The 52,485-nt window shown below is 34.4% G+C and overlaps 4 protein-coding genes across 9 annotated transcripts; 3 read left to right on the plus strand and 1 right to left on the minus strand.

Annotated features, from left to right (window-relative positions):
- Positions 1 to 1,420: 1,420 nt before the first annotated feature.
- Positions 1,421 to 5,460, plus strand: LOC134280416 (complement C1q subcomponent subunit A-like). 3 transcript variants are annotated; one of them, XM_062762820.1, is made up of 3 exons: positions 1,421 to 1,663; positions 1,833 to 2,155; positions 5,035 to 5,143. In XM_062762820.1, the coding sequence occupies exons 1-3, from the start codon at positions 1,441 to 1,443 to the stop codon at positions 5,098 to 5,100; spliced, it is 612 nt and encodes a 203-aa protein (XP_062618804.1). In that variant the 5' UTR covers positions 1,421 to 1,440; the 3' UTR covers positions 5,101 to 5,143. The 3 variants fall into 3 exon arrangements, with proteins under 3 accessions (XP_062618804.1, XP_062618803.1, XP_062618802.1); XM_062762819.1 differs by lacking the exon at positions 1,833 to 2,155 and having other exon boundaries at positions 5,035 to 5,460; XM_062762818.1 differs by lacking the exon at positions 5,035 to 5,143 and having other exon boundaries at positions 1,833 to 2,505.
- A 19,352-nt stretch (positions 5,461 to 24,812) lies between these two features.
- Positions 24,813 to 35,836, minus strand: LOC134280419 (protein artemis-like). Of its 2 annotated transcripts, XM_062762826.1 has the most exons (14): positions 35,571 to 35,836; positions 33,868 to 33,919; positions 33,483 to 33,561; positions 33,241 to 33,300; positions 33,012 to 33,067; positions 32,737 to 32,838; positions 30,395 to 30,608; positions 29,934 to 30,041; positions 28,456 to 28,716; positions 27,901 to 28,027; positions 27,440 to 27,653; positions 27,079 to 27,240; positions 26,641 to 26,798; positions 24,813 to 26,262 (listed from the first exon to the last, which is right to left on the minus strand). In XM_062762826.1, the coding sequence occupies exons 1-14, from the start codon at positions 35,677 to 35,679 to the stop codon at positions 25,601 to 25,603; spliced, it is 2,364 nt and encodes a 787-aa protein (XP_062618810.1). In that variant the 5' UTR covers positions 35,680 to 35,836; the 3' UTR covers positions 24,813 to 25,600. The 2 variants fall into 2 exon arrangements, with proteins under 2 accessions (XP_062618810.1, XP_062618809.1); XM_062762825.1 differs by having other exon boundaries at positions 24,813 to 26,798.
- Positions 35,837 to 36,078: 242 nt separating this feature from the next.
- Positions 36,079 to 47,300, plus strand: LOC134280420 (transmembrane protein adipocyte-associated 1 homolog). Of its 3 annotated transcripts, XR_009994903.1 has the most exons (12): positions 36,079 to 36,156; positions 37,402 to 37,623; positions 38,021 to 38,153; positions 38,692 to 38,781; positions 39,196 to 39,268; positions 39,573 to 39,652; positions 39,895 to 40,029; positions 40,263 to 40,323; positions 40,992 to 41,094; positions 44,785 to 44,865; positions 45,154 to 46,086; positions 46,159 to 47,300. XR_009994903.1 is itself a non-coding variant. In XM_062762827.1 (11 exons), exons 2-11 carry the CDS (start codon positions 37,424 to 37,426, stop codon positions 45,413 to 45,415), a joined length of 1,218 nt encoding a protein of 405 aa, XP_062618811.1. In that variant the 5' UTR covers positions 36,079 to 36,156; positions 37,402 to 37,423; the 3' UTR covers positions 45,416 to 47,300. The 3 variants fall into 3 exon arrangements, 2 of the variants coding, with proteins under 2 accessions (XP_062618811.1, XP_062618812.1); XM_062762827.1 differs by having other exon boundaries at positions 45,154 to 47,300; XM_062762828.1 differs by having other exon boundaries at positions 36,079 to 36,152; positions 45,154 to 47,300.
- A 2,411-nt stretch (positions 47,301 to 49,711) lies between these two features.
- Positions 49,712 to 51,706, plus strand: LOC134280437 (E3 SUMO-protein ligase ZBED1-like). The gene has a single exon (XM_062762853.1). It carries the CDS (start codon positions 49,712 to 49,714, stop codon positions 51,704 to 51,706), a length of 1,995 nt encoding a protein of 664 aa, XP_062618837.1.
- The last annotated feature ends 779 nt before the right edge of the window (positions 51,707 to 52,485 follow it).

Below are 52,485 nucleotides of genomic sequence, written 5' to 3' on the forward strand. Positions count from 1 at the left end.
AAAAAAAACATCAGAGTTGGGAACAGGCAAAATGGAAAAGTTGACATCACCTGCCGAGGGGTAGCAGGCGCAATTGAACAGTGGGAAACCTTGCCAACATCGACTGCGACAGGGGACCTCAGTTTTCACGGTCTCATCCGAGGGACCGGTCTCCATGTCCCACAGTGGATTCGAACCCGTTACGTAAGGATCAACTCCTTACTTAGCGACTTTAGAACAGATTCTAACCACTGCGCCAAGCGGGCGACTAATGGTAGATAAATTTGTTGATAAGAAATTTGTATCAACCATCAAATTGCAAAATGATTACTACAAACGAAACTGTTCCATCAACTTGTTTGAAAGTGTTCATACGTACCTTTGCATTTCGAATCAACTAGGATATTTAAATTCCATTTGCAAGTGAAATTGCTTTTTCCTACATACAATGTATGTGTGGAAAATTGTTGATAGAACAGTTTAAGTCAACAATTTTATCACAAAGTATTACTATTAGGCTATCATTAACGTCTTTTCTAGCAAAGTATTCAATTATGATACAGAAGCTGTAGACTTGTATTTTTTTTAAATTCATATTAATTCCGATATATCGAATCTACATATGAATGAAGTAGATCTGATCTCCAAATGTCAATCAGAAACTCCAACATTTTGCAATATCAAATTCAAAGCTGTGTGTAAAATGTGTAAAATCAAAATGTATTTTAAATATGATTTTGCAAACCGATATGGATTGAAAGTAGGCGTATTAGGTAAATCCGGAAATTTGGAAATACAGGTATATGATGGTACATTAATATGATTACAAAATTGTAATTATTATGGATTCTGTGAGGTGGAAGATGTACCCCATGGCAGCGAGGCTTAATTATCTATTTATTTATTTATTATCTTTTCTTGCAAAAACAAATATTTGCATATTTTTATATTTATAAGGTAATGCATCATTCCGATTCATATTGATGTTTAATCTATATATCTCTATGTCTTTATATTTATATATATATATTTACATATAATACATATACATATCTATGATATAATTTATCCGATCCAATGGGCCCCTGGCACCATAGGTTAGGATTAGCCGGGAATATCTTAGGATATATTATCCCAAGTTCGGTTGTAGTTGAAAATTTAAAAAAAAATGATTTCAAAATGTCTGGCCTTTAATACATGTGAGTGGTTGTATTTATAAACTAAAGTGTAAAAACGAGAATTTTTGTTTTAACAATGAATGTACAAGTATATCAAATGTTGATTTCGAAATTACTAGTACATACATTAAGTGTGCCATCACAACCATAGAAAGAAGTAAAAAGAAACACTTACGAGATAATTATCAAATATGTAAAGTTGTTGCTCTTAAAAATTGTCGAGGGCCTCTTTCTAACACTTATTGTATACTAACTGGTTTATTGCACTCATGATACTGTTCGTATGAACTTCACTGCCACCATTATACGTCCATTGTTTTCTTATAATAGGAACATGCAGTGGTCACTATCTGTGATTTATATTGTCTGGATACAAATATTTTTAATGTTTCTACCGACAACTAAATGTCAAATGTTGTATGATTCAAATAAAGAAAACTGGGACTTACAAAAGCAAATGATGAAAATGAAGGAAGAAATGATTCGATTACGTCAGGAAAATCAAAGTGGGTATATTTTGAGCATGCAATTAATGCTAAAAATAAAATATGCTTCTGAATCTTGCCTAATGGTCATGAATGGCTAAATTTCTTGATGTTCTGATATGACAGTGTTAAAATTTATTTGAAGATTAAAGTAAAAAAAATGAAGAACTTTTTATTTATCATGTTCCAGTGAATGGGAAAGTTGTAGCTTTTTCTGCAACTGCAGACAGCAGTATTCGTCAAACAATCACAAAAGAAAGGGAGATAATCATTTTAAAGAAGGTACTAAACAACGAAGGGGGCGGATATAATTCTGAAACAGGAATATTCACGGCACCAGTGGCTGGAAACTATGCCTTTTACTTCTCTGTACAAGTCCGACCTAATAAAAGACTGAGTATCTATTTGTACGTCAATGATGATAAAGCGGTTGAAGCCCTGGCGGGACTAAACGTCGAACACTTCGACACCGGAAGCAACATGGTGACTCTCTCATTGCAGAAAAATGACCGGGTGTGCATTAAGTCACATCCCAAAAATGACCAAATAGTTGATATTCAGTTTAGTGGAAACAGCTTCTCTGGGTTTTTACTTTCTTGAAAATATTTTTTACATCTAATTTGAATGGCTTGGACCGTTAGGAACAAAAAGATGCCCTAAATATGTGTATTAATTTTTTTTCTTTATTGCTGTATTCAGAGACATATAAGAAAAGAAAATATTCTATATATATGTCTCTGCTGCATTTTATTGTGTACAGTACATAAAAATATTTCGCATAAATGAATGTTATATATTTACAAACGTGTATCTTGTTTGCACTGCTGATAAAATCATATTTGGTATAATATTCGTAAGTAGTAAGTAGAATTACAAAACTGAATTACCTATGGTATATGTTTATTTTTAAAATGTTACTTACATACAGCTGAGATGATACTGCTGCTGTACCCACGACGTCCTCAGCCGAGGCCATCCCTCATTATACACTTATTTAATGACTACGAGGTAAACAGTCAAATTGTTGTCCCGAGGTAGTGGGGGAGACCTGGGAAACTGTTGCCCGAGGCCGAAGGCCTCGGGCAACAGTTTCTCAGGTCTCCCCCACTACAGAGGGACAACAGTTCGACTGTTTCACCGAGTAGTCATTGAATAAGTGTTTTATTACCTAACCTACTATATAATTAATTAAATTGGAATAATAACACACAAACAATCGATAAAAGTTTTCATAACTGTTTATTCACATACTTTTAATTAGCTAAACACATAATATAAAGATTAAATTTATATTTTTAATTTAAAGTAGTACTTAATAAATTGATTGTTTGTGTGTTTTATTTAATTTGATTAATTATAGAGCAAGTAATGTCGCGATCATCAAAACGCTTTAATATCACGATGACGCTTTAATCAGGCAACAGTTCATTCTGTGGCCCGGTCAACAGTTCACTGTTTCATGATCACGCCAAAACATAAAGTAAACCGTGAAACAGTTCAAAATGCCTAATTATAATTTATTTAGTAGGTTAGGTAATAATGTGTGTTGTGACCCCCTAGCTCGATAAACTCTCAGGATGGGGAGAGGGATTCCACCGTGATGATAACAATCACTGCACGTTGGTAGTGGGTATCCAGCTTCTAGTCTCTGTTTCTCTCTTTTAACCCAAACCCAGCTTGATGATCTTTCTGATCATTTTTGGACTGCTGCTTCTCCCCGTCACCCCTAGACCAGAAAACACCCTCCAAGCTGACTGTGCCGGGAAACCTTTATATCCAACCTCTACTAGATAGCTCCAGGTCTACCATCATTAATTTCTCCTTACATTCTACAAGCAATGAGTAATATTTTGCCTTCTTCCTTTCATGGGCTTTTCTTCCTATGAAACTGTCAGCTCTATGACAATTATCTTATTTCTATTTGATGACCCCAGAACCATATCAGGCCTGAGATTAGTTGGAATTATCTCTGGGAATGTCAGTTTCTGACCTAGACATACAGCCAGCTTCCAATCGTCTGCCTTTTTAAGTATTCCTTAGGTCTTCTCTCTTCTTCGCCGTTTCACCTATCTTCTTTCTAAGCATATAATTTGTATATGTTCCACTGTTGTCTGTTTGCTTTTATTCTTCCACTCTTCCACTATTGTGCCTGTCATTTCTTTTATAACCTCATCATAACGTCATGTTTGTATCTTCCCTCCGATAATGCCACCTTGAAGGAGGATAGAATAAGCACTTTGGTGTTTCTAAGAGATCCCATGTCTGCGGAAATTGGCTGTTGTTTTTAGTATTTCCCAGGATAGTGTCCATTGGTCTATTTCCACCTTGTCTAAGCACCCTGGACTCCCATCTCCACCGCCTTAGCTTGTCGGTTTTCTTCCTCTTTGGCTCGGATCTCTTTCTGCACCATGATACGTCTTTCCTTTTACCGGTCACGGTAACCTGGTGGTAGAGCGTTCGCTTCGTGATCGGGAGGCCCGGGTTCGATTCTCGTTCGCGGCGCCGCGTCATACCTAAGACGTAAACAAAGGTAGTGACTGTTCCTTCGCCAAGTGCTCGGCACAAGAAGTGAAAGTCACGGGTCTTTCGGATATGACCTTAAAAACGTAGGTCCCGTGTCACGGTAGGCGCTGGCACGATAAAGATCACTCACTGCTCAATGGCCCTGAGTACCGAGTATAGGTCAAAATTTGAAGCCCTTCACCGGCATACGGTGATGTCTCCATATGAGTGAAAAATCTTGAGAGGGACGTTAAACAATATACAATCAATCAATCTACCAAAACCTGCTTTTGGATGCCATTAGACCTTGCCCTTCCTCCTCTACCGTTCCTACAATGTAAAATAGAATCGTTATATACACTGTATGGTTATTTCTATTCTTATGTCGGTACTATAAATCCCCGTGAGCTTTATATAAAAGCTACCATAGAATCTGACACATCCGTTCAATATTTGGATATTTTACTTACACCTGCATGCTCTGGTACAACGCACTTTGAAAAACTACGCACTTTGAAAAAAAAATCAAAATGCATTAAATTTTGGACTAAATTAACGCACATTTTTATACATATACACATACTATATATTTACATTAACTTCCAGTACCCGTGGGCGAGGGGATAAAAACACACAACGAGTTGGATAAAAATCATATCTAACTACAAATCATGTGAGATTCTTTTCATCCCATGTTTTTTACACCACAAACAATGTTTAGCACCTTTTTTTTATAAAGGACTCCACTTCATTTTACTTCATCACTCTAACGCAAAATCTATTGTGGCGTCACAACTGTGTGATACGAAAACAATATCACATAAGCTATATCAACAGGATAAAGGGTTAAACATGGGAAAAATATAGTAAATACATTTTTAAAATTTCAGGTTGTCGTGGAAAGATTGTGGCCTTTCATGCTATTCTATCTAAAACACTTAACAGCATCCCAATAAATACAGTCATCAAGTTTGGAAACGTACTGACCAATGAAGGAGGGGGATACAACCCAACAACAGGTAAATTTACTGCACCTGAGGATGGCGTCTATTCGTTTTCCTGGACATACTGTACAGACATAGGATCCACTACGTATATAGCTGGTATTGTAGATGGAACCACTCGAGCATACATATCCAATGCTAATCAGGCAAGTGAATGGCAAAATACATCAGGGCACCTTGTCATAAAACTGAAAAAAGGAAATCAATTCTGGGTTCAAACCATCACCAAAACTTCCAAACTCATTCATGAAAATTACACTTTCCTGTCTGGGTACAAGTTGTCTGGTTGTTAATCTATTTGAAATAAATTTTCCAACATATTTTTCTTGAATATATTTTGTTGATAGTACTGTGCAAGAGTTTTCTTTCCTGAAATATGAAGATAACGAACAGTATTCAAGCTGAGAAGTCCATAAAACAATACAAAGAAAGGAGCGGATCAAACACAGACCTCCAAAACACTAGAGGCGAGATCAGGTGCAAGGGACGAATTCGCATCCTCTGCCAACCGGTCACATCCGTCGTTTGCTCCTTGTCATGAACAGGAAAAAGCCGTCGTCAATTTAGTATGTAAGTAATGGACTAACAATTAGGACTAGCAATTAGAATGAAAAACGTCAGTCAGCATTTGACTCAGTGATAAACTGTATTTGCTGACAATGTCATAGTATCTACCACAGAACTTACGGAATGAAGTCTGCTGATATTCTTGTTTCATTAACTTATTTGTCAATGATTTACCTAGTTTTAGAAATTGTACATACTTAGAGCATTGTGACAACGCACTTTGAAATAAAAAAATCACAGTCCGTTAAAGTTGGGACAAAATCAACGCACTTTGAAAATTTTTTTCAGAGTGCGTTAAGAGTGTACATAAACATTTTTACCACGAGGACATTTAACGCAGTTTGAAAAAAATATGTATAAAACAAAAACTTCTGTACTTAGTTTTACGTAATTAAGAGAATCAATTTGTAATAATTATATCTTTCGAAAAACTTTTAATTTACATGTACTCATTTAACCTCACAAAGAACAAAGAGAAGACGAGTAGAAGGTCGATCTCTCAGCCCAACTCTTTTTTTCCCCTTATACATGAATTGTACATAGCTGTCGGTAGCAAATTGAAAGAGGACCCCCCCCCCCCCCAAGTAAACCCCAATTTTCAATGCCTATATTATGCATATCTATATAAAATCATTTGTGTGCCTAAGTCCACCCTAAGTACACTCAAATACATAGGCGTCGGAACCGGGGGGGGGGGGGGGGGGCAAGGAGGGCTTAGCCACCCCCCCCCCACACTTTTTTTTCCAAATAAAGGTTAACAATGGGGAAAGAACCTACCCCCCCCCCCCCCCCCGCACGACATAGGATTTTCGTGTTTGGGAAATAGACATTTCCCTTTTTTTTTGCTTGTCAGGTTTTTTTGAAGGTACAAGCTTCCGACGCCAATGCAAATATATGTACGAGGGTTGTTCGGAAATTATTGAGACAATTACATTTACTCCATAAGGGACGGAGATAATTTCACGAAAATTCATCAACATTTTATAAAGAACGAATTAAACAATTATGCAAAATTTCTAATTCCTATGATAATAAGATAAGTTTCGGTGAGATGATAAACATGCATATGTCTATTGACCCGGAGCAGCATCCCTACGTCATTTAACGTCACGTCGGCCGGAGATGGTTTCGCATGTAAAACGATCGCGCAGCGTTTAATACTTTTCCTTCTTTGATATTACATATAACTTTACCAAAGTCAAACAGTCTCTTTTCTCAACCTATTCTTTAAAAATGTATGGCGTTGCTACCCCAGTGTAAAATTTTCATTTGTGGGCAAGGATGACTTAGAATCACGCAGTGCCAATTTATGTAACGCGGGTCAACGATATAAATACCGTAACGATATCAATATCGTATGTAATAACTGATGGTTGTCCGGTGCTTTTGATTTCACTCTGGTTGAATTAATTGTAAAAAAAAAAAAAATACATGTCAATGAAATAAAAAAAACAACAACATTTTTTTCCCTCGTTGTTATTGTTTTAGCAGGTCGTCCCTCTGCAAAAGAGTTCTACATTGCGATATACATAATTTTAGGTATGCTGGTTGCTCCGCCCTTGACGTCAAAATCCATTTTTTCGTTCTTTGCAAATTTCTCTACCGCACTTAATTTTTTAATTATCTCCGTATTTGTTATCAAAATTCTAACAAAGTTGCACAACATGAATTTGAAATAAAGCGTAAAAATTATACACATAAACTGAATTATTTTCGTTCTTATTATGGGTCAACGAAGAGTTAGAAAGTTGGTGTTACAAATTTTCAATAGCTGATTTCGTGACTGCTCCGGGTACCCCTACTATTGACGCATTTATGTAGCATTGAACAGAAAATATTTAATATTTGTAAAATATTTTTTGCTTTTATTAATTCTAATTGTATGTCAAACGTATATGCAAAATTTCACCGAAAAACGTTCATTAGAAACAAAAATACACACAATGTCTCAATAATTTTCGAACAACCCTCGTACGTATTTGCATTACATAACTGGTACATGTATCACGTTGAAAACTTTCAATCAATTTTAGTTTACATGCAAAGTGGAAAATAGTAAGCACTGTCAGTAAAACATTTAAGGGAGAAAGAATTTGTAAAGTGTGGAAAAATCAAAATCGCTCACTTTCACATCCTGAAGTGACCTCATCATCGAAGAGATATCAAACAGGTTCAATTATTTATCATACCTAAGATTTTTGAATAAGAATATTGGCTAAGGCATACACATTTTTCAAAGTGCGTAAATATGGTCGATATTAGAGCACTTTGAAAAGAAATTTTATGTTTTCAATGTGCGTTAATTTGGTCCCAAAATGCATTTTGATTTTTTTTTCCAAAGTGCGTAGTTTTTCAAAGTGCGTTGTAACAGAGCATGCAGGTGTAAGTAAAATATCCAAATATTGAACAGATGTGTCAGATTCTATGGTATCTTTTATATCAAGCTCACAGGGATTTATAGTACCGACATAAGAATAGAAATAACCATTGTTAATTGACAATACGTCGTCGATATATCTAAATGTAGAGTTAAAGCCAACAGCTAATGATTTCTTCCTTTCACATATAAGATTTTGAACAAATTCTTCACGTATGAATACAAAAATAGGTCTACTGAATGGCGCAATTGGTACCCATTGAAATTCCAATAGATCGTTGAAAGACCTGGTCTCAAAATACCACACAGATGTTGTCAATCAGAAACTCAAGCATCTCTTTAATCAATGATAACTTCAGAATTATAAGAATGTAGCAATGATATGCATGATTGCCTATTTATGCTAGTACCCCTTATAAAAACTTTCTCTGTTAAAATTTAGAGGAACTTTTCTTTTACGTTAAAGTGCTTAACAATGTGCTATCGTAAAATACACGGAAGTCTTGATTAGGGTCACACATTATTTAACTTTATTCAAATTGAAATTATGAAATTCTAAAATACGAATTCAGCAGATTGTCCTAGATACATGATATTTAAGCATGTTTTTTCACTAAATAATTTTTTCAAAAATTAATTACAGGGTTTATACTTGCGAGATTAAAATTTATTTATAGCCTCCATATGCGGGCAATGCACAATATATGCACTTATATCACGTGACTATCCAATCGGGTGACCATGCTAAACTGAGGGAATCGAACTAAATTATTTTAATCAACATTAAAGTCGTGTGAAAATATTAAGCGTTTAAAGTTAATGCAGTTTAAAATGAACTTCCGTTGCTTTCTTCTTTATACATCTTAACTGTGCTGATTAGATTCATTCCTTTAACGATTGGTTCGGACCACTCTTGGCTGTAAATTTTTCAATAATAAAATGATTTCTGCTTTTTTCGTAGCCATAGTGCTCAGGTGAGCGATGTGGCCCATGAGTCTCTTGTTTCTCTTCTATCGCATAACCAGTCAATAAACCTTAAACCCCTTCAACTAGAGATAAATCTGTTTCCAATACTTATATTTACCTTTTTTCATCATTAACATCTCTTTTCCCTATGTTCAGGGGTGTTGCAACCACTATTGAAATAACGACCACTATTGAAATAATTATATCAATAGTGGTTAAGAGTGCATTTCAATAGCAAGCATAGTTAGTAACCACTATTGAAATACGACCACTATTGAAATAATTATATCATAGTGGTTGAGAGAGCATTTCAATAGAAAGCATAGTTAGTTACCACTATTGAAATACGACCACTATTGAAATAATTATATCAATAGTTGTTGAGAGTGCATTTCAATAGCAAACATAATTAATAGCCACTATTGAAATACGACCACTATTTAAATAATTATATCAATAGTGGTTGAGAGTGCATTTCAATAGCAAACATAGTTAGTAACCACTATTGAAATACGACCACTATTGAAATAATTACTTCAATGGTGGGTGAGAGTGCATTTCCATATGATGACCACTATTGAAATACGAGCACTATTGAAATAATTATTTAATAATGGGGAAGAGTGCTTTTCAATATGATTACGATAGGTTTCAACCACTCTTGAAATATAAGCAGTATTGAGAGAAAAATTCCATCGCGTAATTGTTTTATTTTTTATCCAAAATTTCACAAAAATTGGATTTGGGGTGAAAAATATATACGTAGATTAATAATTAAAGTGTATAAAGTAATAAGGATGGTTCTAGTGAGGCAAAATGTTGAACATCAAGAAGGTTTACAATTATTTCTTTACATTCGGGAAATTTATTATTTGCATCATTGTCAATAAAATCAGACAAAAAAATATATATATATATACCAATCCAGGCATCCATATTTTGTTTGTATCATCTGTCCTTAGATGAGGATTTAGATAGTTATTGAAAATATAATATCATAAGTGATTTAAATAATTATTTTGATAGTTGCTGATAATACTTCAATACTAAAACCATAATTTAATCCATATTGTTATCTTTATTTCAAAAGTGAACATTTTTCAATAGAAGTTGCAACCTATGTTTGTTATTGAAATAAATCTCACCCACTATTGAAATAATTATTTCAATAGTGGTCGTATTTCAATAGTGGTTATTACCTATGTTTGTTATTGAAATACACCCTCAACCACTATTGATATAATTATTTCAATAGTGGCTGTATTTCAATAGTGGTTAATAACTATGTTTGCTATTGAAATGCACTCTCAACCACTATTGATATAATTATTTCAAAAGTGGTCGTATTTCAATAGTGGTTATTACCTATGTTTGTTAATTGAAATACACCTTCAACCACTATTGATATAATTATTTCAATAGTAGTTGTATTTCAATAGTGGTTAATAACTATGTTTGCTATTGAAATGCACTCACAACCACTATTGATATAATTATTTCAATAGTGGTAGTTATTATGTTCCCCAAACGAAGTTGGGGAACATATTGTTTTTACTCTGTTTCTTATTAAGGTCTTCCGTCTTCAGCGGAAGACCTTATTGTTTTTCTTAGGTTTCTTTTCCACTATTTTTCTTATTATTATTTTTTTTCTTACCGATTTTGTGCACGCGAGTTCTCGGAAACGGCTCAATGGATGTTCATGAAACTTTCAGGTCTGATAGAACATCAAAAAATCTAGAAATAAAATTTTTTATTTTGATGACGTCACTTCCGGTTCGGAGATTTTCGCGATTTTGTCATTTTTAGAGGGTCACTTTGTCCGGCAATGTTCTCAAAAACCGTTGAAGATAGAAGTATGAAATTTTCAGTGATGATAGAGCAACCTTTGGAGAAGTGAATTCAGTATATCATTTTTACCGGAAGTACGAAGCGCCGACGCTCGATATGGCGCGAAAATAGTCCTATCAATAATTTCAAAATTTTTGACAACTTTTCAAAGATAACTTTTTACATAGAAATATTTTGTTAAGACATGTAGAACAAAAGAAGTGTAGAATTACACGATCTTTCAAATGATATCTCGAAATAAGGGCTGGCCCCTAAAATGAAGGGCCTAGAGGGGCCGAAAGTATTTCCTTTATATCTCAAAAAGTATTGAGAATTTGTAATACGTCAAAGAAGCAAAGTTGTACAAAATGTCAAACTTTATCTAATGGGGTCGTCAAAATACGTCAGGCGACGTCACTTCCGGTCAAACCGGAAGTAGTCAAAAATTGCATATTTTTGCTGTTCTTGGCAGGTTTTTGGATATCACATGCCACTGGAAGTTTAAATTTTAATTTTCCGTCCGTCGACGGTACTTCTGGTCCAACCGGAAGTTGCCAAAAATGGCTTAATTTTGCAATAATTAACATAAATTTGGACGATTAAACCATTTTTGGACTTCATTTGTCTTTTTTCTTAAAAGAAAGTTACTTCCGGTCAAACAGGACGGAAGACCTACTCGTTGCTTTGCAACGAGCTCGGCTCTAGTTATTATTATTATTATTATTATGTTCCCCAAACGAAGTTGGGGAACATATTGTTTTTACTCTGTTTCTTATTATTATTATTATTATTTTTCTTCTTCTTCCTGGAACTTTTTTGTCCGGGAATGATCTTGTAAACTGTTCGTCCGATGTAGGTAAAACCTTTTTAGGGTTAGTAGACATGTTATGTAGATTTGCGGAATCAAGGTCATTTTGCGCGCACGTGCTTGCAAGAGCGTGCACGTGCAACACGTGAAATGACCAGTATAATAGATATAGCCACAACTGTTCTATTTTTAAATGAAATGCTTTGAAACTCATAATGTGAGGATATATTAGTAGTATAGACATGATGACATGGTGAAAATAGCAAGATCTCACGCGCATGCACGTGTACTTCGCTCTGATTGGCTGCAACTAAAGTCTCAATATCTTTCTTGTTTTTTGACGAAATCCTTTGAAATTTTGAACATAGCCATGCATCAGGATATCCTACAACATGAAATAAAGCAATTATCATGAAAACACGTGCATGCACGTGCGCTGCAATCTGATTGGCTGAAACTTTAAACAGCTATAACTCCCTTGGTTTTCAACCAAACAGGATGGGATTTGGAACATAGATAGATATAATGGACTTCTACAAGAAGGTATGGTCACTATGCACATGCATACACGTGCGTGTACATGTGCTGCAATCTGATTGGCTGAAACTTTAAACAGCTATAACTCCCTTGGTTTTCAACCAAACAGGATGGGATTTGGAACATAGATAGATGTAATGGACTTCTACAAGAAGGTATGATCACCATGCACATGCATACACGGGCGTGTACATGTGCTGCAATCTGATTGGCTGAAACTTTAAACAGCTATAACTCCCTTAGTTTTCACCCAAACGGGGTGGAATTTAGAACATAGATAGATGTAATGGACTTCTACAAGAAGGTATTGTCACCATGCTCATGTATGCACGTGCGTGCACGTGAAATGAGAAAAATCAAACATACACTTGAATCAGCGAATTTTTTTTTTTTATAATTTAGATTAAATACTTTAATATTAAGTATATTAAAAATATAGATTGTGTAGACAAGATGATATGGTCATGACGCATATGCATTCACATGTGCACGCGTGCAATGCTAAAGTTTAAATAATTTTTGTACACTTCTTTGTTAATGTTGTTAAAATCTCAGATGCATAAAGGTTGTCTTATTTAATGAAGCTTACAGGGAATATGGCACCAAAAGGGAGTTGGGGAGCGTTTGGGGAACATCTGTAACGGTCCCCGTTACAATTAGCACTAGTTATTATTATTATTATTATTATTATTTTTCTTCTTCTTCTTCCTGGAACTTTTTTGTCCGGGAATGATCTTGTAAACTGTTCGTCCGATGTAGGTAAAACCTTTTTAGGGTTAGTAGACATGTTATGTAGATTTGCGGAATCAAGGTCATTTTGCGCGCACGTGCTTGCAAGAGCGTGCACGTGCAACACGTGAAATGACCAATATAATAGATATAGCCACAACTGTTCTATTTTTAAATGAAATGCTTTGAAACTCATAATGTGAGGATATATTAGTAGTATAGACATGATGACATGGTGAAAATAGCAAGATCTCACGCGCATGCACGTGCACTTCGCTCTGATTGGCTGCAACTAAAGTCTCAATATCTTTCTTGTTTTTTGACGAAATCCTTTGAAATTTTGAGCATAGCCATGCATTAGGATATCCTACAACATGAAATAAAGCAATTATCATGAAAACACGTGCATGCACGTGCGCTGCAATCTGATTGGCTGAAACTTTAAACAGCTATAACTCCCTTGGTTTTCAACCAAACAGGATGGGATTTGGAACATAGATAGATATAATGGACTTCTACAAGTAGGTATGGTCACCATGCACATGCATACACGTGCGTGTACATGTGCTGCAATCTGATTGGCTGAAACTTTAAACAGCTATAACTCCCTTAGTTTTCACCCAAACGGGGTGGAATTTAGAACATAGATAGATATAATAGACTTCTACAAGAAGGTATGGTCACCATGCTCATGTATGCACGTGCGTGCACGTGAAATGAGTAAAATCAAACATACACTTGAATGAGCGTATTTTTTAAAATAATTTTGGATTAAATACTTTAATATTCAGTATATTAAAAATATAGATTGTGTAGACAAGATGATATGATCATGACGCAAATGCATTCACATGTGCACGCGTGCAATGCTAAAGTTTAAATGAATTTTGTACACTTCTTTGTTAATGTTGTTAAAATCTCAGATGCATAGAGGTTGTCTTATTTAATGAAGCTTACAGTGAATATGGCACCAAAAGGGAGTTGGGGAGCGTTTGGGGAACATCTGTAACGGTCCCCGTTACAATTAGCACTAGTTATTTTTCTTCTTCTTCCTGGGTACTTTTTTGTCCGGGAATGATCTCGTAAACTATACATCCGACTAAGGTGAAATGTTTTTAGGGTCAGTAGACATGTTATGTAGATTTGTGGAACGAAGGTCATTTTGCGCGCACGTGCTTGCAAGAGCGTGCACGTGCAACATGTGTAATGACCGATTTAATTGATATAGGCGTAACTTTTTAAATTTTTGATGAAATGCTTTGAAACTTATAATATAAGGATATATTAGTAGCATAGACATTATGACATGGTCAAAATAGCAAGATCTCACGCGCATGCACGTGCGCTTTGCTCTGATTGGCTGAAACTAAAGTCTCAATATCTTTCTTGTTTTTTGACGAAATCCTTTGAAATTTTGAAAATAGCCATGCATTAGGATATTCTACAACATGATATATAGCAATTATCATGAAAACACGTGCATGCACGTGCGCTGCAATCTGATTGGCTTAAACTTTAAATAGCTATAACTCCCTTGATTTTCAACCAAACAGGATGGGATTTGGAACATAGATAGATATACTGGACTACTACAAGAAAATATGGTCACCATGCACATGCATACACGTGCATGTATGTGCGCTGCAATCTGATTGGCTGAAACTTTAAACAGCTATAACTCCCTTGGTTTTCAACCAAACGGGATGGGATTTAGAACATAGATAGATGTAATGGACATCTACAAGAAGGTATGGTCACCATGCTCATGTATGCACGTGTGTGCACGTGAAATGAGCAAACTCAAAAAAACACTTGAATGAGCGTATCTTTTTAATACTTTTGGATTAAATACTTTAATATTAAGTATATTAAAATATATAGATTGTGTAGACAAGATGATATGGTCATTACGCACATGCATTCACATGCGCACGCAAAATTTGAATGAACTTGGTACACTTCTGGGTAAACGTTATTAAAGTCTTAAATGCATCGAGTTTGTCTTATTTAATGAAGCTTACAGGGAATATGGCACCAAAAGGGAGTTGGGGAGCGTTTGGGGAACATCTGTAACGGTCCCCGTTACAATTAGCACTAGTTTCAATAGTGGTTGCAACACAGGGGGTCGAAACATAAAAAGTACTTAAGTCCAAGATCATACTTAAGTAAGACATAAGTACATTATTTGTCTTAAGTCTGTATCATAAAGGATGCTAAGAAATACAAATCTTAGCAAAACCTAATCACAGGTGCTTGAGGACAGGCCCCCCCCCCCTTCGATATAGACCCCTGGGCTTTTTCGATTTTTTTCTCATAAAAAATCTTTCATTGCCATATTTGTGATAAGATCTATACCAGCAAATCGAAAAATTACCTAAAACAATCGTTCTATTAAATCTACCCTACATTCTCTATATATAGAGAGGGTAAATATTTTTTTAAAATGTAAGTTTACGCAAATTTTCTGAATTGATAGGATAGATTATATCAAAAATGTGTCATCCATATATAATTTATGTGAAAAAAGTCTAACAGACCAGGGGGTCTATATTGGGGGGGGGGGGGGGTCCTGTCCTCAAACACCTGTGAACCTAATCATCAACATAGGTGACTTAAGTTCGTGTTATACATAACATGAACACATTATACGTAAAGCTGTTGAAATTTAACTATGAATATTGTAATTATTTCATTTGCTATTAATTAATAAGATACACTAATACCTCTTCAAGCCAATAAATAGCAATTATGTCTTGTGTACATGTATATAGCAATTTTAACATATACATGAAGCATACATTAATTATGATTGGAAATCAATGACAGGTTAACTTGGCCGGTAAACACAGAGAAACTGAGAGTAGTATTCAGAGGTCTGTGAATAAAGACACAATTAAACACTATTCACAACAGATATTAAAAGTTAAGTTCGAATACACAATTATTACATGAATCATCGAATGGCGTCTGCTTATATATTTCTACAAAGTGGGAAGAAAAAGAACGATGCTCTGAGGGAGTCGAAGGCTGTAAATATGGGGTCATCATCCATTATCTTAGTGGATATGCTGAATCACCCAAGAGCCACCCCTCGCTAATTTCACCTATATAAAATATCCATGCATCTATTAACATTCTAAAAATGTATGATGTTGAGTAAGCGGCTAAGGACCCCCCCTCCCCCCATATATATATATATATATATATATATATATATATATATATATATATATATATATATATATATATATATATATATATATATATATATATATATATAAAGCACTAAAAAACCAACAACACTGTATATCCTAAATGTCGGATCTACCAAGTAGATACAAGGTCACGGATGGAAATTTATATAAAGCACTAAAGATGACCAACGACACGAACAATAAAAAATTTTTTTTGTCAAATTTTCGGGACGCCCTGTCCCTTCCTAAGGACGAAAAAAGTTAAAAAGTCATAAGAACAAAGGAAAAAGAGAAACAAAAACAACTAGTGCTAATTGTAACGGGGACCGTTACAGATGTTCCCCAAACGCTCCCCAACTCCCTTTTGGTGCCGTATTTCCTGTAAGCTTCATTAAAGAAGACAAACTTGAGACTTAAACAACGTTTACCTAGAAGTGTACCAAATTCATTCAAATTTTAGCATTGCACGCGTGCGCATGTGAATGCATATGCGTAATGACCATATCATATTGTCTACACAATCTATATATTATTTATACTAAATATTAAAGTATTTAATCCAAAAGTTTTAAATAAATACGCTCATTCAAGTGTATTTTTGATTTTACATATTTCACGTGCACGCACGTGCATACACGAGCATGGTGATCATACCTTCTTGTAGAGGTCAATTACATCTATCTATGTTCTAAATCCCACCCCGTTTGGTTGAAAACCAAGGAAGTTATAGCTGTTTAAAGTTTCAGCCAATCAGATTGCAGCGCACATACACGCACGTGTATGCATGTGCATGGTGTCCATATCTTCTTGTAGACGTTTATTATCTATCTATGTTCCAAATCTCATCCTGTTTGGTTGAAAACCAAGGGAGTTATAGCTAGTTAAAGTTTCAGCCAGTCAGATTGCAGCGCACGTGCATGCACGTGCTTCCATGATAATTGTTATATACCATGTTGTAGGATATCCTAATGCATGGCTATGTTCAAAATTTCAAAGAATTTCGTCAAAAAACAAGAAAGATATTGAGACTTTAGTTTCAGCCAATCAGAGCAAAGCGCACGTGCATGCGCGTGAGATCTTGCTATTTTAACCATGTCATATTGTCTTTGTTACTAATATATCCTTATATTATGAGTTTCAAAGCATTTCATCAGAAAATAGAAAAGTTACGTCTATATCAATTATATTGGGCATTTCTCGTGTTGCACTTGCGCGCTCTTGCAGGCACGTGCGCGCAAAATGACCTTTGTTTGGCAAATCTACATAACATGTCTACTGACCCTAAAAACATTTTACCTTAGTCAGATGTGTAGTTTACAAGATCACTCGAGGACAAAATTTTCCCAGGAATAATAATAATAATAACTAGTGCTAATTGTAACGGGGACCGTTACAGATGTTCCCCAAACGCTCCCCAACTCCCTTTTGGTGCCATATTCCCTGTAAGCTTCATTTATTAACACAAACTCTATGCATTTGAAATTTTAACAATGTTTACCCAGAAATGTACCATGCTCATTCAAATTTTAGCATTGCATGTGTGCGCATGTGAAGGCATATACGTAATGACCATATCATCTTGTCTACACAATCTATATATTTTAATATACTTAATATTAAAGTATTTAATCCAAAAGTATTAAAAAAATCGCTCATTCAAGTGTATTTTTGATTTTACCCATTTCACGTGCACGCACGTGCATACATGAGCATGGTGACCATGCCTTCTTGTAGAAGTTCATTAAATCTATCTGTGTTCTTAATTCCATCCCGTTTGGTTGAAAACCAAGGGAGTTAAAACTGTTTAAAGTTTCAGCCAATCAGATTGCAGCGTACGTACACGCACATGTATGCATGTGCATGGAGACCATACTTTCTTGTAGATGTCCATTATATATATCTATGTTCCAAATCCCATCCTGTTTGGTTGAAAACCAAGGAAGTTATAACTGTTTAAAGTTTCAGCCAATCAGATTGCAGCTCACGTACACGCACGTGTATGCATGTGCATGGTGACCATACCTTATTGTAGAAGTCCATTTTATATATCTATGTTCCAAATCCCATCCTGTTTGGTTGAAAACCAAGGGAGTTATAGCTTTTTAAAGATTCAGCCAATCAGATTGCAGCTTACGTACACGAACGTGTATGCATGTGCATGGTGACCATACCTTTTTTTAAAAGTCCATTTTATATATCTATGTTCCAAATCCCATCCTGTTTGGTTGAAAATCAAGGGAGTTATAGCTATTTAAAGTTTCAGCCAATCAGATTGCAGCGCACGTGCATGCACGTGTTTTCATGATAATTTCTATATATCATGTTGTAGGATATCCTAATGCATGGCTATGTTCAAAATTTCAAAGGATCTCCTCAAAAAACAAGAAAGATATTGAGACTTTAGTTTCAGCCAATCAGAGCAAAGCGCACGTGCATGCGCGTGAGATCTTGCTATTTTGACCATATCATATTGTCTATATTACTAATATATCCTTAAATTATGAGTTTCAAAGCATTTCATCAAAAATTTAAAAAGTTACGCCTATATCAATTAAATCGGTCATTTTACATGTTGCACGTGCGTGCTCTTGCAAGCACGTGCACGCAAAATGACCTTTGTTCGGCAAATCTACATAACATGTCTATTGACCATAAAAACATTTTACCTTAGTCGGATGTGTAGTTTACAAGATCACTCAAGGACAAAATTTTCCCAGGAATAATAATAATAATAACTAGAAAGTCTGCTATTGCAAGCAATAGCATATGTCGCCCCGTACTGGACAAGACTTTCATTTTTATCATCACTTAAACAATGGTCAATTAGCTAAGCTTCGAACACCATCGAGTCGTATCAGTCCTTTCCATTGGAAACGGAAGACCTTAATTGGGTACATCCCATTTTATTTTTAGAATCGGTAGGAGAAGAAAGTAGTGCAGGAAAAAATTACAAGTTCCTAAATTTGCAGACTTGCATAAAAGAAATTGGGCAGATGTACTAAACTGAGCCTCATACTTGCTAATTGGCAGTATCTTTCCTACCAAAAAAGCTTGGCAAATGTAATTTTTTTTAAAAGAAGATCAGCCGAATTATTTTGTGTATTATAACACCAGTGAGAACTCTGAAATTTCACTATCATTTTTAGAGGTTCAGCCGGAAAACGAATCTGACATGCCACCTTCAATTCGAGCATTTCTGCATTGTACAGGGCTGATGTTTCTTATGAGATGATAAATCATGTGTAAACTTTTTCAGTTTAGCGGAATCGTGAACATTTTCGGCGAGATGAATGTTTTGTTTACAGTAGTGATCAAGGCTTAGCACACCTATAGGAGCGGATCCTAGGATTTATGAAGGAATAAAAACTATGGAAATAACGTACCAATTTTCTAATTTATACTTGCACTATCTAATGAAATTAATAATATACAAGTAATAGATATACCAAAAAATGCGAAATGCTAATAAATGCAGTTGACAATCGTTATTTTATATATAGATAAAATAAAATAATTATAAAATCTAGAGACAAGACAGAAGAAGAATGAAGGTTGGCAAACTATGAAATCACATCAGGAGAACTGAATTTTATGAATGAAACTTTTAAAACGTTACTTGTAAGTTGTATATGTTAGATATGTGTATTCTAACTGGCAGTGCGCTTCAAAAGGGGGGGGGGGTCGTCTTGAACATAGTACCTTACGTTTGAACGGTAAGGGCTAGGGATTTTGTATTACAAACATGTAATCCTTGTGAAAAGAACTTTTATTGGACACGAAGAACTTTGACCCTTTGACCTAGACCTTGGAGAACACATGTGTACATCTTAACCTTTTTTCTGTTTCGTTTCTATGACAACTGTGAGCGACTCATTACAATTATTTGAAAAGTAAAAATCACTTTGACACATTGCAAGGAATTAACATTGAAAGTTTCAAAACGATTGCTTGAGTAGTTATTGAGAAAATCGAAATTAAAGAATTTTAACATTCCCTTGGTTTCCATGGCAATAATCGATTATTTGAAAATTTTAAATGCAAGGCGCACAACTACAGATACTAATCATTAAAATAAAAAGAGTTTCATGACGAACGTTTAAGGGACCAGAGAGAACACTCTCGGACAAAATTCGTCGCTTTTTACAGGTTTCCATGGCAACGGTAGACATATTGGAACTGAACGACCTCACTGCACAACTACAACCAGTGATCGTCCTTTGAGGAAAGTTTCAGAAAGATTGCCCCAGCCATCTCCGAGAAACAGCCTGGATAAAAAAAACATGCGTACAATATCAATATGTCGTCCCCGACTTCGTTCGGGGCGACATAATAATAATAATAATAACTAGAGCCGAGCTCGTTGCAAAGCAACGAGTAGGTCTTCCGTCCTGTTTGACCGGAAGTGCATCTGTAACTCTCTTTTTTAAAAAAAAAAGTAATCAAGTTCAAAAATGGTTTAATCCTCCAAATCTATATTAATTAATGCAATATTAAGCCATTTTTGGCTACTTCCGGTTTGACCGGAAGTGACGTCAACGGACGGAAAATTAGGATTTAAGCTTCCAGTGACATATGTTACCCAAAAACCTGTCAAGAACGGCAAAATTAAGCAATTTTTAACTACTTCCGGTTTGACCGGAAGTGACGTCATCGGACGAATTTTGACGGACCCATTAGATAAAGCTTGACATTTTTAACAACTTTGCTTCTTTGACGTATTACAAATTCTTAATACTTTTTGAGATATAGAGGAAAAACTTTCGGCCCCTTTCAGTCCTTTATTATAAGGGCCAGCCCCTTATTGTTGATATCTTTCGAAAGATTGTAACATTCTCTACAACTTTTGTTCTATATGTCTTTAAAAAATGTTAACATGTAAAAAGATATTGCAGAAAAGGTGTCAAAAATTTCTAATTCCCTGATAGAACTTTTTTCGAGCCATATCGAGCGCCGACGTGCGGCACTTCCGGAGAAAAAGAGTGGTGTGTGACAAAAGAGCACACGTTGCTCTATCATCGCTGAAAATCTCATGTTTCTGTCTTAAGGCATTTTCGAGAAAAATGATGGACAATGAGACCCCCTGAAAATCACTAAATCGCTGAAATCTCAAAACCGGAAGTGACGTCATCAAAACAAAAAATTATATATCAGGTTTGTTTGATGTTCTATCAGTCCTGAAAGTTTCATGAAAATCGAACGAGCCGTTTCCGAGAAATCGTGTACACAAAATCGGTAAGAAAAAAAAACAATAATAATAATAATAATAACTAGAGCCGAGCTCGTTGCAAAGCAACGAGTAGGTCTTCCGTCCTGTTTGACCGGAAGTAGCTTTCATTTTTAACAAAAATGAGAAATAACGCCTAAAAATGATTTGAATCCTCTAAGGCTATGTTAATTAATGCAAAAATATGCAAATTTTTGCTACTTCCGGTTTAACCGGAAGTGATGACGACGGACGGAAAATTAATTTTTATGCTCTCAGAGACATATGTTACCCCAAAACTTGACAAGAACGGCAAAAATATGCGGTTTTGACTACTTCCGGTTTGACCGGAAGTGATGACGCCGTACGTATTTTGATGACACAAATAGATTAAGCTTGACATTTTGAACAACTTTGCTTCTTTGACGTATAACAAAATCTCAATACTTTTTGAGATATCAATTAAAATTTTTTGGCCCCTCTAGATCCCTAATTTTAGGGGTCAGCCCTTTTTTCGAGATATCAATTAAAAGATCTCGGAATTCTTGACAACTTTTGTTCTATATGTTTTAACAAAATATTTACAAGTAAAATGATATAATAGAAAAAGTGTAAGAAATTTTGAAACGCTCAATATGACTTTTTTCAGTCAATACCGAGCGTTAACGTGCAGTACTTCCGGTGAAAGTTAACAACACAATGCAAATCTACATATGTTGCTCTATCTTCCTCAAAAGGTTTCATCTTCCTGTGATGAGCGGTTTTTAAGAAGAGCGACGGACAAACTGACCCTTAAAAATCACTAAACTGCGAAAATCTCCAAACCGGAAGTGACGTCATCAAAATAAAAAAAAGGGTATTGAGATTTTTTGATGTTCTATTAGACCTGGAAGTTTCATTAAAATCCAACGAGCCGTTTTCGAGAAATCGCGTGCACAAAATCGGTAAGAAAAAAAATAATAAGAAAAACAGTGGAAAAGAAACAAACGAATAACAAGAAGGTCTTCCGCTGAAGACGGAAGACCTTAATAATAATAAGAAACAGAGTAAAAACAATATGTTCCCCAACTTCGTTTGGGGAACATAATAATAATAATAAGAAACAGAGTAAAAACAATATGTTCCCCAACTTCGTTTGGGGAACATAACTAGCACTACTACTAAACTACTAAACACTAGATATTTACATACTTAATTACATGATGAATTGGAAATTTTTAAGAACACTAATAAAGAAAGAAATCCGGAACGCTATGAAATGCGTCCGGTCTATCGGGTATACTCGGGTGAAGTGCGATTTACATAATTGAACGAATTAATTATGCTAATTAATTACAACAATCAGTAAATCGTACATTGTTTCATTCTCTCAAAATGGCGTAACTTTACTTAATAAAGAATAATCGAAGAAAAATAATATAGCAGGGATATTTAAACATATGAATTATGATCAATTATAAATTTTGAAATATAATTTTGAAAAAATAATTAACAAAGGTGTAAGCAATACATAGTTATGAGAGTTGTTCGAGAGTTGGTGACGCAAATTAACTGTAGAGTTTACACTAAATTGAGAGAATAGTCTTGTTTAGTATCATCAGGAATTGGGTCTAGTTTACGTTCATTCTGGTGAAGTCATTCAGTTTGTTAATACCATTAGGGCGGAATGACTTCAATCTGTGCATCCAGAACTTTTCTTTGCTTTTTCTCTGAGCATCTGTCCATCTTGGGTTATGGTCAATCACCACTACTGTCATGTCCTCCCATTTGTGACCCTCAAGGTTGAAATGTTCCCCAACGGGTTCATTGAGTTTTTTGGTCCTAATGGTCGAACGGTGGTTATTGACTCTCCTGCGGAGATCTCCTGTTTCACCAAGATACTGTTTGGAGCAAACTTTGCAACTGATTAGATAAATGCAGTTGTCAGTATGACAGGACAAATTCCCTAGTATTTTGTAGCTGCGGCCTGTAACAGGGCTGTTAAAACTGTCTGTGTCAGTGCTGTGCTTACAAAGAAGACATCTTCTGTCAGAGCAAGTTTTAAAGCCCCCGTTAGGTAATGGGTTGTCCATATCTAGTGTTTAGTAGTTTAGTAGTAGTGCTAGTTGTTTTTGTTTCTCTTTTTCCTTTGTTCTTATGACTTTTTAACTTTTTTCTTTGTCCTGAGGAAGGGACAGGGCGTCCCGAAAGTTTGACAATTTTTTTATTGTTCGTGTCGTTGGTCATCTTTAGTGCTTTATATATATATATATATATATATATATATATATATATATATATATATATATATATATATATATATATATATATACAAGTCATCTACATATTGACGTCCGCTTGATGTGGTGCAGTGGTTAGAGCGTCTACTCTACAGTCTATGTCATGTGTAACGTTAAATTGATAAAGTATATACATGTAGTGTACTAAGAATATGCTGAATACTACTTTTACATCACACCTTGTTAATAACTATTATTAATAACTATGCTCTGTTTAATAATCATGTATGTAATATGCCCACAAGGGCCCTGATCTGGATTAATAAAATATATTCTATTCTAAGTCAGGAGTTGATACTAACTGTGGGAGGTGGGCACCGTACTCATAAAGGTCTCATGTCCCAGTAGGTGTTGGCACGAAAAAGAACCCTCACTGCTCAATGGCCATAAGTGCCGAGAGTAGGACAAAATTTGCAGCTCTCCGCCGGCATGTGGTGGCGTCTTCTTATGAGTGAAAAATTCTCTCGAGGGACGTTAAACAACATACAAACAAACACGTATTGACGTCATTTTCACATTACGAAACGTGAAGTAAAACAATAAGATATGCTTTTTGCAGAACTTGTGTAGGCTGTATATGTGTCAAATTTTATTATGATCTGAATTGTGTTTGTGACACTTTTGTTTCCAGACGATATTTCAAGAAACTGATAGACCTTAATTTGCTGAAAATTTTATATCACAGCTCCCAATGGTCTTACGAAAACTCCTTATCGATGAACTTAAAAGATCAGAGGTCAAGGCCATCAATTCAATTTGAAGATGGCGATTAAAATCATTTTTTGAGTGCAATTTTCTTCAATTATTGAAACTTCCAACAAGGAACATTTCAACTTTTGACTGAAATAACAATGAATTATGTGCAATAAATTTCTAGAGAACTGGAAGAGAATTTTTATTCATTAAAGCAGCAGCTATTAAATATAAAATATTCAAACAAACCCTATAGTGATTTTGTCCTGTTAATGTTTCGTTTTTATCACTTAATTGAGATTTATAATCTGCACTTTTTTAACATCCATGAAGACCATGAAGAGACAATAATTAATAAACATCCATATAAAAATAAGACGTTTTCAATTCAAAAAGATGGTAATTTAACCAAACACAAGCCCATGTGGTGCAGAGGTTAGAGCATTTGCTCTAAAGTTGCGGAGTAAGGATCCTTATGTCAAATACCAATGAGGGATGTGAAGACTAGTCCTTCTGATGAGACCGTATAAACCTAGGTCCTGTGTCTCAGTAGGTGCTAGCATGATAAAGATCCCTCACTGGTCATGAGTGCTGAGTATAGGACAAAATTTGCAGCTCTCCACCGGCAAGTAGTGGCGTCTCCAGATGACTGAAAAATTCTCAAGAGGAATAACCTTAAACTAACAAACAAAACCCCAAAATTTTGTTATTCATATATTTAATACCTATAGATACATTTGTCTAGGAAATTAATTATTTGACTAGAATATTAATACTGACAATGTTCACGCATTCATAAAAAAAGGGAAAATATCTTTAAATTTACTATTTGATGCAATAATGCAATAAGCTGATAATGTACAAAAATAATTTACCATACATCATGTAGTCATGTGTGTTATACATCATAAAAATATATGACAATTTAATTAATTAATCTGTATTTTATATACAAAATTAGTTTATAATATTTGAGGTAGATGATAATCACCGGGACACAGATCTGTGCAAAATGTGAAAAAACCTTGAAGAGAAAATTTAAAAAAAAACACACAAACATTCTGACAAGGAATCCAACAAAACTATAAATGAATCAGATATAAACTATTGAATTTTTCGAATTTTGTGATTCTTTGTTACTCAGCTTCCTCCATCATTACTGAAGTTTGTTCCACCATAATTTTTTATGTTTCCATCTCTGTTTAATGTAGAAAGAGTTCCATCATTTCTCAAGTGTATTTATCAAAACTAAATATTAGGTCCACCACTTTGTTAGCTGTCTTCATCACTACTTAATGTTAGATCCACCACTTTGTCATTACCACTACACTCCTCCTCATCACTAACATACACTAACTTCCTGTTACTGGCATTCAGCCAACCATTAGATTTCTTTCTTCTCTTCACAATGCTGGGACTACACTTTTCTGGTGAATCTTTGGATGGTGAAATATAAAAATCAATCGAGGGCTGATAAAGTTTTCTCGGCGTCTGATTCCCTCTATAATGATTACTTTCAGTTTCTGTTTCAAGAATTTCCACACAGTTTTCTGCTACATATTTTCTGTCTTTGAGTGGTGATTCTGTGTAGGAATTCTGACTGGGTGGAAGTGTTGCGTCACTGTCCGACTCCTCTTGTAAACTGGTACTCCTCCCCGGAACATCTGGTAAACTGGTGCCTGTCTTTTGTACAGACGTAGACACTTCAACTACTTCAATGTCATCATCAGAATCTTCAACCTCAAATAAAGCCTCAACATCATCTAGGGATTCCCCATTTTTAGAAGAATACTGAGTCTTGTTTTGGTGGCAATTACTTTTATCATTATCTTCCTCATTTTCAGTCCCCCTTACTCCTGTGTCGTCAATGGAGATCCTTGATTCCTGTGAGGAACTTGTTGAATGACTTTCTTCTCCTGTTGAAGCACTTCCATCTGTAATAATAATCACATTATTCTTAGAATCAATCAGTTCAATTTTTCTCTGGGAATCATCATTATCAGCAGAATGAGTTAAGTCCACTTTATCATAGTCCATCACATGAGCAATAAATCCCTGAGATTCTGGAATATCACAGACAATGCCATTATTTGATCCTTGTGTTAAATTAGGAGCTACAGATGGTGAATATGATTGGTTATCACAGTCGCTTGGGGAGATGTGTAAATCACACACATTGCTACCATTATCACTCAGAGTATTGCACTTTTCATCAGATTTTTCATCAAACAAATCATTGCTCCCACTAAAACTTCCTGACTGCATATTGGACTCTAAACTTCCTGCTGTGGTTTTACCCTCTTTGGACTCACCCTCTTTTAAATTCTCTTGTTCTTTATCATTTAGCTTTGTCAAATCAGTACCCTCCTTGGCTCCATTTACAGCTTCTGATTCTTGACTTGTACAGGTGTCACTCTTTCTGTTTGTGTCTTGATCTGATTCATCCTCATTATTTTCTTCTTCGTCGTCTCTGATTAAAAAATCAATTCTAACATTTGTTTATGGCATTGAATTTTACTTTTCCCTTCTTTACTACTGTAACACTTAAATGTAAAAGATATAAATGTTTTAATGTTAACTTCAGTCGGAATATAAATGTTTCAGAATGGGTTCATATAACCTTATGATGAATATTTTTAAAATTTACTTAAAGATAGGTAATTTTGTTTATACTGAATATTTTTAACTTGAATTTTGACATAAACACTTTAGAATACTAGGTAACCATTAAATTAACATTAAAGACTTACTGGTGCTGTTGATTGACTTCCTCCAATGAGAGAGCTTTTCCCTCAGTCTGTTCACAATCATCATACAACACAATTCTATGAGACAAGCTCTCTGATTGGCTGTTTATCTGAGAGTTGATGGCGTCCAGTAGACTTTGTCTTGGAGTGGATAGTGTCTGGGAACTGCATAGACAGAACAAATATATTTTCCATACATGGCGGAAATATGTAAATCTTTTGTTAAATGATTTACTGGCAAACAATCAATTTACAGGGCAAATGTTAGATTATATATATCAGATTCTCTCTTTTGCAGACCTTGCATGTAGACAAATTTTCAAGATGACTGCTTATAAATACATGCACATTTTTAGGAACTTACTTCTCTTTTTGATTTTCCTCATCTGACTCACAAATTCCACTCATCTCGCTGTCACTATGACAGCTACCCTCATAAGAGCTCTGATATTCTTCTTCGTCCTCCATCCTCTCTGTGATTCTATTTTTAGCAGGGGACTCAGTAAAGAATTTTTGCTTTTTGGGGGAGAAAGAAATCTGGCTTCCAAACAAGAGTTCTTCTGAATCACTAGAGGCAACTGGAAAACGTGTACATTGTAGTCATTAAATATTTTTAGAGTGTTCTGCACAGATATATACGATGTGAGAGATGCTATACGTGTGTTAATAAAAATTTTATTCATACCTGTATATAAACATTTCTAAAATTAAAGTTGAAATGAGTAAAACATGTTAGTCATTAGATAGTCATTTGTTTAAGAATCTGTGTTATTTGCCTCATGGTCCTCACCAATGTAAATATTTTTATCCAAGTTAAGAACATACCTGAAACTCTGTGTCTTTTCCTCTTGATGGATTGTCGTAATAATCCTAGAGGGCGCTGTGATTCCAGTTCCTCTCTCACATGAGAGCTGTGCTTTAGTTTCAAAAACTCATTTAATCTTCTCTGTACCTAATAAAAAAAGATTGTTTTATTGAATTTAATTAAAAGTAAAACGCATGACTGATTATTGTGGAATCATTTTAATTTATTGGGATCAATGTCTGTAGTCAAGCAAATTTTTACTTGTAAATTTGTTTGTTGAGAGGTTTTTTGTGTGTAACTGAATTATTAGTAGATACAGGTATATTAATCTACACATTTGATTTCTGAAATAAAGGATCATGTAGATATTAACTTGTTGCTAAAATTGACCAACTAAATTCATGAACATTGTCCCACATGACCAATTTATTATTTCCTAAATTGATCTCTTGTTGTCCTGTTTAAAATTCTCTTTTCTTTTCAAATTTGATGTACTTCATAATTTTACAAATTTTAAGAACTTCTCTAACAAATTTCAGAGTTGTTTTTCTTATTCATAATTCAATAGAATCTACCTCTGCTAAACTGGCATCTTCTGCGGGTTTGACATTAGGAAACACACGTCTTGGTTGTAAGTAGGTCACTAGGTCACGCACCTCCAGCATTGACGAATGGAAGGAGTAACAGATGCGATATTTTCCCTTGTCACGGAGAACGATCTCATCTTCACTCAGGCGGAAAGACTGGGTGAAAAACATGGTGGACGGAAGGATGACCATGACCTTCAGGTTTTTATTTTTCTTGTCACATGGAAGACAAGGGACTTCCCCATAAACCTAAAACAGAATTTTCTTCAGTACATGTCCTCAAGCACCTGTGGTTAAATGGAGAAGTTAGGTCAAAGACTTGTTTTGGTAAAGTACGTGTTGCAAGTTTTACAAATGATGCAAGATAGACTAGTACTAGAAAAGATACATGAGAATGCTTTATCTTATAGATAGAGTGCATAGGTCATCTAAATAACTTAAACAATTCAAAAGCTGAAACTTTATAAAACCAGAAGTCTCTGTTGAGACTGTAGCTCTACTGGTTTGTACTTATCAAAAACTTTGCACTATTTTATGTATTTTTGTGTAGTCTACTTGTGTGCCAACTTATTTTGAAATCAAACTAAAACTGTAGAAGGAGTAGCGTTTTTAAAGGAATTTCACAGAAAATTCTATTTTTAGTAACCATGGTAGCACCGTTCATCGAAATCAAAAACCGATGCACTATTCTATGTATCTTAGTGTAGTCTACTTGTGTGCCAAGTTATATTGAAATCAGACCAAAACTGTTGAAGGAGTAGCGTTTTAAAGGAATTTCACAGAAAATTCTATTTTTAGTAACCATGGCAACACTGTTCATCGAAATCAAAAACCGATGCACTATTCTATGTATCTTAGTGTAGTCTACTTGTGTGCCAAGTTAAACTGAAATCAAACTAAAACTGTAGAAGGAGTAGCGTTTTAAAGGAATTTCACAGAAAATTCTAGTTTTAGTAACCATGGTAGCACCGTTCATCGAAATCAAAAACTGATGCACTATTCTATGTATCTTAGTGTAGTCTACTTGTGTGCCAAGTTATATTGAAATCAGACAAAAACTGTAGAAGGAGTAGCATTTTAAAGGAATTTCACAGAAATTTCTATTTTTAGTAACCATGGCAACACCGTACGTCGAAATCAAAAACCGATGCACTATTCTATGTATCTTAGTGCATTCTACTTGTGTTCAAAGTAATATTGAAATCAGACAAAAATTGTAGGAGGAGTAGCATTTTGAAAAATTGTTTACAGACAGATGGACAGACAGCTAGACAGACGGACGGACGCCGGACACATTACTATCACATAAGCTCTTCTGGTCTCTGACCAGTAGAGCTAAAAAAAAGACTTCACATTACATTTATATCAGGGCCTCACCCTTCGCTGACCAACTAATAAAACTAATCTATGCCTTTGCTCGGATTACTATGCCCTGTTAAAGTGGAAATAAGATAAGAATTCATTACCCTTCCTCCACAAGCATGGATACATGTGGCTGCGGAATCAGAAGTAAATATTCCTCGTAGCTCTGACATCTGATTGTATACATCCTCTTTATCCTTTCTGACATGAACCTACAAAGAAATGTACGAAATAGACAACATGTACGAATACATTTATTTGCAAATGTAAACAATGCATACATGTGTGTAAAACTAAACCATTACTTATGTAACTTTCAACAGAAACAGTTGTATCCTGTACCATACATAAAAGTTTTTTTTTCCTTATTGTTTTTTTTTTTAACTTTAATTTTTCTCTTAACTTATCACTATTGCGAGATTAATGCTACTATGTTAAGCATGTTACTGACAAATCTTTAACTTAATCCCCATAAACTATGAATGTCAAATTAAAAAAAAAATTGACACTTTATAATTAATAATAAAATATTCCCTTCTTTTTTTTTTTTTAAAGTGATCTTAACCTTACAGCCCAGGGCCTGAGCAACCTCTTTAAGCAGTGGCTCATGTCCGTAGTTAGCTCTGGGGGTGAAATGGACAACGTAGTTATTCCCCTTGGCAGTCCACTCCTTAACTAGGTCACAGGCGGCGCTGATAATGGTCTGGCGGGAGGGGATGGAGAAACTGTTGGGGTGGCAAAATGTGGTGTCCACATAGAGACTGACCAAAGGCTTCACCCTGAGAAAAGTGTGTCAGCATTATAATTACAAATTTCAAAGTAAATATCCAAAAGAAGGCTTATATAGGCCATAAAACCTCCAAGGCAAATTTTTTTAAACATTCAACTTTTACGTAGATTGCGAACTATCATTTTACTAACTTAATGCAACATAGGAATGCTAATACATATATATGTAACGGTTGATTTTGTGCATATTAAAAGAACATGAAACATGCACCATACTTTTTAAACCGAGTCTATTTATAGAGTTTCTGTCCTTGTGCCAGGTATTTAATTTTATTTAGAGATTATATTATTAAAAACTTTATAAAAATTATATTTGAATATTAATCTTACTTCGTTGTTTTCTATTTTTTGTTAATTTTCAGTGCAGTGATTTGAATTTATAAAATAATTATTTTGTTGAGTAAATCTCTAAGATTTAAACTGGTTCATCAAGTAATTTATTTATACTCACTAAGCTGATGCCCCTGTGTTGAATGTAACATGGTAAGGTGTTCGAGTTTGTGGGTGAGTTGGAGTTTGATGGCATCACCATATTTTGGTGGTATGTGTTCAGTTGAATATAAATTCATATACTGATTAATTCTTTTATTTTTGTTTGTTTGTTCTTTTGGTAATGTGTGTATATATTTTTGTTTGTTTGTAGCTCATTGCCAATATGATAATTTAATTAAAATAAAAGAACTGTAAAAAAGAACTTGACTTTATAAATTACTTGTTACATATACATACAAGTATGTTTTATATAAGTTTTACTATTTGTATAATCCTTATTGTTTTGCAGAGTTTTTAAAAAAACTCATCCAGAGTTTAATTTACATGCATCGATCTGTCTGTGGCTTGGATCTTCCTTTTTATTAAAAAAAATCCTTTACCTTTAGTTAATAATCCAGGATACTTTGTGGATAATTTTATTGAAATCAACAAATATGTGTTCATGAGACAACAACTGTCTCTTGAAATAAGTTCCCTTCATAAACTACATGTATACATAATTTCAAACTATTATAATAATGACTTTAATACCGTATAACGGGTATTTTCTGCTGTTGGAAATTTTTGCGATTTAACCCCTAAAAGGTAGCAAATTAATTTGTGCATTTTCATTTTTTGCGGTTGCACTTTACCGCAAAAAATTATACACGGGGTGTATAGGATCACCAAACTCTAAGATTTATTAGAACACTGCCATGATTACGTTTTGTAAATTCATTCAGGCACATGAATGAAACGTGCATGAGAACAGGTATTGCGCTATTAAACTACTAGCTTTTAGTCACTCTTGTAAAATTATGCCTAGTCCTGAAATTATTTATTGTAGCAACGGAACTTGTCCAGTCAAACAATAATTAAAATCTTTAATCTAACACCGCAGACGTTCATTAATATGATCTATCAAAATAATTTTAAAAAGTATATAGATAATGATAATTGATACCTCCAAGCCATAATCTAAAATATACTTATAATTAATTGCCATCAAAATTCATTCGGGAGTTTCATTTTAAGCTAAAACAAACAGTTGCATAATCAACCACCCCATAGATCGCACGTGTCATGCATTGAGGTGTAAAATACTGTCAGTGGTCTAATTGGAATGAAATTCACGAGACAATCAAACCACGTTGTATACACAAGCGGTAATATTAATCACGATCTCAAGACAAAGCACAAAATTGAAAAGTGGAAAATAAGAAAGAAAGAAAAACTGTCATATTTTGTTTGCATCTATCCACAAAAGTTTCAGAGTGCCCAGTTTCTTGAGAAGAAGATTTTTAAAGATCTCATAATTTTCTCGCGAACGAAGACATGTCCACGCATGAGTCTGCAGACACATACTTGCATGTTTGAAATACCTGAAGGCATAGTAAAATATTTTGCGATTGTAATTTTTGCGGATTTGTCCTATCCGCAAAAACTGGACAACCGCAGAAAATACCCATTATACGGTATGTGATAAAAACATAAAATTCAAATAGATATACTCTTTTACATGTAATAAACTTGTAGTAAAATAAATCATTTGAAAGAAAGTTAATTTCCAAGTAGTGGTATCTTATTTATAATGTATGCTACTTTTCCTTTGGAACAGATGAGTTATATGTTATACGACATTTCTACCTCTGGTCAACATGGAGTGCCTGTATTTTCATGACTTGGTCAGATTCCCATCGGAAATCCCCTGTATACAGTACAGTCCCATCAAATCCCTCAAACAGAAACCTGCCATTACAAACAATCATAAACAATACACTATCCAAGAAACATACAGTCACATGCACAACAATGGAAATGTCATGAATTTCCATGAATCTAACATTTAAAAAAAATTGTTAAATCTTCGACTAGTGTTTGAGGACAAAAGCAAGTAAAGTAAAGTAAACTGAATTACTTACATGACAGACCCCGGGCAATGACTGGCATGTATCAGAGTCACTGTCACCTTGTCTTTCTGTGGATCAAACATTAAGTGTGTTAAGTCATCTATTATTCAATTAATATAAATTCTGTACATGTATACAATATTTTAAATCAGAAGAATTTGATTTTCACCATCTTCAGTTACATTTTTGCAAATCATTTACTTCATCTTACTTCATCTACATATAAATTACAAAGCCTTACTTTAGCTTTGTCAGGTTCTGGAATTGGGATGACGGTGGGTTCAGCCACGGGTAGAGTTCTCTATACAAGATTTGGAAAGAATTTATAATAAAGTTAAGTCTGCTTAAATATGAAAGATTACCATCTTTGGTATATAAAGTGTTACAGATGAATTTTATAAAAATTACTAGAGATGATAATTGAATTAAGTCAAAGATTCCTGGTGCAGGAAAACACTGTATAATAATTTTCTGAATTCTTACAACAAACTTCTCTAATTTAGGATGCTTCTCCATGAGTAGAATTTTGGTGACCTCTGAGCAGTAGAGAAAAATGTCATTTCTGAAAAGGAAAAAGATGCAAAATTGATTTGCATTTTGAATTTTTACTTCAGCAAAAGCTTAAGTCCACTACTTTTGATTATGTCTCCTTTACAATAAATAAAATTAGAATAACAAGATTCAAAAGTTTTGAAGCATAATCATTAATTTGAACCTGTGAAGCTTAAATTATTTCAGAGCAAAAAAGTGTAGTTAGCAATCTTCACTCTATAAATATACATAAAGCTACATGCATTAAATTCATGATATTACTCCATACTTTATTGAATCGATGTTATAATATAAAATATATAATATTATCTCCTACCTTGAGGACAACCTTTCAGTAAATTCTGGATAAGCAAGTCCTTGCATGTGATCTGAAATTTTATTTTGTATGATCAACAAATGTTGGAATGTCTTTCATGGCCCCTGATTGGTAAATAAAGTATCTTGAATCTTGAAGGTCTTCAAACACTTAAATGGTTTTCACTATAAGATTCTTTATTCCCAAATCTGGGTCCTTTTTAGCAGGCATCACAGTCAATTGCAAAAAACAAGCAAGATTGATACATACAAACACAATAATATGACAGCTGATAATTTGTATACTACCAGGTAATCAGGGGTATTTGTTTTGTCTCCAAATTGAAGCTTTTTATTCTGGTAAACCTTTGTGTAAAGTTTTTTTTAATTCTCTTTAAATGTATGAATCAAAGTTGGCTTAGGTATATATTTGTTCTACGTTTTATTTCCAATGTTGAAAAGAGGAATGAAGGAGGGGGAAGGATAAAGTAAAACCGAAGCAGTTCTTCGAATAAATACAGTGTAGTATATTGATTATTTTGTTATATTTACATCCACTGAATATTTTCTCCTTTATTTCTTAAGAAACCCCATTGCGTTCATCACTGCATAAACTACAGTTGGCATGTCACCTGTACAGATTTCTTAATCAGTGGCTGTTCCATCAATGAAACGTATAAAGACGTTCGCATCATTAATACAATATTAATTAATCTTTTTAATCCTACTTTAATTGATTATTTAAACAGATATAAATATAAACAATAAAATGTCTTTCTTTGTTTGTTATTACTGGAATGAACGGTGAAAAAAATTACATAACCCGCTTACGCGGGTTATGTATTTTTTCGGGAAGTTTCTAGTATGCCGGTCACCAGAATCACGCGATTGCGCATGAGCAGTTAAAAATTATTTCCCACTCGCTTAATCGAGTGATTATAGGTTATATAGTTTTTAAAATTGGGGTTGTTTTATAAAAACAGACTTTGGGCTAATTTATGTAATTTTTGCTTACAAAAGGCACTATGAGTGCCTTTTGTGACCAAAAACTTGCATGAAAGCAATAAAATCGTCATTCTTACACTTTGGTTTAGTTCATGAAATTTTTGCTTTACAAAGGAAAGTTTAAGAAATAAAAGTTAGGGTAAATCAACTCTATTGTCGAAACATGACGATTTTCAGCGCTTAGTTTAGGCAAGTTATTCCAAAAGCAACTTACCGTTAACTGCAGCTCGATATCCTGACCTCCTAATCATGTTCAAATATTCAGAATATTTTTTCTTCCAAATCGATAATGATGCACAATTCAATCCATCGATGACTAGTAAAGCTAAAAATTTCACAAAAATCAGCAATTTTAATATTGTTCTATCAGGCATTTCTTATTACTCAAAACACAAGTGACGCATCTCATGAATATTTATGAGATTACGTCAAAAATTGATCATGTGACTACATTCCTAAACAACGCAAGATGGAGATTTATTTCCTAAACAAGTACCATTCTCATTTAAAAAACTGTGTTTAAAAAAGATTTTTGATGCAATTTGTGGCTTCTTTTTCGATTTTGTCGATCCTATATAATTACACCGCCTTCGGCGGCACCTATTTTAGCGCCATATTTATGGGGACCGGTATACTAGAAGTGTTCCATTTTTTCTGCAACAGCTGCTTCCATTCATTCCAGTAATAACAAAGAAAGCATTTTATTGTTTAAGTACTCACCACAATGACAGTGAGACAGAAAGTATGCTGTTGATCTCAGGTTTAAGCCATCAAATCTGTCTAAAGAGATATTTCTGTACTCCCGCATTTTGCCACTGAAGCAGCTCATGATACTTTTTAGAATAAAATGTTGTAAATATCAGCTAAGCTCTGGTGATTCCATCACTCCTTCGCAATTCTAATCTTGCAGTACTATGCAATTTTGGGACAAAGTGTTTGTTTTTAAACAATTTTTAGTTTGGTTGAACGACACTAAACAATTTGTTTAAAGTGAAAGTAGCTTTGAAATCAAAAGTATTTCACACCCGATGCATTAAATCAATTTTGTTAGTTTGGTGTACCGAATAATATATTATAATATATCGAAATGAATATTTTAATAAAAACAGTTAAAGAGTGAGTAAATATGTCAAAATATTCTTATCAACCTCTTGAATTAGTTGAATTTTAAAAGATACGTTGTCAATAGGATCGAGCTCGGGATGGTACAAATACTTTCCATAGTCAGGAAGCAGTGGTGGTGTTTGCCAAACAAAATTTGACGTAATTCAGGAAAAATGACTAATTAGAAACATTTTTACCGTAGGTAAAACATTCAGTGTAGTATTATTTTAGAATATATGCTTTTCAATTCAAATTCTGACGAATAAGGAAGGTTACTAACTGAAATATGAAATATATGACCCCCTCTTTACGTTGACCCTCCTCCCATATTCAGTTTGATAAATTTGGGGGGAATATCTACTCTCTCCCTTTTCCAAATAGACTTCAAAGTTCATCTGAATTTATATAACATAAAAAAATTAACTTTAGAGATTAAAGATTTGGAAATATTTAACTAGAATTCTAAAATTGTATTAATTTATTTTAAAAAAAATTAATATTTATAAATTTATTTTTTAAAATATATAAGAATCCATTTGTAAATATTATTTAAATATAAATTCAGATACAGCATGGAAAAGAAAATTTAAGTAACCTTGGCTTGACATGTCACGTGCTATCAATTCAGCAAGCCCCCCCCCCCCCCCCCAAACCATGTGTAACGTGAAGCGGTCACCCATCCAAGGATTAAACAGGCTCGCCGTTGCTTAACTTGCCTGAAATAGAGGGAGACTCTACCGCATCACCAGAAAAGCTAGCTCACTGGCGAGGCAGTATAAGTTCCCTATATACTGTCCGCTACACTTCCCCCCGCTCAGGTAAGCTTCGACCCGAAGCTTAGCATGAGTTCTCTCTGAGTACCTGGGCCCCTTCAGCTACGGCAACCAATGCCGTTCCCGGACACGAAGTCCGTACCTGGACACAAATTCCTAGTCTTAGAGCTTCCTGAAGTAGGTCGGAACCTGACATCAGATACGGCAACCACTGCCGTCCACAAACACGAAGTCTGTTTATGGACACTAAGTCCTAGCTCTTAGACTTCCTGAAGCAGGACACCAGACACCCAGAGTCACTACGCTGCCACCAATTTTGTAACGTGAAGCAGTCACCCATCCAAGGATTAAACAGGCTCGTCGTTGCTTAACTTGCCTGAAATAGAGGGAGACTCTACCGCATCACCAGAAAAGCTAGCTCACTGGCGAGGCAGTATAAGTTCCCTATATACTGTCCGCTACACATGCATTAAAAATTTTTCTGCATGTGTGTATAGTTTACCATGTTTACTGTATTAAACTTTGAAGATGGTAAACTGCTGTTGCGGGTCAAAGTTCTGTAATTTCACATTGACAATATATTTGATAATCATTATTTATTTAAAAGAAATAAATTTTCCTACGAAGCTAGGAGTTAATTTAGGAACAAAAAATCACCATTTGACAAATTGTAGGTTAAAGTAGCCAACAGTATCCATGTCTGATCATCTGAAGTTGTCACTGGGAAGCAATGCGGCAGATATTGGACAGGGATCTGGGAACTTACCCATAAAGAACAATCTGACGACCACACCGGGGGTTATTCCGTTTTCCGGAAATGACACCCCCATCCCCTCCTTCACCCTGTCAGAGCCTGTCTGTCAGGCCATCCTGTACGATGATATTGGAGAATCAAGGTACTCAGTCTTTGTACTGATTTAATCGTAAAAAAAATTAATATATATATACAGAGATTGTACTGATTATAATTTAATTGTCAAAAAATCAAACTTTTCTATAGAAAATGATTTGGCTATTTTTTTTAGTATTAGTTTCTCATTATTATTTTTTTTTTTTAATATTTCATGGACCCAGCAAATGCCTTAGTGAAGTAAATGACACAATGTGACAAAAAATAATTCTCAGTTTTATTCTCTTTACTGTCGGAAAAGTAGGGGAGTGGTGCATTTCTGCAGTAAATATTGAATTGTACAAGTTAATATGATAATGAAACATTAGTTACACATGATAAAATTATTGATTCAAAAATGTTCACGAAACATTTCATACATTTAATATATTATATTTTGACAGAGTGAGAGTATGGGACCTGATTATTTTGATTCCTAACATTTTCTTTCTGGCTTTTCTGATCTACAAATCCAAATCTGCCATAATCAAACTACGGAGCACCAGCAGTCCCATATTTACAGCTTTCTATGTACTGGTGAGTAGCTTTAATCAAACTACGGAGCACCAGCAGTCCCATATTTACAGCTTTCTATGTACTGGTGAGTACCTTTAATCAAACTACGGAGCACCAGCAGTCCCATATTTACAGCTTTCTATGTACTGGTGAGTACCTTTAATCAAACTACGGAGCACCAGCAGTCCCATATTTACAGCTTTCTATGTATTGGTGAGTAGCTTTAATCAAACTACGGAGCACCAGCAGTCCCATATTTACTGCTTTCTATGTTCTGGTGAGTAACTTTACAGCTGTCCTTGTTCAAATGGATACAACAGTACTGTACATGTGTATATTTTGAAATCCTTGTTTTTCGAAATTACTTATTACATGTATTGTGAAATGGCTCTTTAACTTCTAATTGCAAGAACAATAATTCACGAGTGGATGAAGAGATTTTACATTGATTTAATAATAAAAGCAAGTAATTTTATTTCAGGAGTTGTGTTTCTTGGTTTGTTTTTTTTTTTTTAATTTTATTTTATCGTTACTTATTTTCTGATCTTTTGATTGACAGGTGTGTTTGGTGGCGGTCATCAGTGTCCTGAGATGTATTGTTTCTATGACGGTCAATGCCTCCGTTCTGGCTGGAGATATAACAGACAAGGTCAGCTAAAAATAGGAGAGTTATTATTCAATCACATTGAAATTTCACACTGAGGTTTTCATGGTAAAAAAATTAAAGCAATATTTTTATTTAAACTTAAGGTCAACGTACACTTTGATATTTTAGTTGCAGTCTTATTTTTTTTTTCATTTGTGGAGAAAAAACAATAAAATTAAGATTTTTCCTACAAGTTATTTCTTTAATGAATAGAGTAAAATTTTCATGAATTCAAATGCAAGTTTACAGGAGTTAAATAAAAAATTTTTTTGGGGGGGGGGATCCCTTAGGCTTATATATGTTCATGAGTAAGAAATGCTCAAGAGAGGAATAATCTTTATGTAGACAATGAGGCTCTCTGTGTATTTATGATAATTACAATCATAATGATTTTTTTTTTGCTGTTGTAAATTTTAGGTCCTATGGCTTGTCCTCAGGTTCTTCCTTCTTGCCACAGAGATGTCTATCATTGTCTTTGGACTGGCATTTGGTATTATAAAAAAATCTTTACATTGTTCTCTTCTGTTGTTTTTGTTGATTCATGTACATGTATATGTTATTTCTAACTTGGGTGTATGCCTGTGAAAGACATTGCAGCGTTTTGCTCATGTTCTTCAAAAATAAAATCTAGAAATTCAATCCTTAAAAGTCAGAGTTCAGGTCATATTTTATATTTACATATTAAGACAGTAATATTTTAACTGATGATAAGACACAATTATGTTTAAAAAGGCATAAGAATATGAGATCAGATTTGTGTACGTGGAGATGAATGATTTTGCTATATATTTCAGGTCATTTAGACAGTGGTAAATCCATACAGCGAGTATTACTAGTGACTTCATGTGTAGCCCTTATATACTCCTGCACACAGGTAACCATAGCAATGACACAAATCAAAATTTCATTCAATCAGAGAGGAAATATTAATCATGGAAAAGGCTGTAAAAAATTTTAATTTTGGGAGTTGCGAAAGTTTTGAAATTCACTGATTGTATTTATTTCTCCATTGATGAAATTGTGCATATAGTTGTTGCTGACATTTTCTTCCTTAGAATTAATTAAAAAAGAACTTATCTGCTTAATAAATGTTTAATTAACTTTTTTCATTTGTAGGGGACTTTAGAGTTTGAGTATCCAGACCCCCAGTTCCACGTGGAGAAGGGCTCTAACGAGACGTATCAGAACTTTGACATCTTTGCCCATGGAGGAATGATATTCTGGATCACCAGTTCTCTTGTTTTCTTTGTTGTGAGTAGTCATGTTTGTCAAAGATGATGGATATTATTCAAATGAATCTGTTCAAGATATTAGAAGAGATAATTAAACCTGTTGACTATGCTTTTAAAATCATTTTATTTACATGAAGTATATTATTACTTTTAGGGGTGTAGGAGGAATACCATTTCAATTAAGTGGAGTTTTGTAGAATTTTTGCATTACGTTGTGAACTAGTGATTCATTATCTTTGTTTTATTTTGTAGGTATACACTGTTATATTTATTTTACCTTGGACTAGTCTTAAGGAAAGATGGTCTCTACCACGTAAGTATTTCTGATGATGAACATGCAATGCTACAAATTTTTACCTTCAATAAAAGTCATATACAGTGGACCTTCAGATATCTGGATGCTTCAGTATCCGGACGACTTTTCATCGGAACGGAATTTTTGAACTTTTATTTGTCTTGTTTAACTGGTAATTCAGATATCCGGACACTTCACATATCTGGACAAATTGACTGGGAACCAAAGCATCCGGATAAATGAGGCTCCTCTGTAACAACTTTAAAGTACTGTAAATCACTTTTTATTCGCGAGAACTTTATTTTTGCATAATTACACAAGACGGCATACGCGGGAAAATTTAATTCTCACGTATAATATATTTCCTTAAGATTATACATGTACATGTATAAAGCAATGATTACAATTCGCAAAAATTTTGTCTCGCTAATAAAGAGTCAATGACTATCTCGCGAAAATAAGATGTCGCGAAAATTAAGTGATCTACAGTATTTGAAAAATTATTGCTACAGCAAAAAAAAAACTTAAATTACTTCAAACTGCACACTGTTTACGATGTACATGGAACTTATGTAAACATTGATACTGGTCATCCGTGTTATATCTGGGACATTTACGAAATTTAAAGGAAATGATGATACAAGTAATGTTTGTATAATATAACTGTTCCTGTTTGATTTTTGCAGCCAAGAAATCATTTTACCGCTATGCTGCGTTTCTTGCCGTCCTAAATCTGAGTCAGGCAGTGGGTAGTGGACTGTTATACGGGGAAATCCAGGAAGGAATGTGGTAGGTTAAGGAATGTCTGTCAGGTTTACGTTTAAAAGATGTTAATTCCATTGTATTTTATCTCTTTGTGATAAAAATTCACTACAACAGTTAATTTTTTTTTATCACAACTTGTCATAACCATTATTTTTTAAAATATTGCATTTAAAAGAATTTGTTAGGGACACCTAAAGAATTTGCCTTAAATGTTAAATCACTTTCTATTCAATCTACATGGGTTTTAAAGTAAAAGTCATTTAATGTTTATATGATATGTATATATGTATCTATAATCAATAAATCGGTTCACACTAACTTTTATCAATAACAATTTTTATGGCGTCGAGCTTTAGCTCGGCGCACATATAGCAATGATGAAATCTCTGACTGTTCACCGTCTTCTTCATGCGCCAAATAATATAGTACTCAAACCAAGACCTTCATGTATCTGGCGTAGGAATATACATGCCACTTTTGCGTTTATTCCATAAATTGCTTAAAAATCATACAATTTTAACAGTCCTATACATAGTTGACAACTCACCCACTTTCGTCGGGTTACTTTTCGACCCTTAACCTGATTATTTTTTATGACACGGCGAGTCATGTTTATCGCCCGAATCCCCGATTTCCAGATTTGGTTCGTAAATTAGGTTGTATTTTTAACTTCCAGTTACAACCCAAGCTTGATCTACGTAAACTAGAATGCCGATGGCTATGTGGTTCAGTAGGCCAGTAAATTATCGGTGGAGGTGTAAACAATTAATTGGAATTGTTTTGACAAATCAAAATTTAAAATGGCTTCCGATAGAACAAGATTGTTATCAAGACCAGAAGGAACAAATTGAACTAAGAGAAAGAGAAACAATAGAATATTTATGTACATGTCAAGGAATCTTGGAAAACAACTTTCATTACCTGATTACATAAAGTAAAGTGATCGAAAACAGTGTAGGTCTTACTGTACATTTAGCACTCATTACACTGGTTAATTAAATTAATTAGGCCTAATTATGAGAGAGGAAAGTTAATTTCAAATCCTCTAAAATTGCACCAGGGACCTATATATAAACAAATATATTATTATATACATGATGTAGGTCCCTGTTAGCACATACCGAAAAGGCTTTTTTTTTAATGCAGACTTACCATAATTCAGGTCAATGCTGGAAATAAAACCACTGTTCTTATTTAACCTTTCAATTTAATCAATAATTTTTCATCATTGTACGTAAATAATTCTGTAAAGCCTTTTTTTAAATAGAATAATTATCAATACATGTACACAAATGACCAGATTTTTACATCTTGGGTGTTGGCAAGTATGGTCCTGATACTATTTTACCGTGGTACTGACTAGTGACTACACATTTAAACCAGTTCTCAAGCCGTTCAGTTGGACCAAATGATTTGAATGCTTTTATTAGGTCACCTGAGTAAACTCAGGTGACCTATTGCTATCCGTTTTCGTCTGTCGTCGTGCGTCGTGCGTTAACATTTGAACATTTTCAGCTTCTTCTCTGCAACCACTGAACCAATTTCAACCAAATTTGGCACAAAGCATCTATGGGTGAAGGGGAACAAAAATTGTAAATTTCATGATCCCTGCCCCCCTGGGGCCTGAGGGGTGGGGCCAAAACCACTAAAATTAATGCAATCTTTAAAAATCTTCTTCTTTACTCCTGGACATCAAGCAATCGAACTGTTTACATGATTGTAATCAGCATTGAGTCCTCTACCAAAATTGTGAAATTCATAGCCCTGGGGTCAGGGGTTCTAGTGCTAGGGCGGGGCTAAATAAGTAGGTAGTGAAAATGCATTATTTCTTTGAAAATCTTCTTCTCTGCTCTTGGGTATTAAATAAACCAACTAAGTACATAGTTATGATGAGCAAGAGTGCCTCTATCAAAATTGTGAATTTTATGGCCCCAGGGTCAGGGGTTCTGGTGTTAGGGCGGGGCTCTATTGATTATATAGTGAAAATACATTATTTCTTTGAAAATCTTCTTCTCTGCTCCTGGGTATTAAATAAACTAACTAAGTACATAGTTATGATGAGCAAGAGTGCCTCTACCAAAATTGTGAATTTTATGGCCCCAGGATCAGGGGTTCTTGTTTTAGGGTGGGGCTCTAATGATTATATAGTGAATTGCATGAATTCTTTGAACATATTATCCTTTGCTCCTGGTTAATATGCTAATGATCTAAATACATATTTAAGGCCAGGATTTATTTTATTTTCAGTTGTACAAAGCCTCCGCTCAAGGTTTTGAATTTTCATAAAAAAATAAAAAAAATTTTCTTTCCGATGTCAAATATGAGTCGGGATCGAGATTTCAAATTTATGAACTCGCACTTCCGGTTTTAAACGGCGGGTAAATAAATCTACATAGTGTAAAATTCATCGATACGAGTGCCATTCAAAACGTTTCACCCGTTCAAAGGACAAATAAAATGCTGACGACTTTGTTGCACAATGACATGCTGGTGAGATAATTATGTATTCGTTTCAAGTTTCTGTCTGTAAATTATTTTCCTCCCCCAGGTTTTAAACTGCCCGTGGTAGCTATTGCATATTGCCAGCGACATTGTTTAGGTCTCTGTCATAGCTTACAGTCTAAGCATCATTCTTCAGATAAGGGTTGCTTATGCATCAGATGTAATGAATAAAACTATGGGAGAAGTAAGTCCATTTGAGGTCAGAAGAAATGAACAATAACCCGAAGAAATAAAAAAAAATTCAACTATTAAGGCAAGAATATACAAATATATACAGGCATGTAGTATCATTTGTATCAGCCAGAGAAATTATTTTACACTTAATTGAAAAAATGTTCACCGTACTCTCCAATACTCCCTGTCTGTTTTATGATAGGAATTATAATTTTAGGCATCAAGTAAATTTTAGAACAATGTCTACACATTCACCTAACACATATTAAAAAAAATGAAGATATATTGAAAGACTTTTAAAGAATTGACTTTTTAAAATATATTTTGACCAACATCACAAAATTTATATAACTGGCCCAAACTGGCAGATGATGAAATAAGCAATTAAATGTTCTACTTTCCTATTTGTAAGCATTATGTGTCCAGTGGTAAGGAGCCTATTAGAATAGCATAAAAAAAGAATGTACAATTGATTTATCCAAAATTTTTTTTTTATTTCCTTTTCCTTCGAGACTTTTTTATTCTCATGTTCATAACTAAACCTAAACATAAAAAAAAATGCTGGCCTTATAATGAAGAGAGGGGCCTCTTTCAAAATAGATAAATTCAGGGCCATTTGGGTCAGGGGTCCCATGGGGGTACTTTGACTAAAAATAAATTAATGCTTTGAAATCTGCCCTTTGATAAGCAATGGTGCCTCTTTCAAAATTTGTGAATTTCATGGCTTTTGGATTAAAACACGAACCAAATACGATCGCTGGAAAGTTGTTACATGATACTCAGGTGACCTATAAGGCCCGTGGGCCTCTTGTTTCATAAATGCTGAAATCGGGGTATTTTGTCTAGATATACATGTACAACTAAGCAATATGTACAACTAAGCTATATAATTATTTCACGGTATCACTGCCATATCTAAAGCGCGGCGCCATTGTGGCCCTTCAGGCCTTTGATTTATCATTGTCTACGTATAGTTGTATCAAAATTTAAATGTTTAAAATCAGAAAATGTATGATTTTTGTCATCATTTTGTTCCAGTGTTGTTGACTTGACATCCTATATCTACTTCACCTGTTTTGTGCCTCTTGTTTACCTAGTGTTTCTGAGAAAATTCTTTATGTAAGTATCAAACTTTGATTTGATCTCTTTATAATTGAAAAAAAAACCTGTCAGAGTGGCACATGTGTTGGTATTCACACAATAAATCAAATTTATTCAAGAAAGCTTAAAATTTTCTTTTTATTATCATCCTCTTAACAATTTTGTGTTGTTGTAAAAATTCTGTCAATTTATATAAATACACTTATTAGATGTACTACATATACATCAATTACAAATCATTAAAAAAGTGAATTCAGTGTAAATTAAGTAAATTGTATACGAGTCTGTCCATTCTACCTGTTTCAGGCACACCCAGCCCCGCATTCTGTTCTCCTATAAAAATCAAGTCGACGAAATCCCAGAGGACGACACAGTGAGCATGCCCTACCAGACAAATGTTCAGAAGACCGAGGACATGGATAGCGTCAGTGCCAGCTTTGACAGTACACATTTCGACCATCGCTCGGGGTCGTACTACACTCGGCCGTCAGTGAATCAACACAGCTCTATTAACGTCTCGGAGCAGGACATGGGGCACGCAGATGATTATTATCAGGCCTCGGCTTAGGGCCCGTTATTATGTTGTGTTTGGTTGCTTGCTACTGTGATGTCTTATAGGAGTTCGGAGGATGGCTCTAGTCAGTTAACTGTGAATTATGGCTAATACTTTTTTCAGGAAAAAGTTGCAGATAATGACTGTACTTAGAATGGAATTTAAAACTAAAGGTGCTTTAAAATCCTTACAAAAGTTTAGTTAGTCATTTTTTTTTATTATGGATGCTGCATATACATGTATAGTATTCAATTGAAAGTTTTTTCTGTTTATAAGAAATGTTTTGGGGCAAAAGCAGTTTAATTTCATACTATTCAAAACATTTTGAGTGAGTTAATTACTAGTATTTGTGTATGCAATAACATTCTGTAAAGTATATCTTAATTTTTAAAATTCACAGAGGAAATTCATGTCCATGTACTGTCAAAAAAAATTGTATGATCTATTATTCAAAACTTCTATTCTACTTTATTCTTGGATGTTTCATTTGTTGATATTTTTATTGAAAGTGTAATATGATAGTTCAAATTTAAAGGAAACATAATTTTGTGGGCGTAAATTATAAATCAAATGTTGGATAAACAAATTTCTGAATCTCAAACTAGCTTTTTAAAACTTCCACTCTCTGTAATGTTTTTGTATTCTTACATTTGAACAACCTAGCTGTTAGAATATGCATCTGAAGTGTCAATCTGATTAAAATCAGCTGTTCTGATATGCTACCCCTTACTAAGCAGATTTTAATCAGATTGCTGAAGTGTTAAAAAAAATGGAATATAAAAAAAAAAAACAAAAATAATTTTAGAGAATGATTGAAAAAAAAACTGTTAAATTGAAGTCAGTCAGTCTGAATATTTGAAAGTAGGGTAATAAATAATGAAATACTCATTTTAAATGTCAGATAATTAGTCAGTGATATGATGTCCTTCACAAAGATCTCAGTTTGAAATGTCATTTGAGTCAATAGTATTAGAGTCAGTCCTTTCCAGATATCTTGGTTTGAAATAACATCATCAGATGATGATGACATTAAATCCCTTCAGTCACCTATGAAGGGATATGTTAGTGACTTTGATGTTTTACTTTCAATATGTTTAGTACTATGATTTTTTCATCATGTTTGTATGAATTTTGAATTCCAAGGACAAGTAACTCTCGTTGACGCTTTGATCAGTGTTACCTTTGATTGTTGTTTCTAGTTAATATCAAATCTTCGGCAGTGGCAATTATCGGTTTTGCTCAGATTTTATCAAAAGAGACATTCATTTGGGCAATATTTGGATCTGCGTTATGAATTACATGAAGATTTCAATTTTCATATCTACACAAAGAAGAAAAACTTTAATAGCACTTAATTTATAAAGAGGAGAAAACACATTATATTCCTTGTAATACATGTACATTATATTTGCTTTTCTTTTTTTTTTTGTATCTTCCTGTTGTTTGCTATTACATCACAGTGTTATTTATTTTTGTGAACCATTTCTGCATTTTCTGAGAAACATTTCTGCATTTTTTGCGAAACATTGCAGCATTTTTGTTTTGTGAAACATCTGTGCAATTGCATTAATTATCTAGACACAAATTGAATTCAATGTCATGTAATTTTCTGGACATTTGCTCACTATCATGTATTTTGACAGTTTGACAGAATAAAGGTTGTCTTATATCCAACGCGCTTTAAGAGTACAAATATTACTGAATATATTTAGAACAACAGTATGATAGAAAAGACAAAATTTGACTGATAGTTGATATTATATATATTGGACAGTAATGATTTGGAAAATACAGTATTACTAAGATCCTTATGCTATTTGTTCATATTTTGGAAAATACATAATTATGATATTTTACTAGAAATATGACAATCCTAACCAAATAAATGTTTTAATTTTCATTTGTTGGTTGTACTTTGGACCTTGCCTACACTTTTATACATCAAGAAATAACAGAGTTGCAAGACCAGTTATCAATCAATAATAATGACTTAAAAATTTTGCAATGAAAATGAAAGTATGGAAAATTTTATTGATTTTTGAGCTCCAAAATTTGTTGTAGGTTGGAGAAAAATCTCTTTGGTGAAAAGTTGGAACTTTGTTTCCATTGTTGTTATTGGGAGGTGGTACACTTACAAGTTGATTGTGGTGGAGGCATAGAATTTATCTTTATTAGATGATCCAATTTAAAATTCATACCCATGCCCATTTTCATATTGTTTGTTTAAGGTTATACGAAACGGTTCATAACACGATTTTACTTATTAAACGTAAAGACTGGTACGGAAGAATGTCAAATTACATTTGGTAAAAAAAAAAAAAATGCCTTTGCTTAACAGAAAGAAGAAGACCTAAACTTGTCCACTTGATAAATTTACTACCCGCTTATCGTTCTTGATTTTGTGTTTTTATGACGTCAAAAAGACCCATTGATGTAAATAACGCATTAGATCTAGTGCAATTTTACAGTATTTTACTGAGTTAATTTTAGTCTTTTTTGTGGTTATAAATGTAATTCTGTTTTTAGACATGTTAGATGAGCTATCTGAATTTAAAGTAAAGTTTACTCTTTTTGAACTAATCGTTAATTATATATAGGCACAGCAGCTGAAAGCGAGAGTTTCATCCTCATGAAAAACCCTTTGAAATAAAAAATTTTCTCCTTCAACTACGATTACTTATTTTAAATTAATACCTTAGAAACAAAAATATTAATTTTATTTGATACGTACAAGTATGATACAGGATTTTTTTTTCATTCCCAGTGAAATTGTATAATTAACAACAATAACAAAAAAGCTTAATAAATTAACCTTGACTTGAGCTTCTTACATTTTTTTTTTTTTTTTTTTTAACAAATTATTTATCATGTTTTTCATCGGAAAAAAATTCTTAAAACCCCAAATAATCGGGTTCTCACGGGTTTTCCTATGATAAGTAAGTGTAATAAATATACTGAATTTGTCCAACAGGCCCCGGGGTTAAATTTTTTGAAAGAGGGTCACAATGGTAAAATTAAATATTATGACCAATATGTTTTCCTATTTAATATGGCTTTTTAACGATTTTGATATTTTACTTGCCAGGGAAACGTAAAATATCGAAATCGAGAAAAAGCCTGGAAAACGTCTGATTCAGATATTTCGGACTATGCGGGAAGAGAGCATAGGCGTTTAGTTTCCGGATGGTATACATTTCGTTCAATTGTGTGTTTTTTCTTAAAAAGAAAAACATCACTGAAACCAGTATTTTAAAAAAAAAATACCTGGGTACTAGTATATTCATGAAGTCACTTTTTTAAACTCTGGCAGTAATATTATATACAGTAAAATAATATTTATTAAATTCGCTTAAAGCCATATATGGCGTAACTGATCAAAAAATATATTTTTGAAAAATACAAAATTAAGTAAAGAAATATAGTTGATACATTTAAATTAAAACTTTTCATACAATTCTGAACACGGAAATATATATATATATATATATATATATATATATATATATATATCTTATATATATATATATATATATATATATCTTTTGTATTTTCTTCCGAGACAAAGAAAAAAGAAAATTAAGAACAAAGGAAAAAGCAAAAGCAACTAAATTAAATTGTGATATCTTTATAACGCAATTGATTTAGATTTTGTAATTTACGGAAAAGTTCTATCTTTATATAAAGTAATGATACGAATAATAAGTTCTTATAATTTTAGTCCAATAATTTTCATTGTACACACGCCATATATGGCTTTAATTATTTCAGCCATTTTTTTTTTTTATATTTTATTGAGGGTATTTCCATTGTCAGTTTCCATCTTATTATAGCAGTGTATATAATATAGAGACTCGGAGGTAAAACTTTCATAGCGAGCGCCAGTGTGAAAAGTCCGTGTAATATTTCCTGATCCGCCAACTCTTTTCTCTTTTAACTGTTTAAATGGCATCGATTCATCTGCACCGATGGTACATATTGAACAGGAAAAAATTCGATGTCGTTCAAGATGTAAAATCCGTTGATAATAAACACAGTTTTAGCATACACAATCGTTTGTTGCCATCGCCGACCTTGACGATTATAGAGATCAGTGAAACGTGTCACTGAAAAAGTTTGTGTTATTTATAGACTGTGTACATTTATCTTTCGGCAATCCAGGTCAATCGATTGCGCGCTCTATCGAGTGTGGCTTCCGTAATCTCTCAGGTTTGATCGATCGCCAGGAGTGTCAGTGTGCTATTCGTTATCGCGATTTATCGGAGGTCAAATGTGCGCAGGCGCGGAAAATAGACAAACAAGCGTGTGTTGGCCATGGCAGACACGATAGACGAAAGCTTAATCAAAAGGGAAGAAATTGTACATCTGCCACAGAATCCCCCGCCATCTGAGCGACCAACTCTGTATGGATTCCCTGGTAAAACTAAAAGCACGGTGTGGAGGGACTTCGGATTTTATATGGGAGATGACGGCCATCTCGATAAATCGCATGCTGTTTGCCGCCATTGTCTGACAGCCGTGCGATATTCTGGAAATACCACAAATCTACATACTCATCTCGCCCGTCACGGTCATGGCAGAAGTAAACAGCCTCGACCTTTGTCAGAAGTGGGACTTGCATCGTCACCGATAGTGCATATGATGGCTAAATCTTTGTCGATTCCTTCAGAGGGCGAGAATGTCGTTACCAGTGCACAGAAGGATGTTTTCCAGCCTATGATGTCCGACATTTTTGCAAACACCCAGCGGACTTCGATTTCCTTGAACACGATGATTGCCGAGTACCTGATAGAGAGCATGGAGATACCAGACGCTGTGGAAAATTCTACATTTGTAAACATGATGTCAGTAGCCGATCCGACATTTGAACGCGAAAATTGCCATCGATTTTGCGATTCTTTTATCTCACAGCACTATGAAATTATAAACCACTCTTTATCTGACGTTTTGAAAAACTGTGAAGCTGTTGCCATTTCGTATGATAAATGGATGTCGACTTCGCGGGAATATTACGTCACATACAGCGTACACATAGTCGGTGGCACCTGGGATCTGGAAACATATAATCTAGCTACAAATCCCGAGTGCGTCAACGTTAAAAATGATTTGAAAAAAATGCAGAACAAATGGGATATTCAAGAACCTTTGACCGTAGTTACTTCTGGCGACTTTGATCAGTCTTGTAGTCCGGGGGTCCAGAGAATTCATTGCTTGGCTGAGGCTATCAACAAGGCGGCCCGAGCTGGATTGGAGTTGAAGAATGTCAAAGACGTTATAAAGAACGTCTGTCGTGCTCAAGAAGAGTTGGTGAAAAATTTCAGTGAAGACAAACACAATCCATCAAGTTCATTACAGACCGAGAATTTAGATCGTCAAAACTGGTTGTTCACCTTCGATATTCTGACGAAATTGATGGAGCAGAAAGAGCTTATTACATTGATGGATAAGGTTGACGATATTGACTGTGCTTCTCTCTGCAAACAACTTGAGGACATGTGCACCGTGCTAAGACCTCTCAAGTCGGCTGTTGACCTCATGTGCTCCCAGACACCTATCACGGCTTCTATGATTTTACCAATTATCAAAAAACTACAGGTGTCACTCTCTCCAGAAAAAAGCGATTCGAAGCCTGTCAAGCACTTAAAAGAAACGATCTGGAAAACTCTTTATTCAAGTTATTCAGACCCCAGTGTTAGAAAATTTCTTCTAGTTGCAAGTTTCCTGGATCCAAGATACAAAGATCTCCTCTTCGTGGAGTCGGAAGAACGGGCACTTGCCCGTGACGTTTTGTCTGTGGTGGCGACGGAGCTGTACCGTCGGGGGACGGATGCCCCTGTCCAAGAAGAAACTGTCGTCCGAAGTGAAGAAGATGGGACCTCGTACTCCGTTATTCTTGTCGACAACGCAAAAGACAGCGAACCTAAACTAAAGAAACTAAAAAGTGAGGAAGAAAATGACTCGAACACCCCTTCAAAGTCAGACGATTGGCTAGCAGACGTTGTGGGCACTAAGACATCAACCAATGACGTCACGAAGGAAGAAAGTGTCATGGCAGAAATTGATCAGTATTCCACCATGGAACAAAGGACCACTTCGCCATTTCTGTGGTGGAACAACCGACAATTAATATTCACCACTTTGTCACGTGTGGCTAAATCGTACCTCTGTGTGCCAGCCACCTCAAGTCCGCCAGACCGGATGTATGAGCGCGGCCATCATAAATACGTCTCGCAAAGGAGGCTGCTACCAAAAGGATATGTAGACAAACTTATTTTCCTACATGACAATTATTTCAAGTTGAAAAATTGAATAAAATATGCCAGTTGTATGCTTTTTAAAAACCTTAGTTTCTTCTGATGAATTCAGCAAAAAGAAAAGTTGTTACACCCGCACAGTGCACATGGTGGTGCCTACTAATTAATAACTAGCTATGCGTTAGCATAAAATATATTTGTGGTTTTTGACATTTTTTATCTAATCAGTTGATATAAGGTCATTTATTTGGAACAGGATCTATCAAGTGTGTCTGTCCTTTGTTTAGACCCGATATTTTATACAACTTAGGACGCCCAGAAATACTGCTTTATTTATATTGCATGTTTTATTTAAATATATATATGTTTTAGCTCGTCGCCTATGCTTGGCTGGCAAATGGACATTCGGAAGAAATTAAAGCGAACTTGAAAATTTTTGAATTCAGATTTATTACTAGTACTTTAAGACTGCCCCCACACTGTCTCACATATTCTTTAACCCAGTATAATGGGTTCATGGTCACTGTTTAATGCCTAACAATTGGATGACTAAGGATTGATATATTATAGAGTATTGTCGTTTCTTATTTCTTCCTGTTTGCTTGATCTGCGGAAGAGAACAATTATGTGTTTCTTAGCATTCGAGTTTAATTTATAGTAACGAAGGAATTTTATAATACAAAATTTAAAACGTTCAAATATCGCTGTGCTTTCATTATGTATAGATATTGTGAACGAGCTACATGTACTTGTTCAATTGGAGCATATATAGTGTATCCATATTTGTTTTGATTTGACGGCGCTTCTTGTATAAATTGTTTCATACAGGAACAT

Source organism: Saccostrea cucullata, unplaced genomic scaffold (assembly GCF_032062105.1).
Source record: "Saccostrea cucullata isolate Sc308-1 unplaced genomic scaffold, CSIRO_AGI_Scuc_v1 ctg637, whole genome shotgun sequence".
Classification (NCBI taxonomy): Eukaryota; Metazoa; Mollusca; class Bivalvia; order Ostreida; family Ostreidae; genus Saccostrea; species Saccostrea cuccullata.

What these genes read in the sequence shown, in the direction of transcription:
- LOC134280420 (XM_062762827.1), top strand. Translation starts at nt 37,424, where the DNA reads ATGTCTGATCATCTGAAGTTGTCACTGGGAAGCAATGCGGCAGATATT. An exon ending in CTGGAGATATAACAGACAAG is followed by an intron (nt 38,782 to 39,195) that starts GTCAGCTAAAAA and finishes TGTAAATTTTAG; the next exon opens with GTCCTATGGCTTGTCCTCAG. An exon ending in TTATATACTCCTGCACACAG is followed by an intron (nt 39,653 to 39,894) that starts GTAACCATAGCA and finishes TTTCATTTGTAG; the next exon opens with GGGACTTTAGAGTTTGAGTA.
- LOC134280419 (XM_062762825.1), bottom strand. Translation starts at nt 35,679, where the DNA reads ATGAGCTGCTTCAGTGGCAAAATGCGGGAGTACAGAAATATCTCTTTA. An exon ending in TCTGTCTCACTGTCATTGTG is followed by an intron (nt 33,920 to 35,570) that starts GTGAGTACTTAA and finishes ATAAAATTTCAG; the next exon opens with ATCACATGCAAGGACTTGCT. An exon ending in CTAAATTAGAGAAGTTTGTT is followed by an intron (nt 33,301 to 33,482) that starts GTAAGAATTCAG and finishes AATCTTGTATAG; the next exon opens with AGAACTCTACCCGTGGCTGA.
- LOC134280437 (XM_062762853.1), top strand. Translation starts at nt 49,712, where the DNA reads ATGGCAGACACGATAGACGAAAGCTTAATCAAAAGGGAAGAAATTGTA.
- LOC134280416 (XM_062762818.1), top strand. Translation starts at nt 1,441, where the DNA reads ATGAACTTCACTGCCACCATTATACGTCCATTGTTTTCTTATAATAGG. An exon ending in ATTACGTCAGGAAAATCAAA is followed by an intron (nt 1,664 to 1,832) that starts GTGGGTATATTT and finishes ATCATGTTCCAG; the next exon opens with TGAATGGGAAAGTTGTAGCT.